Genomic DNA, 72,089 nt, shown 5'->3' with positions numbered 1-72,089 from the left:
TAATACCCCAGCATAGTGACGGGGACACTATACTGTAAAGACAGCACCATCTTATGGATGAGCCGTTAAACCGAGATAATGACTCTCTGTGGTCATCAAAAATTCGTCATTGGCCCTTATCTATCATGGCCCTCTAGTAAGCTACATCACTCTAATCTCCACTAATACCTGGTGTGTGGTGGGAGTTCTTGTGCACTATGGCTGCCGTTGCATCATCCAGGGGAATGCTACACACTGGTGGTGGGGTGCTCCTGTGCACAAAGCGAGCTCCATGAAGACATGGTGTGTGAAGAAGGTAGGAGAACTCGAGTGTCCTGCACAGAATCCTGACCTCAACCCCACTGAACAACTTTGGGATGAACTGGAACGGGAGTCTCCTCACAACAACATCAGGACCTGACCTCAACCTCACTAACGCTCTTGTAGCTGAACGAACACCACGCCCCTAAATCTAGTGGAAAGCCTTCCCAGAAGATTGGAGTGCATTATAACAGCAAAGAGGGAATACATCTGGAATGAGATGTTCAACAAGCACATGGGTGTGATGGTGTGCAGATGTGCACTAACTTTTACATTTACATTATCATGGCAGACGCCCTTATCCAGCCATTTATTTCATTTATACATCTGAGCAATTGAGGGTTAAGGGCCTTGCTCATGGGCCCAGCAGTGGAGGTTTGGCAGTGCTGGGGTCTGAACTCATGACCTTCCAATCAGTTGTCCAAAGTCTTAACTAACACTGCCCTTTAGCCATATAGTGTAGTTGTAAGTGTTTACTATATTGGTATTCAGGCATCAAGCTAATTGTCTCACTCTACTTGTTTTCTAGCGTACATAAATTCAATATACAAGATTCTTTTATTGCCACACAAAGTGCAGGTTCTTAAGGCGGCGATTTGATATTTGACTATACCACCCAATCTGCTGTGACACAGTACCATCTGATTCAATTTAGTACCTTCTGAATTTGAAATATTCATGAAGGATGACGATGTAGAGAACGATTATCTTTCTTACACACCAGTTGTGTGATGGCAGAAGGAAGTATCCTTTTCAGAAGCAGCTCGGTTTAGTCATCAGGAGTCTATATCTTTTGCCAGATGGCTGAAATGTGAGGTTTGCTGGGTAGGTGGGGTCAGCAGACATTTTAAGCTCTTTTCTGCTCGTATTTGGTGTACAGAGATTGCACCGATGGGAGCTCGTGTCGAATACATGTTTTGTTAGGCTCTGAGCACAATCCGTAGACGTTTCCTCATGGTGTGTGTGAGTCAGTATTGCCATAGCAGACAGTGATAGAGGATGTCGGGATGATTGTTTGGATGATTGTTGCGTAGAAGTGTATCGGCAGCTTTCACTTTACTCTGCACCCCTTCATTTGTCTAAGAGTCTCTTGGGATTTCTTGATCATGTCGGTGATGTCCAGGTCCCAAGTAAGTGAGCTACTGATACAATATGTGTGCCAAAGAATTTAAATGACCTCATGATGGTTAATTCTAATTGGTAAATAGGTTGAATACACTTGATTGTATAGATCTACTCTTGTGAAGGGATACCTGGCTTAAAAGATTACTGGAATTAAAGCATTATTGGTTGTTGGGGCCAAGTTTGAGAACCTCGAAACTAAATCTACTGGACTGGCAACCCATCCCATTAAATTTGTACTTCCGCCTTGCACACAATGTTCCCAGGATAGATTCCATGACCCTGACCAGGATAAAGCACTTACTGAAGATGAATAAATTAATAAATAATAAACATACCACCTACTAATTATTACTCGATACTTAGATTAATAACGCTCCAGGTTTTTGGTTTTTTTTTTTAGCTGGATTTTATGTCTAACACATCACCAATTCGACAAGCAACATGCAGTTCTTGCTCTGAGTGAGGCGAGCAAGTTGATTTCTTCTCGTAGAAAAAAATAACAGTGGTAGAAATAACACGATATTGTCACGGCATTGTGTTGTTCTAAACGCGGAGTGAAGGCGTGTAGACAGTAACTCATAGAAGGATAATATTCAACCTCAAGGCTTGAAGCCCAAGCATGTGTGTGTGTCTCTACTGAGCTATTGAAAGCGTATGCAGCTTTACATCAGATGAGCTCTGGGTGAACTTGCGTTCCCCTCCCTGAGAGCAGCAGTCATGTGGTCAGTGATGTCTCATTGATATTTGGAGCCCTTTGTAGATTTTTAAAGTGCTCTAAGGCTGTTTTAACGTGTAAGCCTTTATTATTATTATTATGACGATGATGATGCGATTTCTCTCGTGACCAAATGTAGGATCACAACCCGTTTTCACAGACAGCTTAATAAAATAAGAATCAACTTGCAGGAGGCTGAGATATCTGCATGTATTATGTATTGAATATCAGACAAAATATATATATATATATATATATATATATATATATATCCATCTTGCTTGTTCAAATTTTTACACATTTATCCATTTTTGATTTAAAACACCATGAACTGACAGAACACACAGGACATCAACACTTACGTATCATTTTTTGAAATACGATGAGCTAAACAGTCCGAAAATGACACCTTTAACAACGTTCCTTTGAAAATGATCACAGGTTTGTTTTTTTGTTTTTTTCCTTTTTACCAAACAACACTTCCCTTTTAAAATCACCACATCGTCTCATGTGGTCCGGCTCACTCGTTTCACGTCGTCTGTTACACACTTACACAGAAATGCCGGACCCTGGAGGGGGCTTTGAAGAAGTGTGAGCAGAAATGAGGTTCATTCGGTGCTGGCTGGCTGATGTAGAGGTGAGACTCAGTCGGTCAGGAGGGACACGCAGAGAAAATACGCTCATGTTTCAAAGTGCTGCTGTAACAGAGTGAAAATCCAATAGTTCCCTCATTAGACCTGCTGGCATTGATGTTCTACCACACATCCGGGAAGGTGTCGTGAGGCCGTTCGTAAGAATCGATAAGTCAGACTCGGACTGTGTATGATTTTGGAGTTCAGAATGTAGTCGGATGATTTCGCGGCCATTTCTTTTCTGTAACACTAGCGTCCTCGTTTTTTCCACCGTTTGGCATTGAGGTTAAAATACCAGCGGAGAAATTTTACAGATTAACTCTCAATGATGAAAAAAATGATAGCTGTGAAAGAAAGAACCAGCATTTTGGTCTCTTTTCTGATCTTTCAAGGAAAAAAGAGGGTATTTTTCCAAGGAATTACAAAGTGGTTTCGGTTGTAGTCTATGGTTCTGAACTGTATTACTGGAGCAGCAGACTAATAGAGAGGGCTTTTCCCAGTGTGGCTTGAACGACTCTTGGGTCATGCTAGCACACAGCTCATTCTGTCTAAGTGAATGAACGGATGGGAGAGAAGAGCTGATCCTCTTTCTCAGCCCATCAATCTTCCTAAAAGCTTTGGGTTGGGATAATGCTTCTTGAGCTGCTAACTTCACCGCCAAGACCCCAGGGGACACGGACCAACCGCTGCGCCCCATGATGTCCGTTTGCCACCGTGGTGAGCGCTGAGCGCCCATTGATGGTGTTTTGATGCATTTTCCCATTGATTCTATCAATAGTCCTATGCTGTTAAACTGGCTTTCGGATTCAATTTGCCTTAGCCGCGATAATAGACGGTTCATCTCAGATTTGTCATTAGACACAGAAAGGATGGGGGCTAAGAAGCATCGGCTAATCACAAGTCATCCCCCAGAAAGTGAGAGTACCCTTATTCGCCTCCAGCTGAGCTCGGCTGGTTTCCCACTTTGAGTCCCAAATGTAATAATTCCTCTATCTCTCTCACGTCGTCTTCTCTCTCTGGGTGAAGCTGAGAAACGTCCAGAATTTCAAGGCAGGTAGAACAACAAAGGGAATTTTTCATACGTGAAGCAACTGATACCAAATTTGAAGAGATTTCTCCAGAATGCCTCAGCTGTGCATCAAAACCAACAAAAATGATAGTTTCTCTGGTGGAAAAAATTCTGATCCGAGTCTCAGGCGGAGGCAGCACAGACCACGTTTATTGCAGATTCCTCAGAGACCTTGTTAGCTTGTCTGATTAGTGCATTTCTCACATGGAAATTCTTCTGTTGGTTCTGAATGCAAAGCTTAGCCTCTGTGTCCTTCACACTGAGGGGGAAAAGAAAAAAAAAAACTGAAGCAAAACAGTAGCAAAGGGAACATGACAGAAAGGAAGTATCTGTGAGAAACCCAGAGACTTAGAGGAATCTGGGGTCAAAGCGCAACACAGTGCTGTCTAAACACCAATACTTTATTCACTATATGCATGCAGGAGTCTACAGTGTGAACTTTAGGGCAGAAAGAAAAATGAGAGAAACACAATGAGAGAAGGAAAGAGGTCGTGCTCAGTGCTCGTGGTAGAAAAGAGGTATGATAAGAAGGAATATTACGTATGTGTTCACATCACATCTTCTTAATTCCACATGAAAAAAAAAAAAAATCGCGCTGAAACGGACGTTTTCTATTCCTATACGCTCCTGAAAAATGATATAGGTCTAAAATATCGACGTGTTATCGGTCTCAAGGACTGGAATTCATACAACCCTTTACGTCAATCCATTACTGCAGGAATTACTCTTAGAGCGTTACTCCTGGACGTCAAATCTCACTGATGGAAAGTTAATGAAATCTTCTTTTATGCTGTTTTATGTTGTTGTGTATGTATCGTAGAATGAAACGACAAGGACCGCCAGGGCTTAGCACGGTTCATTTGCCTCTACAGATAAACACCGCCCTTTACAATATCATTTCATCATTGATATGCTGTGAAGAGATGTTTATTCAGTATTAATGGAAGGAGTCTCCAGTGTCAGGAAAGTAAATCGACAAGTTTTTTTTCGCCTTATTAACCTCACGAGCGAGGGGATAACAACGGCTGGTCAGAGAACGACTGTTTATAGATGCCGTGTATAACATAGGTGAGAAAACGAACTTGTTTCTTGGCTGTTCCACAGCATTAAATGTAACTATAAACTGATAAAAAAAAAAAAAGTACAAAGTGCCATGATTAAATTAAATTGAATAAATTATGCTCATAGGCGAATTGTTGTGGAATAAGAGCAAGAAAACGCTTTGCGTTGTACCAATATTGGAAAAATTAATCAACTTCAGCGTCATCAATCTGTCATTGATTATTTTCCTATAACCACTCATCTACTCATGTTTTATTCTTTACTTATTATTAATAACCTTTTTTCCCGCCCTTGGCAGAACCTTTGGCAGTGCCCGCTTCTTGTTCTGGAGCACTGAGCAGCCACTTAGCCACTTTGCTCATGCCTAGGGTCGCCCCTGTGGTGGTTGAAAAATTGTGCACAGCAACAAATGGGCTACAGTGACTAATTGTGCAATCAATCATAGGTCGCTATGGTAGGAAGACCTAAATAATGGCACCTCAGTATATTACTAAAAATAAGCTTGGTCTCCAAATAGATTAGCCCAAAGAGAGAAGTAGAGTTTGAATGTAAATGTGACACTTTCACACACTTCTACGTCCAGCCTGAGGCTAGCTACGATGAGGCTAGCTACGATGATGATGCAGTACATCACCAGGGTGGTAGTGTGATGGTGCGAGTCCTCAAAGCGCCTCAAAGAGTCGTAATCTGGCATCTTTCAATTGACTTTTATACGATTGCTTTAGTAATAATTAGAGATGCACAGATGCATCTGCCAGTAATCGGTATTGTCCGATAAAGGCAATTCTCACTATCTATTGATAGTTTAAAAACATCCGACGATCAGGGCCGATTATATCCTGTCAATCAGAAGAGGGCGGGAAAACACATGGATTCCGTGCTGTGTGTAAAGATAATGTCTCTCGTGTGGAATGACGACAAAACTGCAGTCTGTGATGCCTGTAATCTCTGCACCGATAACATTTTACACCAGACGCTGCAGCAGTGAAGCGGGAGTTTCGGCATAGAGTTATTTGTTGTTGTTTTTTTTTGCCGCGCTGCTCGAGCTGAATTAAAGGGCCAGTACACATTTGAAAGATTTAAATGAAGATGAGTTTACAAAAAAGTATATATTGCACAGAAAAAAATATATTTGTAGAGTAGTGTATTTCATATCCAGTTAATGTTAATATACAAAAAAGTTGATATTATATATACCAGTTTGATGTTCAGTGATGGAGTAGACATGCTTGTGTTTGTGGAGAGTGAATGTGAGACTAATGGGATGTTTTTTTTTAGACTTCAGTCAATGTCAATATGAATTAATAACATTCAATAAGTTAATAATCTTACTTTAATCTTCAGAATTGAGTTCATGTGAATGTGAGTAATGTGTGTTCTGTTTATGAGACCAGTTACTGTGAAACAACTTGATGAAATGGAGAGAATAAAGTTTTTATTTGCATTTCTTTCTGAATTGTGGAATTAATCATTATTCATTTAAAAGAAGGCGCGAAAGGCAGATCTATCGGTATCGGTTATCGGTATCGGCTGAGAAATTTAATATCGGAGCATCTCTAATAATAATCCATGTCATCATATAATGTTCAGTTCACTTCATATCATATCCTTAGCATCTTTACAACTGCATTGTTTGAAAAGCTGCGTCTGTTTAAAAGCAGAACTAAAGACACAAATTGTGTTAACGATATCACACTGTACTGTTTCCGTCAGCCAAGTGGTAAAAATTCATTAACATAAATTCGTGCCATTATCGCCACAACATGATTTCTTTGGTCCTGAGAATCCTGTGTCCTGAGAATATTGTGTAAATACTGTCTAAAGCTAAAATGTTCCACAGAAAGCTGTAAATCTCTTGCCTGAGCATGCAGCATTAGCCCTGATAATCTCACACACCCCAGTGCAGAATGATGGCAGAACCCATCTAATGCACTCAGTCTCAGATTGACCCTGGGGTCTAAACGCTGCTGTTCATTTCTGCTGTTTGACGCAGTGATGCATGTACTGCTGGATGTACCTGCCACAAGACTGTATTCATACTGATTCAAAAGCTAGAAGGCAAGGTGAGAGACCAATTTGTGGTACTCAAGATGAAAGACAAAGCTACATTTAGGTCAAGGCTAAAGTCAAGTTAAGTCAAGGCATTCTGTCTGAAACAAGTTTTCCTATCTTTCAGACTTCCACTGAAAAAAAAAAAGGACAGAACACGAGGTAATAGCGTATTCCAAATGGGTAATATGGCCAATAAAATTGTGAACTTGAGTCAAGTTAAAAAAGAATTAATAACAATGCCAGGGTGTATGCCCGGCATCCTAAATGAGAGGAGACTCTCCCAAAGGGGCGGATTTTTTTTTAAGCGTTTCAATCCAGTGACATTGAGATATTGTTCTGTAAGCTTTTTTCCCATCTGCAATGCTGAAGACACATTGATGAGATTTGATGAAGAGCACGCCTAGGGACATCTTCAGTCCAGCAGCTGATCAGACAAGAAAGAATAGCAATAGAGGAATAAGGATGTCTGGGAACTCCCAGGTGTGGGCTCTTTTAGATGATGAGAGAGAGTGAGAGAGTCCTGAATAAATAGACAGAAACTGACTCGGGAAAGCCGGGGATGTGTGAGCTCGTGGAGTTCTTTGAAGGTTTACAAAGGTTTTGAAGTTTCTTTGGGATGTGTGGAAGGTTTTTATTTATTTATTTATTTATGCATATAGTTTTTTGCCCCAATTCAGACTATAGTTATCTTTACCCCGGTCATACCCCTAATCTGACCCCAAGTTAGTTGTACGGAGAACAGGGTAAAGCTGGTCTGTGGTGTAAGTAGCATAGTTAGAAGAACAGAACAGTTTGGCATTGAATTATTTGAGTATGATTGGACAGGATTGTGGGAAAATTATTGGCAAGAGCACGAGTGGGTGGGGTTTTGGTAGAGGAAGGGGGCGATTATTAGGAATGCCATTGATTAATTGTAGGGGCAGAGCTGACATAGAGTACTTGTAGCAGGGTATCTGCAGGTATCGGCACTTTGAATTTAATACTTTTTAATACCATATTCACGACATTTCCAAAAAAATTTAGGACCTGCACGTCACTTTACTCATGCTACACGATACATCAGCTATAATGGATTGTTTTCATGTATATACATCCATTTCTGGGTTTAAGTAGGTTATAGCAGGGTAGACTTCTCTAGAGGTAGATGGGAGACCGAAGCAAATGTCCTTTTTTCATTACCATTTGCTCCAACTCCAAATTCAGGTTATAGACAACTCAAACTCACAGCACAGACAGAGATGAAGTTGGTATGGAACGGCGGTTACTGTGAACCGAGCCACTCTAAAACACAGATGAGCCGCACACACACTCTGAGTGCGACACGGTGACATTGGTTTACCGTCTCAAACAGCAACAAGTGCATCTCAAACAGCAACTTATTTATGGTGTCGGTTCGGTTGCATTTTTAAGACCTTTGAAACATGGATTTAAGACATTTTAATGGTAATTAAGTCCCAGTTTTTACATTAAGGAATTTAAGACATTTTAAGACTTTTTAAGCACCTGCGGAGACCCTGTCGTAGGTGCAAGTATGGGTGGGGTAGATTACTGATAGGGATAGAGTTGGGGTTGATTATTGGTTGGGACTGGGTTGGGGTTGATTACTGAGGGTTGGGGGTAGGTTAATAGAAGAGGCAGGATAGGAGCAATGGTGGAGTGAATTATTGGTAGGAGTGGGTATTGATAGCAGGAGGTCTGGCATAGATTATTAGAAGGGAAAGGGTGAAGAAGGGTGGCGTGAACTATGGGTAGGGAAGAGATTGGGGTACATTACTGCAATGCAGAGGGTAGCAACAAGGCTGGGATGGACTATTGGTAGGGGCAAGGGTGGGAGATTTTTGGTAACAGCAGAGCTGGTGTAGATTGTTGGTGGGGGAGGGTTTTTGTGAGACAGGGTATGAACAAGGGTGAAGTAGACTATTAGTAGGGGTAGGATAGAGTAAATTATTTGTAGGAAATGGATTCGGATTATTATATTATATCTCAGCGGGGGTTGATTTAAGGTAGAAACAAGAGTGGGGTGTATTATCCGTGCAGGTAAGTGTGGGTAGATTATTGATAAGGTAGGAGTTGGTATTTGGTAGGGGCAAGATAGGTACGAGGACAGAATAAATGGGTACGGATTCAGAGTAGGTTTTTTTGTAAAAGCAGAGCAGATTATTAGGGACAGGCTAGGAACAAGTGTGGAATAGATTATTGTTAGGAACAGGGTAGGGAGAAAAGTTGGGGTACATTATTGTTAAGGGCAAGAGTGGGCAGATTATTGGTAAGAGCAAACCTTGGGTGTTGAAATTTGGTGAGATAGAGTAACAACAAGACTACTGGTAGGGGCAAGATAGAGTGGATTATTTATAGGAAGTGGATTGGGGTAGAATATTGGCAATAGCAGAGCTGGGGTAGAAATTAGGTAGGAATATAGGTTGGGTACATGATTGTTGGGGGCAGGACAGTATTGGTAGTACTAATGCTAGGGTAGATTGTTTGGTAGGGGCAGAGTACATACAATGGCAGTGTCAATTACTGGTAGGGAATGGACTGGGGTAGATTATTGGTAATAGCAGAGCTAGGGTAAATTTTTGGTAGGGACAGGCAAGGGGGAAACATAGGTTATTGGTAGGGACTGTTTTAGAGTTGATATTTGGTAAGGACAAGCGGGAACAAGAGTAGGGTAAATTATGTGTTGGAAATTGGTTTGTGTAGATTACTGGTAACAGCAGAGCTAGAGTAGATTTCAGGATAGGAATTAGGATTGATAGGTTATTGGTGGGGCAGGACTGGGGTATATTATAGGTTGGGGCAGGGGCAGCAGAACTGGGGAACTTGCAAGGGCATGGTAATGGTAGAGGAGAGGAGAAATAGGAGTAGATTATCACTAGGGGTCCAACAAGGGTGGATTATTAATAGTTGAAGGTTGGGTTAGATTTCTTGTGGGACAGTTCTGAGAAAAGATTATTTGTAGGAGCTCCGGTATAATGTTAATCAGTACAGTGCTATTGATATAGGCAGGACTGAGACGGATTTGTGATATTCACAACTCAGGCTAGATCTTTTTGGGAGGTGTGTAGCTTTAGTGCTGGGGTTGTGTTTTTGAATTAGGGTAGAATGTTGTCACATTTATCCACCCATCCATCCATCTTCAACCGCTTACTCCTTTTCAGGGTCACGGGGAACCTGGAGTCTATCCCAGGGAGCATCGGGCACAAGGCGGGGTACACCCTCGACAGGGTGCCAATCCATCGCAGGGCACAATCACACACACACTCACACACCCATTCATACACTACGGACACTTTAGACACGCCAATCAGCCTACCATGCATGTCTTTGGACTGGGGGAGGAAACCGGAGTACCCGGAGGAAACCCCCGCAGCACGGGGAGAACATGCAAACTCCGCACACACAGGGCCACGGTGGGAATCGAACCCCCGACCCTGGAGGTGTGAGGCGAACGTGCTAACCACTAAGTCACGTTTATGATTAGCTAAATACATTCTGCCTCACATGAGACTACAGCTCAGGCCTGCAATCCCATCATACGTGAAGAATGTGATATTAAGGATATAGAAGTGTAAGGACACACAGTGAGTGTATGAAAAGCTTCCCCCAGCAGAACAGACTTGCCCTAGGATAATGAGGTTTTTGACACTGGCCAGCTGTTCTCGAGAAGGTGAGGTAGAGTCACTGGAAAAGTCAAATCATCCATCTCATCATACGCCTGCTGCAGTTTCATTAACAGCACACACATAATCACTTCCTCATGCTGGCAAACAGAACAATTGACCAATTAAAATGTAATCTGTTGTTTGGAATCCTACTCTGAATGTACTGACTGCATTTCTATTTATATCTGTTTTAATTCTCATTGCTGCCTAGGCTCCACATTTCGCCCCAGATGTAATTTATTTGGTTCATTTTTTTATATAACTGTGTATATTACTGTACGAGTCAAGTGAGACAATTGTAGCCAAAGTTTTCTATAACAAGAAATCTAAAAGTTACCTCTGTGTGTGTGTGTGTGTGTGTGTGTGTGTGTGTGTGTGTATGTGTGTTGAGTTCAACAGTTTTTTTTTTCCCCCGAAGCTTTAACAAGGCAGTTCTCAGTGAGGTCGAGGCTTACAGCAAACCTATTAGAAGCATTTTATGGATTATGGAGGTTGAATGTGACCCTAGATTGAAGGTGAAGGAACTGGACCTTTAGCAACACAACATGCTACACACACACACACACACACACACACACACACACACACATAATGTTACCTTGAACAAGCCTTATAATATCAGCCTACATCTTGCCTCATCTGTTTAAAATGACATTCTTTAAGATACCATGCAAACACATACATACATACACACACACACACACACACACACACACACACACACACACACATTGTGGTGCTCAGTATACAGCTTACACACACAGTAAAGATCTCTCTGCTGTCTGTAATGACAAATTGAGTTCACAAGAACAATGCGACCATTTTAGACCACATAGGCAATTCTTTGTGCCCATATATGGAAATGCAGGTGTGTCACTGAGTCTATATATATATATATATATATATATATATATATATATATATATATATATATATATATATATATATGTATGCATTTAAGAGTGTAACTGGAAATGTGGCTGTGTGTGCTATTGAACACATATATAAAGGAAAAAGTGAGCATCTCTGAGTAGGCATGTCTCTTGTGGGTGTGTCGTTGAGACCATATATGGGGATGTAGCCATGTCATTGAGCTCATATATAAAGAAATGAGAGCATCTATGAGTAGTCATACATTTAAGACCATATATGGAAATCCGGGCTTGTCTTTGAGTCCATATATGGAAATATATGCGTTACGAAATGTAGGCATGTCACTTAGACCATATATGGAAGGCAACAAATTTTTAGGCCATATATGGAAATATGGGTGTGTCATTGAGCCCATATATGGCAGTTTTGAAATAGAAGGAAAAACTACATTAGCATTCATGTATATATTTTTCACAGATTTCAGCTACGTAACATGAGCTAATCTGAAATGATTTTAAAAGCATATTTATAAAAATGTTTATAATTTATATTACTTTCGCTGCTAATACTAGCCAGATAGCTCACTAAAGCTAACCTATCAGCATTTCTTCAGGCACACTCGTAAGTGTTCGCTGATAATGCTATATGGCAAAAATAAGCTCACTTCACAGACCTTTTAGAACACTTCTTGTATGATTTTAAAAGCACAAAGCAGCTCTGTTTGTAGATGATGATGATGATGATGATGATGATGATGATGATGCCAAACAGCTTAACACCTTTCTAGAAAATCATCACTTATTTATTTATCTATTTAATATACACTGGGCTAAATTTCAACCACGATTACAACCTCACACTTCAACGGGATCTCACTACCAGGCTGTCCTCTCTCCTTCTGTTTAGGTGTGATGCTGCTACAGATAATCTTTCCCAAAATTATTTATCATCTCTCTCTCTCTCTCTCTCTCTCTCTCTCTTTTTCTCTGTCTCTGTCTCTCTTTGTATGTATAGAACATGAATATGACTTCAATCAGAGATCTGATGGATGATATCTATTTTATTGAAATGTATCAAGAGTTTGCTCGGCACCGGGCAATGAGGGCAATGCATAGATCTTGAACAAAGTATTAGCCTAGATCGCTGCCATTGTGAGAGAACAGGGGGGCCATTTTAATACTGCAAAGTGTTAAACAGTTCAAGTGTCCTTAAATGCAAGTTCAAAACCAAAGTCTGTAGCAGAGTGCACTCTGGGTGACAATACACTCCACAACAGAGCACAATTACATGCACTTTCTCCTTCTCTCTCTCTGTCTCTCTCTCTCTCTCAGGCCTCATTCGGACCTGGTATTAACATCCGTCTATGTTGTTGCGTGGTATTTGAATGCGTCTTGAATGGATAATATAGCTGATTAAGTGGGCAGTAACACGCATCTCCTATGGTACATTCGTATGGCAGTCTGAAAAACTTTATTTGAATGGGAGATTTTATTATCCATTTCGATAACGCCCGCTAGCACGCTTTATAAGGATTTTAATTCCATCTTGGATAGTTTTGACCTTAATCAGTTTGTTGGGTTAAATACACACAGTAAGTCACATATTAGATTTAGTTTGTCGTTCTGGAATCTTACCATGTCATTTTACTACGATTGAATTCCCCAGGTCTGACCACAAGTCTGTCTCATTTGATGCCACAGTTTCCCTGTCAAAATCTAAACTAAATCACCATAGATCTTTTCAGAATATTAAAAACGTTAACCAGGGTGACCTGAACGGATTAATTAGTCATTCTGTTAACTCCATTAGCCACTCCTAAATCACTATAATGACAGTCTGTACCTTATACTGGATACCTTGGACTCCTGAAACCCGTACAGTCTCATTTGTTCACTCTTCTCCGTGGTATACCGCCGAGCTTCAATGGCAAAAAGCTCTGGGCCGTCGTTTGGAGCGGTTGTCTAAAAAAAAACTGGACTTACTCTACGTAAACAGATGTACTCTGATCACCTGATATCTTATCAGAATGCACTCAATGCTGCCAAATCCTTCTTCTCATTTCAATACCATCGGTGAATGTTCTGCCTTTCTCAAATTCTGTAGCTCTAAAATCACGAACGTTCGTCAACAACTGGCCTCTTGTAGTTCTGTGACGAGCTTTTCCCCCTTGTGGAATACACTGGAACTGCCGGCTCTACCTCTCTCTCGGCCTTCAAAGCTTTATCAGTCGAGGATATCATGGAACTCATTACCAAGTCCAAGTCATCTTCTTGCTTACTGGATTCCCTTCCTACCACCCTGGTTAAAGCATGCGTTCCCTCAATATCCCCTATTATCGCGTCTATAATTAACTCTTTGCTGTCGACTGCCACTATTCCCTCCTCGTTAAAGACTGCTTCCATTGCACCAATTCTGAAAAAATAAAACTGGTGCAGATGCTCATGATTTGAATAATTACCGGCCCATTTCTAACCTTCCTTTTACTGTGAAAATTCTTATACGGACCGTGGCATCTCAGCTCCAGGCTCACCTGGAGAACAATAATCTTTACGAGCCTGGTTTCCATCCCAAACACAGCACTGAAATAGCCCTTGTTAAAAATCACTAATGACCTCATTTGTGCTTGTGGGGTTAACAGCACTGCACTTCTCTGGTTTTCTTATTACCTCAGCGATAGAATCGGCCTTGGTTAGTCAGGGTGTCCCACAGGGATCGGTGCTGGGACCACTCCTCTTTATCATGTACCTTTTACCCCTCGGACATATTCTCCACCATCATGGAGTGCATTTTCACTGTTACGCCGATGACACTCGGCTTTATATCGCCACTAAACCAAACACCTCCCATACCCCCCCCCCCCCCTTCCCATTCTCATTACTTGTCTTCAGGACCTCAAAACTCGATTGGCTAATGATTTATTAAAACTTAATGGCAATAAAAGTGAGGTTCTGCTTTCCGAATCTCCCCCTTTCACTACTATCATTGATGACAGCACGGTTAATATTTCCTCTCAAACAAAGGTGTCATATTTGTCGGTTTACTCTCTTTTGGTCCTCACATCAATAATATCTCACGCACTGCCTTCTCCCACCTTCGCAATATTGCTAGACTCCGCCCTTCCCTCTCATATCACAGCACTCAAGTACTTCTTCATGCTCTGGTAGCATCCCGTATTGACTACTGTAATGCCATCCTTTTTGGCGTATCTGATAAACTCCTCCACCAGCTCCAAATGATTCAAAACTCAGCTGCAGGAATTATTACTCACACAAAGTCCACTGACCTTATCACACCCTCACTTATTCAGCTCCACTGGCTTCCTGTCCGACAACCAGTTCACTACAAAATTCTACTGCTCACATTCGAAGCCATTCATAATCCGGCTCCCTCCTACCTCTCAGATCTGCTTCATCCTTATACCCCCCGCCCGTTCTCCACGATCCTCCTCAGCTTCTCTACTCACTGTTCCAGCTTTTAAACTCGACACTATGGGTGCGAGAGCTTTCAGTTGCTCTGGACCCAAGCTCTGGAACTCACTCCCACTGCATATTCGTCAACTGGACTCTATTTCACAGTTCAAATCTCAGATTAAAGCACCTCTGTTCAAATGAGTTTATTCATTATAATAAAACCCCTGTCCTTGAGTGTCGTGAAAGGCGCCAACAAATAAAATGAATTATTACTAGTAGTAGTAGTATTAGTAGTAGTATTTAAAAAAAAACTTCGGATGTCGCTATACCAGAGACACATATTTCAGTTCTGGAATAATAATAATCTTCAGTGGGGTTCCAGTTCAGGGTTGAGGTCAGGGTTCTGTGCAGGACACTTGAGTTCTTCTACCTTCTTCCAACCTTAACACACCACGTCTTCATGGATCTCACTTGTGCAGGTTTGGGCCTCTTATTGTAACGCTACAGCGTACAGAGACATTCTGTACAATTCTGTGCTTCTAACTTTGTGGTAACTGGTTGGGGAAGAACCACATATGGGTCTGATGGTCGGGGTGCACATACTTTTAGCTGTATAGTGTATTTACATACTACAAAGTCTATTTAAAAAGCATGAGTAGGGCAATAAATGGAGCCGAATATGGGCAGGTGTCAAAACCTGAATCACGACATAAGAAAGTACACTAACGCAAGGCGCAAAGCACGATGAACGATCGAAGCTTCATACAAAGGCTTCAGAAATTCTGCAACTGAAATATCAACCGTGCGTGAACTGGATGGTGGAAACTGCGGCACGCAAACGATATAACCGCAGCTAGAACGCAGCACGGAGACACCATGGCATGGATACCAGAATTTAATGACCCTGGAGCAACTAGCACTAGCACATGGATCATAAGAGAGGTAAGGGCTCTAATCAAGGCCAAAACCTTGCTTTCTGTACAAAAGCGCTATAAAGGGCCTTTCACACCGAGCGCGATTAAATGACACTAGTGTACGACACGATGACGCCCTTGGATCGAAACAAGAGATCTCTCCGGAGCTATTCACACTGTGTGTGATCAATCGTGGCGCGACAAAGACCGTGGAGCGTGTCGATTTTTTCCCCATAGTGATGAAACGGGACGTCCAAATAGATCTGAGCATCCGGTTGGATTTGAGATCACATTCCCGGAGCCGTTGCTGTTGCACAAAAGGGAGAGATAGATGGCGCTGTAGTGCAGAAACCTGTTTTGAAAATGTAAGAAAATGTTAATGTCAATGTTAATGTTAAAATAAAAGAAAATGTCCTTCGGTGTAAACACCGAAGAAAAGTATTCCGGAAGAGAGAAGAGAAGGGATGTTGAGTTCTCGTTATCGTCGGAGTCTGAGAACTTTTTGATAAAAGTCAAAGCGAGGACAAAAACGTCGACAGAAGAGGTTGTTATTTTTTAGCTATAGTGTATAATTGTATTCCGCTTTCTTTTTATAATTCTTATTGTTCTTTCATCTATATGAACATAGATCTTATATTTTATACTTTTAGATTTTAAAAATGTTTTATTCCTCTTGCACAAATACACGGGTTTTGTCCCACTACTGCGTTACTGCGTTATTATATTTCACATTATTTCATTCGTACTAGAAAGGCATGATGGAGCTGTTCCAAAAACACTAAACACTTTCTGCCTCCCTTTCTGGGTAGAATACAGATAAAATCGTTTGTGTTGTGGTGCTACGTGCCAACATTTAAGTGATTCTTCTTCTCGGTGGTCAGAGACGATAGGCCGATCAGCTGAATAGTGAGTTGCGCCACCTAGTGTGCAGTCGTGAATAAGCTAAAGGCGGTCGATCGTTTGGCGTTCGGTGTGAAAGCACCTGTGAGTCGCGTCTGTTTATCGCATCGCGCTCAGTGTGAAAGAGTTTTAATACTGATCCGACAAGGTCCAGCCCAAACCATAGAAAACAACCAAATCATTATTCCTCCTCCACCAAACCTTACTGTTGGGATTATGCATTAATTCAACCAGCGTTCTCCTGGCATCTGCCAAACCCCGAATCCTCCGTCAGACTGCCAGATGGTGAAGTGTGATTCATCGCTCCAGAGGACGTGTTTGCACTGATCGAGAGTCCAGTGGCGATGCGTTTTACACCACTCCAGCTGACGATCAGAAATGCACATCTCTCTAAAGAACGCTGCACACGAGGATAGACGTTTTCTGTTTGTTTTGGGGGTTTTTCTCTGTCACGCGCTACATGCTTCAGAACTCGGTGGTCCTGTTCGATGAACCGAGCAATCCTTCCTCTTAGTTCGACATTTTCCTTTCACAATAACAGCTCCTACAGCCGAGCGGGGCGGAAACGGATGTGAGAAATGTTATGACATCCTGCCATATACAGTATGTGTGGATGAAACGCCCACTGATTAAAAAGGCCGTTAAGCCGGTTTCAAACCCGGGAGACGGTCCAGATGAGAACCTCTACCACAGAGCGTGTTCGCAATGTCGGCTTACGTGATGAAGATCCTCTAACGTCAGATATCCTCACGCTCTCTATTAGACCTTCTGTTTAAAAGGCGTAGGATGTTTAATCAGGTTATTTGTATTGCAGGAAGACGCTATAGTTCCTTCTCATGATATATTTTAACAGTGCACAGTTGGATCATTACTCGTGACATCATTACATCCAGATCCAGTCATTTCGTGTATCGGATTTATTTTCAGGACGGTTTATCATCGGTATTAGTGCATCCTTGCTCAACTATTTATTTATTTATTTTTTTAAATAAATGCAACTGAGAGCAAATCCTTCCACTTCTTTACCCACGTCCTGTTTTCAGGGCACATTAGCATTCACGCTACAACCCTTATTTGACCGTATGTGTCCCTGACTGATCGAATCACGGCATGTCTCCGTGATGAATTTGACCCTGTTCACGCTTCTAGTTAACGCTGTCCACTTGCTATCGTATCACCCGATACAGATGTTAATACCCGGTCCTAACGAGGCTTCAGCGCATTATTATGGGCACTAATCACAACACTGGAGTCTCATTTATCCCCACAAAGAGTAAACATGCTCACCAGTTCTCTACAAAATGCAGTTTTAAAGCTTCTCTGTCTCTCACAGACATGCAGTTTTACACCACTCTGTGTTTGTCTCAAACCCCCGTGGCCTCTCTCACCTACTCTGTGATCCTGTCCAAACACATTTTACAGCCGTTGTGGTAAAAAAAAAAACAAAAAAAAAAAACAAGGCTCTCTAACCCCAGATTTCAGATTACAGTTTGCAGGCAGTATAAAGTCTCAGCCCTCGCTCATTAAAGCTGATTTGGGATTATTTACGCGGCATCGGGAAGCCGAGTAAACACGATTAGGTTGGGCTATATAGCGGGGTCAATATTTTCATAGGCAACACTAATTAATAAAACATAACACACGATGTAACAGCTGCATCAAAGACCCCAGAATGTTAAATACTGGTTTTAGATGTGGAATATGAAGAAACAGTGACCCCTGTTGGTGTATTGTGGGTATTAAGTGAATATCAGGTGCCACTGCAACTGAAATAAGTTTGAAGATGTGTTATTACAAGTATATGTTTCAGTACTGTCATGAATATCTACTAGTTTTTTTTATTACATTTTTATGTCATGAAATTAGCTCCACCCCTAGCCAGAGCACAGGGACTAGACCCCGCCCCTTTTTTTCTGAAATGCCTATTTTTAGGTTTTCATTGAAATTGCAGTTCACTTCGCAGGCAGCAGAGGGCTCTAGACATTTCTCGGGCAGCATTTCCCTGTCAAAGGTAACTGTATAAATGAAATGAAGCAATATTAATTTTTAACTTTATTCAAGTTCATAATCAGAGTGTACACCTAAATGTATGTTACATTTACGAATCTCTGGTGTACGATGCCAAAGCACGGATTTTGTAACGTTCTGACATTCTGCAGATAGTTTTTTATTTATTTATTTATTATTATTATTAAGTATCTTAGAATGCAAAATACTAAAATACGTTATACCACAGCGCACGACAGGTTTCTATTAATGGATTCGTTCTAATACGTTATCGTTTCTATAGTAACCGCTCATCCACAGTGACGTACAGCAGACGCTCCACGTAATATACGTAAGCCTAAAAAAAAAAAAACATCAAGAAAGCGTGTTATCTGAAAAAGAAAAACGTGTCGTTATTGATCTGGAGAAGTTTTCTGTAAGGAAACACGTTTGTTTAACGTTTATGGAAGGAGTCTCCAGCGTCAGCGCGAACTAAGTGTTTCCTGGACGTTCCATGGCATTAACTGTAACTATAAATGGTTAAAAAGCATGATGTGTCATTCGTTAATGTAGTAAAGTTGTCATCTTTGGCAATCTTTATTCTAAAGAGGAATAGAACACTGTTTTTGGGCGCGCTAACAGGGGTGTTAGCAGTACCACACGCTTCATCAACACCCTGTCATTGATCTTTTTTTTTTCTTTCTTTTAGCAACACATTCTTTATGCAATCGCCACCCTAATCAGACACCACTGTCATTTATGGACCATAGAGATGATTTGCGCTTTATTTTATTTTAATAAGGGTTTATTGAAAGTTCCAGTGTAGCTTGCGGCTAAAACTAAGCTGCGTTATCAAATTCCAGAACTGCCAGTTCACCTGCTTGGAACGTAACAACTTCCTGACACAATGCCAAGATAATTAAGTTGCTACCGAACAGTAGTGCGGCTCTGTCTGATGACAGCGGGGTAAAATAAGGTTAGCGGAGATAAGCCAAGGTACGCGCTGAGGTAAATTAGCGAACAAAAAGGCTGCAGGCACGACTGAAACGAACAAACTCCAAATAAGCACTTCGGTCTGTAATTGGCGGAGTGGTGTATAGATTCGTGTATAGATTCGGATCGAGTTCATGAAGGAGAACTCAATCCTGAGAATGAAGGTGATTTACAGGATTCGTCCATGCTAACGTCTACGCCGGACTCTACGCTGGCTCCTGCGACGAGAGCGCAGAGCATGAAGATGAAACGCAGGGAAGCGACGGCACGAAGCAGCCAAAGAGCGCTGAAGTGATACAGAAAGTAAAGGACCATGAAAGAGGGAGGATAAAAAGAGATGAAGAGGACTCTGGGTCGATTATGACCGTGCATACGGGAATTAAGGGTCATAAACATCTGACTAGCTCTGACTGCGGCAGTGTGGGAGGCTCTTTATACACTCAAGTGACTCCCAGCTTCGCACACACACACAAACACACACACACACACACCCCACAACCTTCAGCTCACCCTGATTCATAGTGTTAGCATACAACACACACACACACACACATAAACATACAAACACCCTTGAACTTCATAGAAAAAGGTACTATCTGAAGTGGAGCTACTCGAACCATTGCTGCTGAAAATACTCGTTTCTGATTGGCTGGATGTTAGCCGTTATTCATGCCTCTATTTGTTTTACCTCAGAACTGCGATCTTCGACCGGTTATTTATTTATTTATTTATTTATTTAAGAACCATTATGTAGATTTATTCGATTCTTTTCCGAACGGATGTTTGTGATCGACGGCTCGCCTCCGATCTGTTGAACTGTACCGTGGAGTAAAACACTCGGGGACGTGCTGTAATGGGAAAATAATCAGTGCTGAAGCAGAGTTACTGTTCCCACAGCCAAGGGGATTACTTTGCGGTAAACAGCACATCCTGAAGAGTTTTATTCCTCTTATACCACATCAGCTTCAGCATTTCTCAGCTATTTATATATTTTGGAGAACGTTCACTGCAGCTCCGTAAATTGTAGGCTTTTATACAAATCAAGTCCAGAAATATTGGCACCCATCCTGGAGGGAAAATAAGAAGAATTGTTGGTGGATACTAACTCCAGAAATTAAAAAGTATATTAAAGATTATATCAGTCTTTGTAATTAAGATGATATAATCTATTTATTTATTTATTTATTTATTTTTAGACAAATGTTGAAAAATTAAATGCTTTGATATAGATCAACTCCGGAAATATTGGCACCCAAACAATTTCAAAAATATTAACACCAGCTTTAATTATGTAAGTATCAGTCAGCTTCAGAAATATTGACACCCTGGATGAAAAAAGAGCATATTAACTCTTTATATTAAGGAAAATATGAACTCCATAAATTAAATGCATTTATATCAGTGAACTTTATATCAGTGAGGAAATTCGGGATATTTTAGTGTCTATTCAATTCAAAATGAATGGTTCACATTAAAAATAAACTCCAGAAATATTTGCACCTCGCATGGAGGAAACAATTATGATTCTTTGAGGACATTGACTCCGTAAATGATCTAAGTTTGGAGAAATCATGTGTCCTACCACACCGCTAGAACAAAACTTTAAGCTCTGAATTGTTTACCCATTGGAGTAATGCACGTTTTAAAAGGTTACTGCCAAACAGCATCCGGAAAGCATTTCCTCATTGTATTACTTTATCTCAGCACACACAGGAGACCGTGTCCTCTGACAGAGATGCTCGTGCTCCAGTAATCGATAGCGACATCGCTTCATCATTAAAACTTCATAGCGTAGTCCAGTGGTGACCGCCACGGAAACACAGAGCGGCCATTAAAAATGAACGAAGCCCCGTTCGGACCAAAACAAAAATGAGTGCTGAAAGTTTGATGCGACGTGTAAAAGGCTGACTGAGGCAGAGAACAGAGAGCAGAAGAGAGGCGCTATTATCCAGAATGACCTACAGAAAAGCAGTGGGTGTCTGAAGAGTGTGTTTCATCCTCTGCAGTGCAGAAAGCACACACTCCAACCAGAACAAGTGAGAGAAGGCTAGAACAGGAGGGTTAAAGAAACGGCCATCTGTGCTCACACTCATGCATAAACAACCAAAACAAGGGCTTCCTGCTTGAGGTTTTTTTTTTTCCAACCCTGCAAAATGAACAGCACAATCATTTACATCGTGTGAGTGAGTCAGTTGATGTTATCTGTGTGAGGGATGTCCAGTGGTCCAACTCGGGCCAACTGTGGTCATGATGGTGCTCAAATCATTTTAGCTTAGCAAGATTTTATCCAAATGTCAATAAAATGCCCTTAAACCATTTTCTTAACTTATAGGGCATGATGAGGAAACAATCAGAACTGATCAAATTTAGCCCAAGTACAGACTGCTAAGATTTAGTTGACGAGCATGTGACTATGTTCAAAACCCCTTTATTTTAAGGTAACACGATTCAGTCTAATGTTACATACAAAAGAAATTTAACAACTGGCTCAAAGGAAAAAGTATATACACTTAATAAATACTTCCAAGTCAAAGGCAGTCAAAAAGGCCACGCCTCCTTCAATAGGACTGACAGGTTCAGAGGACACACTTCCTAAGTACATAGGCCACACCTTCTTCACTGGTACTTACAGGTACATAGGCCACACCTCTTTCACTGGGACTGATAAGTACATAGGCCACACCTCCTTCACTGGTACTTACAGGTACATAGGCCACACCTCTTTCACTGGGAATGACAGGTTCAGAGGACAAGCCTCCTTCACTTGGACTGATAAGTACATAGGCTGCACCTACTTTACTGGTACTCACAGGTACATAGGCCACACCTTCTTCACTGGTACTCACAGGTACATAGGCCACACCTTCTTCACTGGTACTCACAGGTACATAGGCCACACCTCTTTCACTGGGACTGATAAGTACATAGGCCACACCTCCTTCACTGGTACTTACAGGTACATAGGCCACACCTCTTTCACTGGGAATGACAGGTTCAGAGGACAAGCCTCCTTCACTTGGACTGATAAGTACATAGGCTGCACCTACTTTACTGGTACTCACAGGTACATAGGCCACACCTTCTTCACTGGTACTCACAGGTACATAGGCCACACCTTCTTCACTGGTACTCACAGGTACATAGGCCACACCTCTTTCACTGGGACTGATAAGTACATAGGCCACACCTCCTTCACTGGTACTTACAGGTACATAGGCCACACCTCTTTCACTGGGACTGACACGTTCAGAGGACAAGCTTCCTTCACTTGGACTGATAAGTACATAGGCTGCACCTACTTTACTGGTACTCACAGGTACATAGGCCACACCTTCTTCACTGGTACTCACAGGTACATAGGCCACACCTCTTTCACTGGGACTGATAAGTACATAGGCCACACCTCTTTCACTGGTACTTACAGGTACACAGGCCACAGCTCCTTCACTGGTACTTACAGGTACATAGGCCACACCTTCTTCACTGAAACTGACAGGTTCGGAGGACATGCCTCCTTCACTGATAAGTGCATAGGCCACAACTCCTTCACTTGGACTGATAGGTACATAGGATACACCTCCTTCACTGAGACTGAGGGACACAGAGGCCACAACTCCATGACTGGGACTGATAAGTACATAGGCCACACCTCCTTCACTGAGACTGAGGGACACAGAGACCACACCTCCTTCACTGAGACTGAGGGACACAGAGGCCACACCTCCTTCACTGGTACTTACAGGTATACAGGCCACACCAACTTCACTGAGACTGACAGGTTCAGAGGACATGCCTGCTTCACTGAGACTGATAAGTACATAGGCCACACCTCCTTCATTGAGACTGAGGGACACTTAATGGTCATATATATATATATATATATATATATATATATATATAAGCTTTTAGCTCAATACATATGTGCATGCATGTGGTTCTCTTTAAAGCCTTGCGACATGGGCAGATGGAGTCACACTCCGACTCGGTGTTCCAGACACTGCAGTGATTTTGACTAAATTGCATCTTTGCCATCAAAGGAAGGCAAACAGGGATCCGTCTCTTCCTCGCCCTTTTATTTCCCTCCTCATTTACTGAAACATTTCAGACACAGACGATACGCAATGTGACTCTAACTAACCATCAGAAGTCCTGCCGATGTGAATTCCCTCAAACTGTCAGGCAGTGCATTCAATACACACACACACACACACACACACATACACACATACACACACACACACACACACACACACACACACACCAATCTGCAAGCCTTGTCGCCTGCTGTGTGTGAATAGAAATGCAGTTATGTGGTGTTGCATTTAGTTTATAGATCATTTTGACTGGTGCGCGGCTGGAAAGATCAATGTTCAGAATAATGACAGAGGAGCGGGATGTCTCGACTCAGAATTCAACCCACTGCTCACGACTGCACCCTTCCTTTTATTCCTACAGGCCAAGAAAGAGCCACAAAACATGCAACACGCCAAAAAATTACACATCAAACAAGAGCTGAAGCGTCAGAGTCATGTTACGCACATGCTTCAGTAAATAATATAGTGCACTAGATATAATATCAAAAGTTTAAGCTCCATATATAGTGCACTAGATCTAATATTTAAGCTTTAAGCTCCCTATATAGTGCACTAGATCTAATATTTAAGCTTTAAGCTCTCTATATCGTGCACTAGATCTAATATTTAAGCTTTAAGCTCCCTATATAGTGCACTAGATCTAATATTTAAGCTTTAAGCTCCCTATATAGTGCACTAGATCTAATATTTAAGCTTTAAGCTCCATATATAGTGCACTAGATCTAATATTTAAGCTTTAAGCTCCATATATCGTGCACTAGATCTAATATTTAAGATTTAAGCTCCCTATATAGTGCACTAGATCTAATATTTAAGCTTTAAGCTCTCTATATAGTGCACTAGATCTAATATTTAAGCTTTAAGCTCCCCATATAGTGCACTAGATCTAATATTTAAGCTTTAAGCTCCCTATATAGTGCTCTAGATCTAATATTTAAGGTTTAAGCTCCATATTTAGTGCTCTAGATCTAATATTTAAGCTTTAAGCTCCCTATATAGTGCACTAGATCTACTATTTAAGCTTTAAGCTCCCCATATAGTGCACTAGATCTAATATTTAAGCTTTAAGCTCCCTATATAGTGCTCTAGATCTAATATTTAAGGTTTAAGCTCCATATTTAGTGCTCTAGATCTAATATTTAAGCTTTAAGCTCCATATATCGTGCACTAGATCTAATATTTAAGATTTAAGCTCCCTATATAGTGCACTAGATCTAATATTTAAGCTTTAAGCTCTCTATATAGTGCACTAGATCTAATATTTAAGCTTTAAGCTCCCCATATAGTGCACTAGATCTAATATTTAAGCTTTAAGCTCCCTATATAGTGCTCTAGATCTAATATTTAAGGTTTAAGCTCCATATTTAGTGCTCTAGATCTAATATTTAAGCTTTAAGCTCCCTATATAGTGCACTAGATCTACTATTTAAGATTTAAGCTCCCCATATAGTGCACTAGATCTAATATTTAAGCTTTAAGCTCCCTATATAGTGCTCTAGATCTAATATTCAAGGTTTAAGCTCCATATTTAGTGCTCTAGATCTAATATTTAAGCTTTAAGCTCTCTATATCGTGCACTAGATCTAATATTTAAGCTTTAAGTTCTCTATATAGTGCACTAGATCTACTATTTAAGCTTTAAGCTCTCTATATCGTGCACTAGATCTAATATTTAAGCTTTAAGCTCCATATATAGTGCACTAGATCTAATATTTAAGCTTTAAGCTCTCTATATCGTGCACTAGATCTAATATTTAAGCTTTAAGCTCTCTATATCGTGCACTAGATCTAATATTTAAGCTTTAAGCTCCCTATATAGTGCACTAGATCTAATATTTAAGGTTTAAGCTCCCTATATAGTGCACTAGATCTAATATTTAAGCTTTAAGCTCCATATATCGTGCACTAGATCTAATATTTAAGCTTTAAGCTCTCTATATAGTGCACTAGATCTAATATTTAAGCTTTAAGCTCTCTATATCGTGCACTAGATCTAATATTTAAGCTTTAAGCTCCCTATATAGTGCACTAGATCTAATATTTAAGGTTTAAGCTCTCTATATAGTGCACTAGATCTAATATTTAAGCTTTAAGCTCTCTATATAGTGCACTAGATCTAATATTTAAGCTTTAACCTCTCTATATAGTACAGTACATATACTATGAAGACTTTTAGTTCACTATGTAGTGCATTACAAACATCCTCATTTCTCATGCAGGCAGAAAACAAGCAAATAAACAGGACTTTTCTGGCTAATGAGCTCCTTAGCGTGTGTGTGTGTGTGTGTGTGTGTGTGTGTGTGTTTTGAGGGGTGATTGTAATTACGTGACAGAGGAAATGTACTTACACCAGCGGGGGAATTTTTAAGGCTATACAAATTTGTAACACAGTGGAAGTACAGAATAGAGAGCGTTAGAGCCCAATCGATAATTCATTTACTTTCAGCAGTCAGCAGCAATTAACGGGCCTCCCCCCCCATTAGCATTCTCAGAGGCCATGCTGCCTCTTTTAGCCCTAATCTGACTGACTGTTGTGACAATCATGGATTAGTGAACACAGAAATCGATGTGGTGCGATGTAGGAGCGGCTCCGCAATCACACGGCTCTGACTGGAACGCTGGTAAATAATCGGGACTCATTACCTGGAGAAGTAAAGCATGAGGATGATACACACTGACCCAATGCTTTACATCATACACACCAATTATCGTCATTTTCAGTGCTTCATATGGGACACTGATCGTGAATCTCCAACGTGCCTTTTTCAAAGCTCCGTTTGTAATTTTCCACGTTTAATAGTCTTATGATTTTAAATTTTTCACATCCTAGTAAAATTAGGAGTCACAGTATCACCGTGTTTCCACACAATGGAACTCCTTAACTCAGCTCCTCAGCTCCGCCTGGCAGTACATACTGTAGATATAGTGAAGACTCTGATATGACCCAGTCCTATGTAACCTGAATAACTAAGCTACAATGAACTAGAATTAACTGCGCTCAAATTTATCCCGAATAAGTCGTTTAGAATCTAACCTAATTAACTAAATGTATGACACACTGGTTTAAAATGTTTAACTGCCAATTATAGCCTAGGTAAACTGTATTAAATCATACCTAAATAAATAAATAAATAACCTATTGCCATGTAGTAAACAAGGTTTCCAGAGAAACAGGATGAGCAAAGCACTTCATATGGCCTATATATATATATATATATATATATATATATCCATCTTCAACCGCTTTCTCCTTTTCAGGGTCACAGGGAAACCTGGAGACTGTTCCAGGGAGCATGGGGCACAAGGCGGGGTACACCCTGGCCACAGGGCACAATCACACTCACACACCCATTCATACACTACAGACACTTTAGACACACCAATCAGCCTACCATGCATGTCTTTGGACTGGGGGAGGAAACCAGAGTACCCGGAGGAAACCCCCACAGCACAGGGAGAACATGCAAACTCCACACACACAGGGCCACGGTGGGAATCGAACCCCCAACCCTGGAGGTATGAGGCGAACGTGCTAACCACTAAGCCACCGTGCGCCCATATATATATAAAAATTTTTAATGAGCATCAATATAATTCTTTTTACACATATTGATCCTCCATAGAAAATGCTGTGCCAGAACAGAGCACTTCACGTGTGTATCTAATCTATTTTAATCCAATTTTACTGGCTTTACTTTTACTTTTACTTTTTTTTATTTTTTTTGGAAGGCTGGAGCTGTCTCAGAGTAATCAGTAAACAGCAGGCCACCCACAGCCTACAACTTTCCTCCAAAGGGAGCGATATTTTGAGTCCGACTTCCACAGCTAGGATTTAGTGAACTCTATTTAGCCTTAGTCATGGAGTGTGAATTTATCCTCTAAAAGGCTGAAGGGGAACAATAAAGGCATATGAAGGTATCAGTGGTGCAGGATATACAATATGGGGTAATAACCTGGAGCAGGCACTGCTACTACACTGTGAGTTCAAGTCTCTCGACCTGTCTCTCTCTCTCTCTCTCTCTCTCTTTCTCTCTCTCTCTCTGTACTTTTGTGTGTATGTGCTCTACACACTCCTGCTCTCATGTTCCCACGCACTATTCTGACAGTTGCCAGAGGCGTTAAGGGAAAGCTGGAGAAAAAAAAATAGAGAAGCAGTAGTAGAAGAAGAGGAAGATCAGAGGAAGAGGAAGAAACTCGGCTGCTATTTACAGATACGGCCTCCCCCACGTGCAGACCCCGCAGATCCGAGCGTCCCCTGATCAGAATCCAAATGCAGCTCGAGCAGCTGCTTCCACCCTGAGAATAAGAAAATTAAACATTCACGGTAAGCTTTGCGGTGGCATGGATATTTACTGCCCCCTCCTGGTTCTTCTAACAGTCAGGCCTGATGCATGATCAGCGTAGGAATGTCCTCCATCTTTAACTTGCAAACTTCATCTCATTGAGCATTGTGAAGTTGAATGGATGAGGGAACTCATTGTAGTTTTCTCCATACATCTCAAGTTATTTTTATTGCATTCCTTTTTTTTTTCTACTAAAGAATGATATACTAGATATTACGATGTAGAACTGGAATCCTCATTTCTCTGTATGTCACAGGTTCTCAACCCTGAGCCTAGAGAACCGTCTTTTCTTCACATGGATGTTTTCTTCCTGTAACACACCCACTTTAGCTCAGGAAGTGCTGGTAATTATTACCTGACTAGTTGAAGTGAGTGTGTTAGAGCAGGGGAAACACTAAAATGTGCAGGATGTACAGAATAATAATATACCATATACACTATATGGACAAAAGTATGCAGATGCTTAAGTATTGAACATCCCAATGTAAAACAACAGGCATTAACATTTAACTTATTCCACTCTTATGGGAAGACTTTGCACTAGATTTTGGGGTGTTGCTGTGGGGATTTGTGTTCATTCAGCTACAGCATCAGTGAGATGAGGTCAGGAACTATTTATTCATTTTTATTTAGTAGTTTATTAGACAGGGACAATGGACAGTCCATGACTGCCCCAGAATTAGCTACAAAGCTAAATTTCAACTGATGTTAGTCAAGGAGGTTTGGGGTGCAGTTAGTGTTCCAGTTCATCCCAAAAGAACATAAACTATATTCCAAAACCATTGGCATTAATATGAAATTGGCACCCCCGTTGCTGTTATATTAAGCTCCACTCTTCTTGGAAGGCTTTCCACTAGAACTGTGCGAGGCTCCAGTTCCAGTTCATCCCAAAGCTGTTCAGTCAGGGCTCTGTGCAGGACACTCGAGTTCTCCTACCTTCTTCCATCCTTGACATGCCATGTCTTCATGGAGCTCGCTTTGTGCACAGGAGCATTGTCATGCTGGAACAAGTTTGGGCCTCTTAGTTCCAGTGAAGAGAAATTGTAAACAAAGATATCCGAGACAATTTTGTGCTTCCAACTTTGTGGTACCCGTTTATGGAAGGCTGACAATCTTCAGGTGTCCACAAACTTTTTACTCTATAGTGTATTAATATACAACCCACGACCAGGTTTGGGAACCCATTATATAATTATAATGGTATATTATATACCATATATAAATATAATACCATATATAATTATAATGGTATAATTAATATACAACCCACGACCAGGTTTGGGAACCTGTGCTTTAGAGCAACATTTTCCCCAATACATATTTTAATCATCCTCCATCCTCAGCAAAAAGAAATAGATGGTATAATCGTCGCAAACACACAGTGTACCTTGATTTCCGTAATATTCCCTTATATATATCCCTAGGTAATTTGTATGTTATTGTTGTCTTCTTGTTATTGTTTGTGGTTTGTTACATACTCATTTTGTTAAACACTTTCATGCAATATGCTTATGTTTACTACTCATGTGACTGTTATAACACCCTGGATAACCATAACTTGTTGCAAAGAAAGAAAGGAAAGAAAAGAAAAGACGTTTGCTTTACGACACCAACCAAGCTGACTTGCTGCAGCTGCTTCGTTTTACGACAGCATCTCATTTCCGGCACCGGTGGCCGCGTGGGTTCTCCAGCAGCGTGTAAACTGAACGCCGTGTACGGAATTCCAAAAGAACAAGAAAACGTTTATTTATTAGGTTTGCATGAAAAGATTTTCAGTGTTTTCGAATTTATCTCGTTTATTTCGGCTCTCGATCGAGTGCGTTAACGTTTTAGGAATATGTCCACATAAGTGAAGTTGTTGTAAAATGCTAGCAGGCAATGCTAACTGACCAGCATGAGGTTGCCTGGTGATGTTGTTATGCATCCTTTCTTTTCTTTCTGATATATTTGTGTGTATATGTGTATATTCGGCTCGTTTGATTATTATCTGAATATTTTTGCCTGTATTTTATGTGTTGTTACTGATTAACTACATGTTAGTATCTCCAATGGACCTGCTCAGGTGTGTCAGGACAACATCTGGGCACAAAACCCCTTCATTTTCTCTTTCTTCTTATCTCTGTTGGTCAGATCTTTTGCTTGAAGATGTCTTTTCGAGGAGGAGGAGGGAGAGGAGGCCGAGGAGGAGGAGGAGGATTCGGTAGAGGAGGAAGAGGAGGATTTGGAGGAAGAGGAGGGTTTGGAGGAAGAGGAGGTGGTAGAGGAGGATTTAACAGACAGCAGGATTATGGTCCTCCGGAGTATGTTGTTGGTACGGACGTTGTGGTTTCATATCCCAGATTTCCTGTCCAGGCAATTAGATCTTGTGTGCTTGGTTGATGCAGCAATAACACACAGTACTCACTCTGTAGAACAAAGATCACTCGGTGGATAACTTGCATAGTTTGTGATCTAGGTGTATAAATGTGTGTGTGTCTGTAGCACTGGGGGAGTTCATGCACCCGTGTGAAGACGACATTGTGTGTAAGTGTGTGACGGAGGAAAACAAAGTGCCCTACTTCAACGCCCCCGTGTACCTGGAGAACAAGGAGCAGATCGGCAAAGTCGACGAGATCTTCGGCCAGCTCAGAGACTTCGTATCCTTTATTTTTCGATTTCTCACTCACAATTTCTCATTAGTCTGCACCTGAGCTTGTAAAGCTCGTGGAAAAAGGTTCCTGTAGCGTCTGCGATGTTTCTCTTAACGCTTCACACGGCGTGGTCCTTAATTATCACTGCAGTATTTTTCAGTCAAGCTGTCCGAAAACATGAAGGCGTCGTCGTTCAAGAAATTACAGAAGGTGCGTGTTCGGGTTTTCTGAGAGCCTGACTTGTGGATTTCTTACACTTTATTTATCGTCACCATGTATTATAGAAGTGTTTCTCTGGACGTTGCAGCCGATTCTAGACTGCCGAACCAAGAATACGCTGTTTCTACAATTATTCTTGTTCTCCTACTCAGTTTTTATTTATTTTCATACAATAAAACCATTATCAATGACCTAAATACAAATATATAGGCTTATATAAAGGTATATAGTGTATATAGTATAAAGGCTTATAGTGACATCTATATTGGGGAATAAATTAGGATTATGTACATTCAGCTTCAGAATTATTGGCACTCTTCATATAAAAATGGGTAGCCGATGTTTCGATTTTCTGCTTTAATTTCTCGGAACGTTTGAATTTCAGTTCTACGTCGACCCGGCGAAGCTTTTGCCCCTCCAGAGGTTCCTCCCGAGACCACCGGGTGAGAAAGGACCCCCTCGAGGAGGCAGAGGAGGAGGAGGACGAGGAGGTATGAACACACACACACACACACGCAAAGATCCAATGGGAATATGTAAATATTGAGAACTGTGAAATGATGCAGGAGTGTGTGAATGGATGATGACCGTGTGTGTGTTTGTGTAGGTGGGTTCCGAGGGGGCCGAGGAGGTGGTGGTGGTCGCGGCGGTGGATTCGGTGGAGGTAGAGGAGGAGGGTTCAGGGGAGGAAGAGGAGGAGGGTTCAGAGGAGGAAGAGGAGGAGGAGGAGGAGGAGGAGGTCGTGGATTCAGAGGTGAGTGATGCTCATTGGATAAAGCTGGACAGTGTGAAAGTATAATATAAATATCCTGATGAACTGTCATAATATGCTTTTCTGATGTGTTGTAGATGTTGTGATTTAATTGTTTTATTTTTATTATTATTATGAATTTTTATATTTACAGTATCTCACAAAAGTGAGTACACCCCTAACATTTTTGTAAATATTTGATTATATCTTTCGATGTGACAACACTGAAGAAATGACACTTTGCTACAATGTAAAGTAGTGAGTGTACAGCTTGTGTAACAGTGTAAATGTGCTGTCCCCTCAAAATAACTCAACACACAGCCGTTAATGTCTAAACCGCTGGCAACAAAAGTGAGTACACCCCTAAGTGAAAATGTACAAATTGGGCCCAATTAGCCATTTTCCCTCCCCGGTGTCATGTGACTTGTTAGTGTTACAAGGTCTCAGGTGTGAATGGGGAGCAGGTGTGTTAAATTTGGTGTCATCGCTCTCACACTCCCTCATACTGGTCACTGGAAGTTCAACATGGCACCTCATGGCAAAAAACTCTCTGAGGATCTGAAAAAAAGAATTGTTGCTCTACATAAAGATGGCCTAGGCTGTAAGAAGATTGCCAAGACCCTGACACTGAGCTGCAGCACGGTGGCCAAGACCATACAGCGGTTTAACAGGACAGGTTCCACTCAGAACAGGCCTCGCCATGGTCGACCAAAGAAGTTGAGTGCACGTGCTCAGCGTCATATCCAGAGGTTGTGTTTGGGAAATAGACGTATGAGTACTGCCAGCATTGCTGCAGAGATTGAAGGGGTGGGGGGGTCAACCTGTCAGTGCTCAGACCATATGCCGCACACTGCATCAAATTGGTCTGCCTGGCTGTCGTCCCAGAAGGAAGCCTCTTCTAAAGATGATGCACAAGAAAGCCCACAAACAGTTTGCTGAAGACAAGCAGACTAAGGACATGGATTACTGGAACCATGTCCTGTTGTCTGATGAGACCAAGATAAACTTATTTGATTCAGATGGTGTAAAGCGTGTGTGGCGGCAACCAGGTGAGGAGTACAAAGACAAGTGTGTCTTGCCTACAGTCGAGCATGGTGGTGGGAGTGTCATGGTCTGGGGCTGCATGGGTGCTGCCGGCACTGGGGAGCTACAGTTCATTGAGGGAACCATGAATGCCAACATGTACTGTGACATACTGAAGCAGAGCATGATCAGTACGCAGTATTCCAGCATGATAACGACCCCAAACACACCTCCAAGACGACCACTGCCTTGCTAAAGAAGCTGAGGGTGAAGGTGATGGACTGGCCAAGCATGTCTCCAGACCTAAACCCTATTGAGCATCTGTGGGGCATCCTCAAACGGAAGGTGGAGGAGCACAAGGTCTCTAACATCCACCAGCTCCGTGATGTCGTCATGGAGGAGTGGAAGAGGACTCCAGTGGCAACCTGTGAAGCTCTGGTGAACTCCATGCCCAAGAGGGTTAAGGCAGTGCTGGAAAATAATGGTGGCCACACAAAATATTGACACTTTGGACCCAATTTGGACATTTTCACTTAGGGGTGTACTCACTTTTGTTGCCAGCGGTTTAGACATTAACGGCTGTGTGTTGAGTTATTTTGAGGGGACAGTAAATTTACACTGTTACACAAGCTGTACACTCACTACTTTACATTGTAGCAAAGTGTCATTTCTTCAGTGTTGTCACATGAAAAGATATCATCAAATATTTACACAAATGTGAGGGGTGTACTCACTTTGGTGAGATACTGTGTGTGTCTATATATACACTTATATGCGTTTTCACAATTTTCAAGATGAAGTACAGCCTTTTTTAGTATTGTATTTTTTTATTTCTGAGTGAGATATCTATTTCTTATTTGTTTATGTTTTTTTAAATACATATTTATTTATAAACAATTTAAATAGGTTTATTAAATAACCTATCAACCAGTTGTTTTGGATATTTTCTTCTTTTTTTTAAAAAAAAAAAAAAAAACACCATCCTGCTGTATTCCTGTCAGTTGGTGAGAAAACCTAAACATCGTGCTCCGTATCCTGCCGTGTATTGTAGAAATGTCAAGTACCGAGCCGTAATACACCCGAAATCACAGATTATACGAATGGAAGTTAAAGCAAAATCAGTTGTATGATCATAAAATGATAAATATAATTTTTTTTTTTTTTAATGTTATTGTTTACTAAAGTTCTACATATTATGTAACCATGGTGACAGTCTTATTAGTCGTAGCTAGTATCAGCTTAGCTTAACCTAGCCTGGTCTGTACTGTAGTTTAGACGTATTATTATCAGCAGTGCAGATTGTGTTTGTTGTCACATCGCTGTGACCCAAAAAGCGCTTTTTTAAAAACATTTATTTAAAAACCACACCTTCACTCAGAGTTACATAAATTATCACGGATTTGTTTTTACTTTTTCCTTTTGTCTAGGTGGAAGATGATGTAGATCGGTGCACTGACTTTACTCCTGCCTCAGAGGAAACGTTCACACCGGACAATCGGCTTCCTCGCTCTTCCAACCGCTCTTCTTTCTGGCGCAGCCTCAAGTTTTTTTATTATTATTATTATTTCCGTTTTAACGTGTGTATTTTCAGCGTGGTTGAATATCGTGTTGACCTCGGTATGTTTCTTTTGTGCCGGTTGAATCAGGAATCAGTGACACGATTATTATCACACCTTTTTTTTATCTCTAACGTGAAAACATTCATAGTTTTGTTACTGCAGAGATATGAATGGATCCGACTTGTACAATAGCAGAGCTAGCATGCTAGTGCTAAATAAATCCTATCGTGTTTGTACATATTTTCTCTTCCCCTTTAAAAGTTTTTGTTGCTTCTGGTAATCAATACGGTATAAAGAAGATGTGGAATTCCTGTCTAATTATAGATTTTCACAGGTTGTGTTAGCAAGCTAGCAAACGAGATAACCTGACAGAATTTCTCACAGGATTTTTAAGTGATAGGAATCAATGATCATCATTTTTAGCGATTAATGTTAGGCAGCTAGCTTGCTTTAGCTGAAGTGACAGGATTTTTGAGAGGATTATTCATTTATATTCACGGTTGATTTGTCCATGCTAAAGCTAGCCATCTAGCTAACACAATCCTGACAGGATTTCTGAGTCATATTAGTAAATGCTTATAATCTTTACTGATTGTTAGTGAACTAGCTGATTTTTTTTTTTTTTAAATTTATATTTATGATGATAAATGTTCATCATCTTTACTCATAATGTTAGCCAGCTAGCTTAAATTAGCTAACTGACAGAAGATTTTCTAAAAATATATGTATTTGTAAATTCATTGTCTGTGCTAAATCCTGCCATCTAGCTAACATGAGCTAACCTAACAGGAATTCTGAGAGGTATTTTGACTTATTAATAAGTGGTTATAATCTATTTAAAATCGTTAGCCAAATAGCTAATGTACTAACTTGACAGGATGCCTGAGAATTTTTCATTTCTGTTCATAATTATAAAGGTTCAAAGTGTATATCCTAATGTTAGCCAGGTAGCTTATGTCAGCAAACCTGACAGGATTTCTGAGAGGATTTTTAAATATATTCATAAATTATGCGTGTAAGTGCTAAAGCTTTCCATTTAGCTAATATGAGCTAGGCTAACAGGATTTCTGTGAGGATCTTGACTCATTAATTAATGTTTACTGATTGTGTTTGCTAACTTGACAGCATGTCTGAGAGTTTTTCATTTATATTTATGAATGATCTTTTCTGCTAGCTAAAATGAGCTAACCTGACAGTGTTTCTAATTCATCTTCATAAATAATAAAGCTCTTCAATGCTAAAGCTAACCATCTAGCCTGCATGAGCTGACAGGATTTCTGAGAGGATTTAAACTCATATTAATCATTCATGTTTAATCTTTTCTGCTAATTTATTTAAGGACGGGTCTTAACGTTTCCATATGGACTCAAAGATGTGTGTTTGTCATCGAACGATAGAAACTTCGAGTATGTGCTAAAGTTACTTTTGTTTATTTTTGTGTAAGCCTAATCGTGACATGTCCACTTGTTAGCATTTTTACCATAGGTATGATACTCCCGCAGTTATCCAGCTGTTCATGTGGAAATCCAAAAGGTATGCTAGTGGAAATTAGCATTATTTATTATACAAGACGTGTTCAAGCAAAATGAAGTCCATTGGAATGTTTAGCTTTGACCAGGGGACCATTACAGTATCCATTAAAATCAATACAATTCCCTTTAAAACAATTACAAATTCTCTGAGGATTTTTGTTTTGTTTAGTTTTTTTTTTTCAGCAGGGAAATCATATCAAGTATCGCAATACGATATTTTTGTCACATCGCCCCACCCCTAGTCTCATGGTACGTAACTCTGTCCGTCTTCCTGTGGTTGCTGAAACGTGATAAACGGCCAGGAATCGTTTCACGAGCTCGCGGGTCAGCGCATACGCATACGAGCTCTGCGAAAATCTAATCAAATGATCCGGCTTCTAGAGGAACGGCTAATATCCAACAGAGCGTTAGCCAGCGAGACTTCTGAACTCAAAGAACCAATAATAATCCTCAAACAGTTCCTTCTCTATGACGTGCTCAGTGTTGGGAAATAATGAACTTTGATCTGAGCAGATCGGATCATTCATTTACAAAGAAAGAAATTCAGAGGGTCGTTCAGAGCTTCTACAGGGTGAAGGCAACGAGTTGAGAGAATTTATAAATCTCAAATCACCTTCCACCCAGATCTGTAAGACCAACTGAGCTCGTGGACTTTGGGAAAAGCTCTCTGCCTCTGAACATACATTGCTCTGAGAGGTTCGACATGCTTTGTGTGCATTTTAAAGAGAAGCTGTTTGTAGTTATTTTCGTTTTCTTCTGTTTCTGTAACTTTGTAGAGCAACTGTTGCTAAGAAGTTTCCCACCAGGATGAAAAAGTCTTATATTATGAATATTGCCATGTGTCATTATATCTAGGATAAATACGGTAGGTTGTTAATTTACTCTTAACAGCCGCTCGACAGTAGTTCAGCTGCAAATCCCAGGTTTATATTAATGCGCTCGTTCTAATACGCTCATCGTTTCTATAGTAACAGCTTAAACAGGAACTTGTACGATAGACGTTCCTCATAAACAGCTATAAAAATATAATCAATCATGGTGAGGTTTTCTGTAAAGAAATGTTTATTCAGCACACATGGAAGGAGTCTCCAGTATCAGCGCTCCGTAACAGTCGGAGGTAAAGTTCTGACATTTTCAGGACAGAAGAGTTTACGTTTCGTGAACAAACTGCTACATTGTAAGTGATACGAGGAAATAACGTGTTTAATGGATGTTCCGCAAACTTAAATGTAACTATAATTAGACAAAAAGTACTTCGTTCTTTTTTCTTCGTGTGTCGTTCTTTAATAACTAAAAAAGTCGTACTCTTTGGGAAGTTGTTGTGGTATAAGAGGAATAAAACACTTTCACAAGGTGCTGTTATAGGAAAAGAATCATCTTCAGGGAGATAAGTGTATCTGTTTCATGACACCATCCCATTGTTGATTAACTTCCTACAACAGCACAACACTGAGTGCTATATTCCTTACATAATCGATCTGTGGATGCTGTTGGTACCCACTAACATTTTCCCCCTACATAATAATACTTCAAAAAAGTACACACACGCACACAAACCTCCACGATATCCTTTTTATTTGGCTTTGGCAGCTAAATGTTCTATGTAGAACCCTACAATAGAGTGTTTCCCAATCAGAAAAGTACCAAGGAAAACCTTTAAGACGGCCATGAACAGTTAACAATCCATTGAATCCATAAAGAGTGCACATTGTTTCCCTAACAGTGTGTTTACTAAGAAACACTGTGACTCATCTGATCTTTTCAATGTTTAGACACACTCAGGACTGTTTATTTCAACTGAGAGTTGAGAAATCTCTCTCTCGCTCTCTCTCTCTCTCTCTCGCTCTCTCTCTTTTCATACCGTGAGAAATGGTCTTGTCTCCTCTAAACCAGTTCTGTTGGCTCATTGTACATCCATTTGAATGAAAACTTTGAATAAATATTAGGCATAAGATGTAAATGTGTTAAAACTTTTCAACGGCAGATGAACTGCTTCATCAGACAGGGTCATCAGACAGGGTCATCGCCCCGGGTGTGGCCGAATATATTCAGACGAGCAGGTTTGATTGACAACCTGACGTGTTGTTGAGTTTGCACTTTAATATAAAATTAATTAAAGAAAAAGAATGATTTAGCAATTTAGTTTTCGCAGTTTAAAGTTTAACAAACAAACAAAATGCAAATTATTTAAACAAATCATTATCGTGTGGTTTTATTACTTACAAATAAAATACCACCTTGTCCCTTTTTTCCTTTGCTGACTAAAAACCGTTTCCCTACATGACTGCTTGTCTCGAGCCCAGTCATAAAGCAATGCGCTGCTGTAGCGATGAGAAAAGACACTCTTCTGTGATTGGCGGAGAGCAGAGTCAGCCGTGTTTGTGATTGGCTGCAGTTTGAACGGTTCAGGTTTCTAAATACGCCCCTTCTTCTTCGGCCAAATCTGGAACATGGAGTCGGTTGGGAAAGTAAGTCATTTTTAAAACACGAATGTACAATTAAAAATGCCGTTTAATTCCGAGTTTTAAGCTGCAGCGTGATGCTAAAGCTCTTTTACGACATGGATATTCCTGAACTCACTGGAATGTTAGAGTTGAATGGGATTTTTGTCAGGCTTTCACGCGCAGCTGCAAGTTTTAATCCTCGCGCTGGTTTTAGCAGGTGTTTATATGCCACATTAATCATTAAATTAGAGATTTCGGTTCACATACACTCAATTTAGCACGTGCGTAACTCAGATAAATGGGCCAGGGCTGTTTTGCACGAATGCATAGGTGCGTGTTTTTTTCTTCTTAAATTATCTAAATGTATTATTTCTTTGTTTCAGGTGATTAAGTGCAAGGCTGCAGTAGCATGGGAAGCTGGAAAGCCTTTATCGGTGGAGGAGGTGGAGGTGGCTCCACCCAAAGCCCATGAAGTGAGAGTTAAGGTGACTAACTTGCATTACTACATTTAGTCAGAGCTTCAGTGCATTAAAAAGATTTTATTGGGTTGCAAACATTTACCACACAGATTGAGTTATACTCACATACACGTGTAATAGTTGCATGTGCATGCACTGAAACTGAATAATAATAATAATAATAATAATAAAAATCTTTATAGTGCACTTTTTATAAATTTTTTAAAAAAAGTACAAAAAAGTGTAAGGAGTATAGATGGATAGAATAAAATACTAAGTAATAACAATTTCAGGCATTAAAGTAGGACAAAGCAATTTTCCAACTCATATGTCTTTGGAGAGAGTTTTGTTTTTGGTGTGGTGATTTTTGTTTGTTTGTTTGTTTACTTATTTATTTATTATTTTGTCTACTAAACCTCCCCTGTAGGTTGACCGTGCACTCGTTTGAATAAATATCATTTAGATATGTAAAGAAGGTGAGAGAATGTTAAAACGGCCACCAGATACAGTGATGAGAAATGACGATATAATGAGAGAGGACGATCATTTTTGTGTACGAGGGGGGAAAAATATTAATTAGCCGAGATAACGAAGGCAAGTGTAATTTCATCGTTGGTACGTGTTTCAGATCCACGCGACGGGCGTGTGTCACACTGACGCCTACACTCTGAGCGGCAGCGACCCCGAGGGCCTGTTTCCCGTCATCCTGGGTCACGAGGGCGGGGGAACGGTCGAGAGCGTCGGAGAGGGAGTGACCAAGTTCAAACCAGGTACGCTGAGCGACCTTTTTACTGTTGTCATGTGAACAGAATTATGGGGTGGGCACATTTCCAGGTCAAGGACACATGCTGTTCTCCTTCACGCTTCTTTTTAATTACACTGTAACCATAGTAACGCTTTCATCAGTACTAGCTAGTATAAGCTAACCAACCAGCCTAGCTAGATGTCCTAGATTAGATGTACTATTATCAGTATTAAAGATGAACTAAAGTCCTGTTGCTGCTATTGGTCACGCTGCAGCATTGCAGTGAAATATTTTTTGCTCAGTTCTCCGTATTGGCCGCCAGCGTGCGACCTGATTGGTCAGGAGGTGACGGCGTCATCACGGTAAAAGGTGCGTTTCGGGTCGGATAAACGTGTGAAAGCGCCCTAAGGAAGGTTAGAAGACGGACGTCGTTATGCAAATGACGCAGACGCGTCTAGTAAACGCGCACGCTAGCCAGAAATGCCGCTGGAATTGTTGTGGCTGTAAAAATGTTTACTGCTGTTTAAATGTTTAATAGTGTTATCGCAATAGCGATGTCTTGTGCTCGTTGTCGTCGTTCAGGAGACACGGTGATTCCCGTGTACATCCCACAATGTGGAGAATGCAAGTTCTGCAAAAACCCCAAGACCAACCTGTGCCAGAAAATCAGGTTTGTGATGGTTTTTAGTTTGTAAATATGAATATCCTGTTTAAAAAAAAAAAAAAAAAAGACACTTCAATACATTCTCGCATTACTTACTTGTTTCAAACTAGCACACATGTTTACTTATCGAGTGTTTGCACATTTTACTTCCCACGCGTTCCTCATTTATTTATTTATTTATTTATTTATTTATTTCCCTTGCTTGCATGTATGCATACTTGTGTACTTGCGTACCTCCTAGCACGCACATACTTACTTTCCGTGCATACTTGTACACGTATGCGTACGTTCCTGAGTTGCATGCGTGCAGCATGGGTACGTTCTCGCTTGCTTACTACGTGCGTGCATGTATGTATACGTATTCGCATTCTTTCTTACTAGTACGCATACATACTTCCATAGATTAGCAGCATGCATGTATACATGTGCATACTAGTTTACTAGCATGTATACTCATTTTCTATACCGTACATGACCGCACGGGTTTTATTTGTTCATGTGTACTCGAAGCCACGGATTATAATCACGCGTGCATATTCGTGTACTTGTTTGCTTGCATGCTACATTTACTAGCATGCATACTTGTATACATGCATTCCTGACTTCAGGGCGCACTCGCTTACTGTGCATGCATGCATATTTATGTACTTGAAGTATGCATACATGCAACTACTGCATCTAGCGTAATTTCCTTGTTTATTAGCCTTCCTGCACACACAGTTGGTCACTCATGCATGGTTACATACCCTCTTTGACACTTTCTGTCTCAGGGTGACTCAGGGTCAGGGTCTGATGCCCGATAAGACGACCAGGTTCACCTGTAAAGGTAAACCCGTCTTCCACTTCATGGGCACCAGCACCTTCAGCGAGTACACGGTGGTCGCCGATATCTCGCTGACCAAAGTGGACGAGCGCGCGCCGCTGGATAAAGTGTGTCTGCTCGGCTGTGGGATCTCGACAGGATACGGAGCCGCACTGAACACGGCCAAGGTGTGCTGCTCATCTCGTGCCTGTTTACTGAGCACGCAGTACACTAACTGGAGGAACCGTTTTTAAGATGTCCTGGTTATATTTCACATGCCCGTGTGTGTTTGTGTGTCCCTCTCTCTGCAGGTCGAGCCCGGGTCCGTATGCGCAGTATTCGGTTTAGGAGCCGTCGGTCTTGCCGCCACCATGGGGTGCAAAGCCGCCGGAGCCTCCAGGATCATCGGCGTGGACATCAACCCGGAGAAATTCGACATCTCCAAGAAATTCGGCACCACCGAGTGCGTGAACCCGAAGGACCATAGCAAACCGATTCAGGAAGTGCTGATGGAGATGACGGACGGAGGAGTGGACTACAGCTTCGAGTGCATCGGCAACGTCACCGTTATGGTAAAGCACCAATATGATGAAGTGTATTAAAGGGAAAATATTAATTGTTGCTTTTAGATAAAAAAACAAACAAACTTATGCATACAGTCTAGTTTACATATTTTAATATTATGCAAATGAATTAAAATGAAAGTAGTTGTTACAGATATGAGTCATGTTGCAGTGAGGCTCACTTTCCATAAACCCTGATCTCTTTAGAAGTGATTTCTGATTTGAATATTTCTGTGTATTTGTTGTAACCGTGTGTGTGTGTGTGTGTGTGTGTGTGTGTGTGTGTGTGTGTGTGTGTGTGTGAGACAGCGTGCCGCTCTGGAGGCGTGTCATAAGGGCTGGGGGACGAGCGTGATCATCGGCGTGGCCGGAGCGGGTCAGGAGATCTCCACTCGTCCGTTCCAGCTCATCGTAGGACGCACGTGGAAGGGCACCGCGTTCGGAGGTGGGGCATATTTGAAAACTATTCAATAAAAGTAGAGAACTTTTTTATTGAATAAAAGTGGTTAGCGGTGCAAGATGAAAGCTTTAACACTACTGTGGAGAGAGAACGAGTTTTCAGACCCACCAGCCTTCACGCATTTTGCGTAGGAACTCTGCATTTTTAGATCAAACTGCTATGAATTATCGCTCAGAATTACGCCAAAAGACCAGTCTTTTTTTTTTTTATTTATTTATTTATTTTTTTATTATGGGAAAAAAAATTTATGATCAAATCGACATGTGAATCTGGAATGTCTGACCGTTGCGTAGGTGTTTTGAATTCACAGATACTAGCGAACACCATAGAAGCCCTGCCCCCTTCATTACATTACATTACATTACAGCATTTGGCAGATGCCCTTATCCAGAGCATACAATTGTTTCATTTAGACAACTGAACAGGTGAGGGTTAAGGGCCTTGCTCAAGGGCCCAACAGTGGTAGCTTGTCAGTGCTGGGATTTGAACTCACAAACTTCCGATCAGAAGTCCAACGTCTTAACCACTTTAACTTGGCTGTATATTTGTCTAATATTAGCTAACATCAGTTACATATTGACTAACGATGCTAGCGAAAAATCTGGGTCATAAATAGTCAAAAACTAATGTGTCATCTAACACATAATTTCAGTGGTAACTAAAAGTGATTTAAAATTGCTGTTTGCTCTCCTGTACCACTCAGCGCATAATATATGATATACACACACACACTCCAGTTTCAACTCTACAGGGTTGGGACTGCGCATGGGTCTGCTTCAAGTTTGGCACGACGGGAATGACCGGAAATACAAAACCGGCTTCTACTATGACTCACGGCAGGGAGAGGGTTCTGGGTGGGAATTAGTAATGATCAAATTGGGAGAAAATGATGTGAAAATAAAAATAAGTGGAGAACTTGACATTATTATTCCTCTGCCACAAGGTGGTGGAATTGGCATCATTGTCATTGGTGTCATTAGTGTGATCGGCATCATAAGTGTCCTTGCCATCATTAGTGTGATCGCAGTCATTGGTGTCATTGGCGTCCATGGTGTGATTGGCGTCCTTGGTGTGCTTGGTGTCATTGGTGTGCTTGGCATCCTTGGTGTCATTGGTGTGATTGGTGTCATTGGTGTGATTGGTGTCATTGGCATCATTGGTCTCAGGTTCTACTAGTGTATGTAGAGACGTTTCTTTGGATTAAATTGTGTGTTTGAATCTGTGCAGGTTGGAAGAGTGTCGAGAGCGTCCCTAAACTGGTGGAAGACTACATGAACAAGAAGCTGATGGTGGACGAGTTTGTGACTCACACGTTGCCTTTCGAGCAGATCAACGAAGCCTTCGACCTCATGCATGCCGGAAAGAGGTTCGAGCTCTACTTAGTAACTACAGATTTCGCTCACTTATGTTAAAAATTTATCATCAACCTTTTCTCCTCCGTGTCCCCGACAGCATCCGAGCCGTCCTGACGTTCTGAAGACCAGCTCGAGTTCCTGCATCAAACTTCAGTCCTTTAATTCATTAATTCATGTTTGCTACTAATTCCTGAGCACTTAAAGTTCTGACCCTGATGTAGAGTTTGTGATTTTTACACGTTTAAATGGATTCAGCGAGATCAATAAATGGATGGTAAAACAGTGTGCACTATGCGTGCATGCTCGGTTGATGATCGAACAAAATCCACACAGTAAAAGACACCTGGAACACACACCTGTTGATTTTAAGTTTGTTCACCATTAAAGAAATTAAATGTTATTATCAGGCAATATCATAAGTATTGTAATATTAATTTACAACACCAATAAATATTAAAATATAGTTACGCTGCTTCGTAGCAAGTCTTCCGTTCTTTGAGTTTATAAGCAACACCTTCACTCAGATATTGTTGCCCTTTTTAATGAATGCCTGGCTAAGTTAATGACATGTACAATTGATTAAATATCCTGTATAATTTAACAATAAATGAATAATTTAACTTTATTTTCCATCATTCATTCATTCATTGAATTTAAATGTAATTTTATAGAGTCGAGCTTAGTTTTATCCATCCCATTTCCCTTTGTTTCATTTAAATCCATATAATGTTTTTTTTGTTTTTTTTTAAATATTTATTTATATGCGTTTTGTTTGTAGTTTGTAATAATTACATGGCATTTTATTTTCCCTTACGCCTCATTTTTATTTTAATCGGCTCTTTTTTTTTTCCTTTTGTTATTTATTTACTTGAAATCCCGGTTTCCATGACTGCAGCGTTCCATTACACAGTCAACACCCTACAAAATGGCGGCTGCGGCCCTTTAGTGCCCTTCGCGTTGTTCCGGTGTTGATTTGAGACACAGCCCGGACTCGAGTTACTCCATCACAGTGTCAGAAGATGGCGACTGCTGAACCGGTGAGAGAGAGAAACGTGTGGATTTAAAACGGCTGTTTTTGGCATTAGAAGGAGTAACAGCTAATATAAACACCGTGTGATTTAACAGAAGGGTTAATCTTTCTGTGTTTGAGTGTTTTGGGTGAATTAATCAGCTTGGTGTTGATTAACACTGAGTTAAACCAGATAGCTGGATTACATTAAATGGCTAGCTTTAGCTTTAGCTTTAGCAAGTGGGCGGATAACTGACTTCAGCTGTGATGGGTAAATTTGGGATTTCTTTGTGTAAAAATAAATAAATAAATATATATGTAGTTAATTTAGTCTTTACTGAAATAAAAGCCGACGTTGAAGTGTTTGTTTACTGTAACTCACGCCCTGTTTGCAGCTATGTTTTTATTTTAATTTGCTACACTCTTAGCTAGCTTGTCAGGCTAATATAGATTATTAGATATACATTATGTTTAGAGAAAATTCTGAGCTGAAGTTGAATTTATTCTGGATTTTAACCCGTATGTTAGTTTATTATTATTATTATTATTATTTTGTTAAGTAAAGTCGGCTTGGTGTTAGCCGGGTAATAAGATCAAAACAAGGGTTTGAGACGGAGCTGAATTCTCGATTCTGATTGGTTGATGAAGTGACTGAACCCGGAAACATAGTTTTATTAATTAAACGTCACACTATGCTAATGATCAGTTTATACATGAACCCGGTGTTGATTATTTTTCTACACCAGCACGACACGGAGTGTTTTATTCTTTACAAATCATACACATGGTTTTCAGCACATACCTGTTTACATGGTTGTTGTTGGTGTGTGTGTGTGTGTGTGTGTGTGTGTGTGTGTGCGTGTGTGTGTGTGTGGTGGTTTTTAACTGTAGGAAGTGACCCCGAATACACCAAATTCAGAAGAAGAGCAGAGCGATGCTAGTGGCCGAGAAATTGTGAGTCCTGAAGATTACATCAAACATCCGCTACAGAACAGGTACGTAACCAGCACACACACACACACACACACACTGTTCACACTTGTTACAGAAGGACGGTTGTGATTGGGACATTTGTTTGTCTGTCTTCTCCATTTTCTCCCTCTCGTTGTTCTCCTCGTACTCTTCTCCTTCTTCTTCATTTTGTTCTTGTCCTACTTTCTCATTCTTTTCCCATCTTTCTTCCCCTTTTCTTCTCCCTCTCATTGTTGTTCTTCTCCTCCTCCTTTTCCTTCTACTCCTCCTCTTCCTCTCCTTTCCTTGTCTTCTCCTTCATCACATCTTCTCCTCCTCCTCTTCCTCTCCTTTCTTTGTTCTCCTTCATCACATCTTCTCCTCCTCCTCTTCCTCTCCTTTCTTTGTTCTCCTTCGTCATCTTCTCCTCCTTATTTGCTTCTCCTTCTGTTCCTCTCCTTTCTTTGTTCTCCTTCGTCGTCGTCATCTTCTCCTCCTTATTTTCTTCTCCTTCTCTTCCTCTCCTTTCTTTCTTCTCCTTCGTCGTCGTCGTCGTCTTCTCCTCCTTATTTTCTTCTCCTTCTCTTCCTCTCCTTTCTTTCTTCTCCTTCGTCGTCGTCGTCATCTTCTCCTCCTTATTTTCTTCCCCTCCTCTTTCTCTTGTACTTTTCCTTCTTCTCCTTGTCCTCCTGCTGCTCCACCTCCTCCCTCTTTTCCTCCTCCTTCTTCTTCTTCCATTTCCTATCCTCGTCCATCCTCTCCTCCTCTGTCTTGTACTTGTCCTAGTTCTTCTTTTCCTCCTTCGTATTCCTCTCCATTTACTTCTTCTTTTCCTTTGCCTCCTTCCTCTTCCTTATTCTTCTTGTTCTCGCATAAATAGACAGAACCACATTTATACGTTTCTTTTCCTGCACTTTTACTGGAAATGAACATTTCTCCTGTTGCTTTGTCACAGCGTAGTGTGAACGCAGGGTTAGTGTTTGACCTCCACGACCTCCACGGACTCGGCGTTAACTTTCCACATGGTCTCTGGTTCCTCTTTCAGGTTCTTCTGTTCCTCATGGTGTATTCCTTTATTTGCATACTAATGAGGTTTGAGACCCAGCGACATGGCTGGTTGATCTTTTACTACCTAATCGAGTTGGTTTGTAACACACACATACTAGTGTGTGTGTGAATTTATTTATATACAGAATGGCCAGATAATAATAATAATAATAATAATAATAATAATAATAATGGAGCAATGCAGCTGAAAGTGACAAAAAACCAAACTCATGTTGTACTTGTCTGACTTTTCTTCTTCTTCTCCCTCTCATTGTCCTCCTGTTCCTCGTCTTTCTTTCTTTTCCTTCGTCATCTGTCTTCTCCTCCTTCTTTTCTTCTCCTCCTACTCCTTCATCTTGTAATTGTCCTACTTCTTCTTTTCCTCCTTATCATTCCTCTCCATTTACTCCTTCTTTTTCTTCTTCTTCTTGTCCTCATCTGATTCCTGCTTATTCTTTTCTCCTCCTCCTCCTCCATTTTGTACACGTGCTTCTTCTCCTTCCGCTTCTTATCCTCGTCCTTCTTCTTTTCTTCTCCTTCTTCATCTCGTAATTGTCTTGCTTCTTCTTTCCCTCTTTCTCATTCCTCTCCATTTACTACTTCTTTTCCTTTTCCTCCTCCTTCTCCTTCCCGTATGACGGGATTAGACGGAACCTCGTGGAAACTGAAAGCGTTGTGATTAATCACGCTGTGTGTTGTTCCCCCCCCTCCCCCCTTCCCCCCAGATGGGCTCTGTGGTTCTTTAAGAACGACAAAAGTAAAACCTGGCAAGCCAACCTGCGACTCATCTCGAAGTTTGACACAGTCGAAGACTTTTGGGCGTAAGTTACTACACCTCCTCTGAGATTGAGGCCTTACATCATCACACGATGAATCCTCCATTCTTGTGGTTTAATTTCAAAAATAACCTTCATTGCTGAATTCCATTTCCTAAAGAAACAATTTTTTTAAAAAAAGAGCCAAAGATAACTGTGAATTTTCCAAAAGGAAACTCAGCTCGGAATTCCTACTCAGGAACCCGGGATGATGATCTCAACCCGGAGTTCGCCACGTGACGTCATCAGCGCCGACAGTAACCAGACTAGCACCTTACCTTTACTGTATATACACTAGTGTTTACTTTAGATCAGTCTCAACATACACACGCAGCGTTTACTGTTAGAGCATCACTAACAAAAGACAAACAAGGAGGCGGCCATGTTTCTTTCTCTCTCTCTCTCTTTTTCTCATGCGTGGTGGAGGAGTGAGCGTGGTGTGTGGAGCGCATGAGAGCAGTTTGGCATCTTGCCAAAGTTTTCCGCGAGTTTGTCCTTTTGCGTTTCTTTCATTTAATTTATTGAATGTTAAGTTATTGAGTTATCGGTGGTTGGTGAAAGTGGAGAGCGGGAGAGAGCGAGCGGGACGCCATGGCCTCCGAGGCCGGAGGGGAGACGCTGTCTCTCCGCCATGGCGTCAGGTGTGTACCGGAGAATGGAGAACAGGTGGAGCGGGTTCTGCTGGCGGTGGGAGAGCAGGTCGGGTGTGAGAACATCTACTCCGTCTCTCGAATGAACAAAGCTGTGGTTGTTTTCCTAAAGAAAGAAAGACTCGCCAATACGCTGTCTGAAAGTGGAATATGGCTGAAAGGTGTCATGCTACACGTCACCCCTCTTTCTGCCCCTGCGACGTGGGTCGTTTTCTCTAACGTGCCCGCCTTCGTTACAAACGAACTGATGATGAAGGAGCTGGCCCGCTTCGGAAGGTTCTCCAGCCCCATGACTGATATCCCGCTCGGCTGTAAGAACTCTGCGGTGAAACACATCCGGTCTTTCCGGAGACAGGTTTATATGTTTATTAACAACCGCGAACAAACACTGGATGTTAACTTTAAGTGTAAAGTCGGCGTCAGCAGCTACACCGTTTTTGCCACCACCGAACGCCTGAGGTGTTCTGGGTGTCGGGAGATCGGGCATACACGGCTGAGCCGCCCACGCAGAGCGGTGCAGCCGGGGAGCTCCGGCGGAGACACGGCCGGGGTACAGCAGCAGCAGCGCGGAGACCGCCAGCGGGGGAACACCGGAGAACAGGAGCCTGGGGCAGACGGGGGTAACCACACACCAGAGCCACAGCTAGAAGAGGTCAGTGACGAACACAACACCACTGAAATAAACACAACACCCAGTGATAGCACCGACACCCGTGTCCATGATAGCAACAACAACAACACCGCAGACAGCACTCGTAGCAAACCCTACACCGCTATCACTGTCTGAGACAGTGACTCCACACGACAGCAACAGGAGAACCCACAGGACAAGAACATCGAGAACAATAAAACTGAACCGGAAACGACTAGGGAGGAGATAGACAAGGTGGAGGAATCGTCCAAACAACCACAGCACAGTGTTGAGATGTTGGAGGACTCGGGCCCAGAGTGCAGCGCAGCAGCTGCAGGAGAGGAACCCCTCACAGACATGGAGGAGGAAGACGTCACCCCAGATCAACCAGACACTTTTAACTGTCCAGAACAACATGAACAGTTCTACACCACAGAACAGATCAACCGGTTTCTAGGACTGACTAAAGGAAAACGAAATATCATACCGACTAATTTCTTCCCGGACAGGAGAAACTTCATCACATCTGTACAACACACCATGGGCGTAATGAGACGCTGCGGATTGAGGAAATGGACAGCAGCCGCAAGAGGGGAATGCACGGAACTGGGGGGGGGGGGGGGGGTTGGTTGGTTTTCCTGGGTGGAGGTGGGGGGGGGGTCTAAGGGATTTCTTTAAGAAAAAAAAATGTGAACAGGTGAATATACTCAAACTGATGCATTAAAGGCGTTAAAGGATAAAAAGTCAAAAGTCTCTTGCTCTTTCTCTCTCATGCTTTCCCTCTCTCTCTCGCTCTCTCTCTTTCTCTCTTTTTCTGTCTCTTTCTCTCGCTCTCTCTCTTTCTCTCTCTTGCTCTCTCTTTCTCTTGCTCTCACTCTTTCTCTCACTCTCTTTCTCTCTTTTTCTGTCTCTCTCTCGCTCTCTCTCTCTCTTCCTCTCTCTTTCTCTCTTGCTTTCTCTTTCTCTCTCGCCCTCTCTTTCCGTCTCTCTTGCGCGCTCTCTCTTTCTCTCTCTCGCTCTCTTTCTCTCTCGCTCTTGCTCTCTCTCGCTCTCTCTCATTCTCTCGCTCTCTCCTTCTTTCTCGCTCTCTCTTTCTCGCTCTCATTTTGTATTTCGTGTTAAAAATGACGTAAATCCAAGTCCGAGTTTTATTCGAACGCAGCGTTAGGGGAAACTCGATCCCGATTACAGAGTTAAACCACTAGAGGGCAGTATATTAAAACCATTCAGACACACTGAAAGAGCTCGAGCTTCGATTATATTCCTAAAATCCGCTGGTTTTTATACATTTAATAAATATCAATGGGAAAAAATGATATAAATTTGAAATTGTGTCCAACTTTTTTTTTTTTTTTCTCATCTCATGTCCTCAGACTTTACAATCACATCCAGCTCTCGAGTAACTTAATGTCCGGATGCGATTATTCACTTTTTAAGGTAAGCGCTATTGTGTTAATATGATCACTGTATGACTTTGGTTTCTTTTCCTCGTTATTACACGCTTAAGACGTGTCAAAAAGGCGGTTCTTTTCAAATAATAAGTGTATGAACGTCCACGTGAAGCGTCTGTCGCGTGTTAGCTCCGTTAACCTCATAGCTCCAGCGCACAAAGGACGGTTAAGCTGTGTGTTTGTGTGTGTGTGTGTGTGTGTGTGTGTGTGTGTGTGTGTGTGTGTGTGTGTGTATATGTATGTGTGTGTTTGTGTGTGTGTGAACTGAAGAGAGTGTGTTTTGCGAGCAGGACGGTATCGAGCCCATGTGGGAGGACGAGAGGAATAAACGCGGCGGACGCTGGCTCATCACTCTGTCCAAACAGCAGCGCAGAGCCGATTTAGATCGCTTCTGGCTCGAGACGGTCGGTGTCCTCGCCCTCACGCACTCACAGGAATTTTACTTTGGCGCAAAAGCCAAAAAAAATGGAGAGATGCTTATGCAAGCGGTGTACGTTTCAGCTGCTGTGTCTGGTGGGCGAAGCGTTTGACGATCACAGCGACGACGTGTGCGGCGCGGTCGTCAACGTCCGAACGAAAGGAGACAAAATCGCGATCTGGACGACGGACTTCGAGAACAAAGACGCGATCGTACACATAGGGTACGGACAAAATGGCGGCACACGAGCGGCAATCATCAATCGGAGAGTTCCAGTTATGGTTCAGGAACCATTTCATACATTTAAGCAAGATTTATATGGTTACTGTTGTGTGCTGTTTATGTTTATATATATATATACATATAATATAGTGTGCGTGTGTGTGTGTGTGTGTGTGTGTGTGTGTGTCCGTGTGTGTCCCAGGCGTGTGTATAAGGACAGGTTAGGCGTTCCGTCTAAAGTCATCATCGGTTACCAGTCCCACGCAGACACGGCCACGAAGAGCGGCTCCACCACCAAGAACAAGTTTGTTGTCTGAGTACGTCTCTCTCTGTCTCTCACTGTGTCTCTCTCTATGTCTCTCTCTCTGTCTGTGTCTCTCTCTATGTCTCTCTCTGTCTCTCTCTCTGTCTGTGTCTCTCTCTCTCTCTGTCTCTCTCTCTCTCTATGTCTCTCTGTCTGTGTCTCTGTCTGTCTCTCTCTCTGTCTGTCTCTCTCTCTATGTCTCTCTCTGTCTGTGTCTCTCTCTCTGTCTCTCTCACTGTGTCTCTCTCTGTCTGTCTCTCTCTCTGTCTGTCTCTGTCTGTCTGTCTCTCTCTCTGTCTGTCTCTCTCTCTGTCTGTCTCTCTCTGTCTGTCTGTCTCTCTCTGTCTGTGTCTCTGTCTCTCTCTCTCTCTCTCTCTCTCTCTCTCTCTCTCTCTCTGTCTCTCTCTCTCTCTCCCCCATCTCTCTCTCTCTGTCTCTGTTTCTGTGTCTCTCTCTGTCTCTGTTTCTGTGTCTCTCTCTGTCTCTCTCTCTGTCGATCAGCCAAAGCTTGCGTTGGATTCGCGTGAACCCGAGTACAGCTAAAATGCTCTCGTTTACCAGCAGACGTCACCGTGAAAGAGCGTGCAGGACAGTTCCGTGCGATGGCGAATTCGCTGAGATCCTGTTAACTCTCCGCGACGTTAAACGTAACTAGAAATGGATAATAACGACGAGGTTATCGGTGATGGTTTTGATGTCACGGGAAATGTTTCATAAAAGATTGAACAGATTAAAACCCGTGCAATCTGTTTATGGGCTTATGATCTGTTTATGGGCTTATGATGCACGGCCTCGTCACGTCACGCCCTGTGTAGGGAGCAGACGTAGTGAATAGAGCGCTAAAATTCCACTGACAAGAATTACACACCGATGGGAAAAGAAATACATTTGAAATCTGATGATTTAAAAAATATATATTATTAAAGATGATCATTTAAAGGAAGGATTTATTTTGCATTATGGTCACTCCTATAATGTGTTTAATTTATTCACATTTTTTAAAATGTGTTTTGTGGTGTCTTTTTTTTTTTTTTTTTTTTTTTTTTTTTTTTTTTCCCCAGAACCTGCGGAACAGCGGTCCTGTATAAATACGTGGAAAACCCCGACAAACTAACAACGACGAACCTGACGAATCGGAACGTTCTTTTCGTCACAGATCTTTTACAGGATGTTGTTGAGAAATTTCTGACATTTATTCATTTTATATATATATATATATATATAAAAACTGGTGTCTTATACAACTGTACAGTGTATAAATATGAGACCATGTGACTATTTTTGTTTTCTTGATATTTTCCCACCTTTTAAAAAAAAGAAGTCATTATTACGTAATTATTAATTGAGAATTGAGGCGTAATCTCATTGTTACGTTTTGTGTTCATTTAAAAAAAAAAAAAAAAAAAAAAAAAAACCTTTGTTATTTTTTTTTTTTAAAAACTTTACACTTACCAGTACTACACTTTTTTATTATTATTATTTTCAAGCTAATTTATTTCTGTTCATTTTTTTTTTTTCTTCTCATTTCCGTTTCAGTTCGTTTTAGCTGATTCATCCGGGCGTTATTATATCACATGTTGTTATACCGCATTGCGTTTTTGTTTTCTTTCTTTGCCGTGTTGTACATCTGTGTGATTTTTTAATTTTTTTCTGTTCTGCGTTTCACTGTTTAAATGATAACGCATTCTAAAAAGCGAGTTCGGACGACTCCTGACTCGAATTTAAAGATTTGAGTGATTTACAGAAACAAACAAACAAACAAACAAACAAAAAAAAAGATGATGATTGTATGAGCATTGTATAAGAGACGAGTGTAAATAAATTTGTACAGTGCATTGTCTTAACCCAGTCTTTATAGCTATCTTTATTTTCCTGAGTGTGTGCGAGTGTGTACTTTGTCTGAAATGCAGCGATTAGAGCATACAGTAGGTTCCAGTAAACATTTACATATTTGTACATTATATTTACTAGACCAGTATGAAAATATTACCGGAACCAGATTAAACCGGTGAACCCAATCATTCGCTAGCGCTTATTTATGGAAGACGGTGCATCGGATGAGAATAACGATTAAATTAGACGTAACAGACGAGACGAGACGTCTGCTGCTGCGAGACGCACGATCCCAGTCCTCTCTATACAGACACGGTGAGTGCCGAGTGCCTGCGGTTCTACACTCTGCACTCACCGTATCTGTACAGAGAGGACTGGGACGATCATTTCGATTCGTTCCCACTAGGAGTTCTTATTAGGGCTGGGAGAATTTTTTATCCAGTAATAAAGAGTGATAGAAATGTGAAATTATAAAAATCACAATTTTAAATGCTGAAATGAAATATTTACATTTAGGGCGTTTTTGGCAGACGCCCTTATCCAGAGCGACTTACGTTTATCTCATTTATTTCTACATCTGAGCAGGTGAGAGTTAAGTAGCGTAGTAGTGCTGGGATGTGAACTCCGGACCTTCCGATCAGTAATCCAACCCACAAAAGCTTTTACGATCTCGTTTTTCCCCGATCAGTCCGTTTCACGATCGCAGAAATGAACGCGAACTCCGCGACATTCGGAGGAGCGTGCGTTTTATTTTTTAAAATTGCTGCAGAGTTTCTTCAGATTCTTTTTTTTTTTCTGCAGATTTGTATCACAATTTTTGTAAAAAAAAAAAAAAAAGACGCAGCAAATCAAACATTTTTGGCTGCGACGATCGCGAACGCACTCTGTGAACTCCTGTACGGACCGGCCGAGGGTTTGTTGAATCGTTTAGCTGTAATACGTCACCCGTTACATCATTTCCCCCGAGTGATCTCGTCATTTTCATTTCATTTCGGGCCAAACGTCAGCATCCGAGCTGTACCAAAATGTCTGAATGTCAGGTTTTAGTGAACGTGCGTGGGTTTTGGCTGAGAAGCGAGTGTATGAGAAAAGCTCTCGGCTAAAATCGATCTTGTTTTGGAGTACTAAATTATTATATTTTTTAAATCCCCTTTTAAAACTGTAGCCAAGACACACGTTCATTAAAATTCATCAAATTCAGGACGATGATATGTGATTCAAAAATTACGTCAATCAATGAATATTCTAAAAAAAAAATAAAAAAAAAAAAATCAATAAGATGCTTGCATTTTTTTTCCCGTAATTGTCCATCTAAAACGTTTATCTTTTACTTACCTGCTTTTATTCATTCTATGCTTATACAGATTGTTTGTTTTATTTCTTGTTTAATTTTTTCATCTTTCATGTAAACCACGTTGAGATTTTGACTCGAAATGAAAAGTGGTATATAAATATAAGTTATTATTCTTCTAATTATTTATTATCGTTATTTTTATGAATTAAATGAGTGCCAGACAAACACACGAGCATCACTACATCATTTATTCCAAGCAATCTGCCAGATTTCCCCACCTTTCTTCACAATTGTAGAACTGTGTGTGTGTGTGTGTGTGTGTGTGTGTGTGATTTTAGACCTTCAGGGTTTCTCATACAGCTGTGTCAGGATAAAGATCCTCAGCTTCACACGTGTTTTCTCCTTCTGTCGGAATAAATGCGACGATCATGGCTCAGTCGGGTGTTTTACAGTGTTCTTCCTCGTTGATTGTGGGAACTGAGGCTTGGGGTTTGAAAGCGGTTCTGAGAATCGGCGCAGGATCAAAGCAAGCAAGCAAACGACGTCGAGACGTCGAAACGTCACGGGTCTCGTTCGATCAAAAAACGAATACGGACAAATTTATTCGCGGATGGTTCTCGGGAGCGTTTAAAGAAGAAATACGACGTTAATGAAAATGTGCGTTGGTGTAAATTTCCCTAAAGAGGCTCACAAACACGAACCGCGATCGAATCGTATCGCTGGAAACGAGTCGGGGACGATCACGTTTAAAATCGCGTCGTTATTTCAACGACACACCGATTTAATGAACGTTTTGTAAAAACACGAATTTTCCTTTCATATTAATGCCACGAAAGACCAAAAACATGTTGATTAAAAAAAAAAAAACAAACAAACATAAATTCAGAGCGCAATTCATCCAGGACGCGCTCTTTCACTGTTTAGTCACCATTTTTGTCGGTTTCTGCTCTCTTTGCCTTTTATGGTGTTTTGTGGGCGTGGCACAACAAAGTAAGCGCCAGGAACATGCTGATCGGCGCTGGTCAACGTATGTACGTGTGTATGAAGGGAATCGGATATTTTTGTAAATCTGGCAGGAAATTTTCCATCAGTTTGGCCACAAAAACATTTCTATGCAACATTCTAACAGGTTAATAATAAACGAGGCCCACTGAGTGTGTATAATCGGAGAGAATCAGCAAGGAAAAGATCACGTTAGTAGTGTTACTAATGAAGCAGAGAATGTATTAAAGGAACACAGTTAAACTGGTGGCTATAAAAGCCTCCGCTAGCTATATTAACCTCGTGTGTTAAAAGTAAAGAAGCAAACCTCAGACAGCAGACATATCTTGGATAATGACAACATTCGGGGGAAATGGGAAATTGTGTGCGTCTCATTTATTTATGTCCGATCTTCGTTTCTTTAGTAATACGTAAACACTGAGATGGCAGTTTATTAGTCGCTAGGTTTGAGAACAACGTCCTTCGCCACTTGACTCGTCTGACCGTCAGAGAACGTCTCGGCGTTTATCGGATTTATTTGTCCGTTGTCCTGCAGCGTATCCTCCCTGACAGGCTCCAGAGGCCGATCTGTAACACTCTCGACCAAAACCGAGTTGTTCCTGCTCCGAGGGTGAGGGTGAGCGTGTCCGTGCTCCGAGAACGGAAACTGACCCTTGCTGTGGAAACCAGGACTGGGACACGGGCTGGAGAAGGACAGTGTCCTCTGGCTGCCGTACACGTAGCTGCCGAAGTTCTCCATGGAGTCCCGGGAGTCTTTCCTGGCCTGGCAGGACGAGGTGCCGTGAGGAGGAAACGTCCTCCACACCGACCGACGCGTCCGGCAGCGCAGGATCCGAGCGAACGCCCGGCGGAACTCGCGGCTGTAACACGGGTAGATGACGGGGTTCACGCAGCTGTTGAAGTAACCGAGCCAGAAGACGAATTTGAAGACGGTTTCTGGAGGACGCAGATCAGTGTTGAAGGAGACTGGAAGAGAAGAACACAATCGGATTTTAAAAAGAGGGTTTCTCAAAGGTTCCTCGGACGGTTAAGGATGGGTTCTACGTCGTATCCTTGAGACAAAGGATAGCACTGTAAGGCTGTATGAGGAAGAACCAGATCAAAGGAACACTAACCAATCAGGACTAACTATAGTCTTGGTAAAACACATGGTTCTTGTTTTCTATACTAACGCCTAGAATGGTGTACCTTCTCCATTCTACAAGCTCCTTTCTACAAGCTAGGTGCCGATGACTAATCTTCAACCGTTCCAGCAATTCCACTCCGGTGACAAAATGCTGGAAAACCAAATAACAACAACAAAAAAAACCCCAAAACAAATAATTGTCTAATCTGACGTGATTGATCTAATACCAATAGTTTATTTAGTGACGTCCCAGACTTCTTACGTAACGGTTTATTCAGAAGTCCTGGGAAATATTTTGGAATATAAATGGGACAAATTTGAGATTATTTACGGGACATATAAAGCTGGTGACTGTGTGTAGCTCCCGGGTTACTCTTTAAAATTTGTTTATGAGAGAAAATCCTTTACATTCCCACCATGATCAAGGTCGTGTTAATTACTTAAACATGTAATGCACACATTGGCACCTAATTAAACTGTGATCACTGACGACGTTTACACGGACAGCGGTGATCTAATTATGGACCTTATTCTGAATAAGACGTGTAATATTCTGATTAAGGTGTTTACATGAGTCGCTTTTAGAATACTCCTTTCATGTTCCTGTTTTGCGTGTTATAGAACATAGATGGATTAACGGCACACGTCATTACGTCCCCGCGCCACGCCGTCCGACGTCCCTCCAGAATTTCACGTATCGACATACAGTTGGTCTTCGTTATGGAACCGTATACAGTTTTGGGTGTTTTTATTTTTTATTTTACGAAAGCTTCGAGTGCGGTTAATTATTAGTCGTGTCATACGTGCAAATAGGCGACTGATTGAACCCGTGGGCTGCGTCCCAAACCGCATACTTACCGTCTATATAGTAGCCGAGATACATGTATTTCACCTACTAGATGCATGTATTATAGGCCTATAGCAGGTAAGTACGCGGTTTGGGACGCAGCCACGCTCTCTCGTTTGGCGGCAAACGGTCGAGCGCTGCCGTGTGTGTACGTGTCCTGTCTCACAATGCGGTGAAAACTCTCACACGACGTTAATAGTGTGATTAAGGTGTGTACATGTCTGTAACGTGACTAAAACAGGAATACTCCACACGTCTTAATTCCATCTGTGTTTACTCCGAGTGTGACTTTAATCGGATTAAGGTCATCAATAATCTCTGTTCACATGCTAGTTTCTTAATCAGAGTATCGTCTTAATCGGGTTCATATCGGATTATCGTTGTCCATGTGAAAGTACTGATTGAGAATTAACCCCTTCATGCACAGTGTCCACACTTATGGACAGTCAATTTAAGGATTTATTATTATTTTTTTTAAAGAAACTATAAGATGTAAATCACCTCCAAATCACTTGAGATGATTATTGTAAACGAGCCTAAACTTCAGAAGGTCCCTAGACTATTCGTCATTCTCAACTTCCTTTAGTTTCTATTTAGAGAGAAATAAAACTGAAAAATGAAAGGAAAACTGTTTTAGTGCCCGACTCGAACGATCGCCTTAGATTTTTAAAATCTAGTTTTCCCCCCCGTATTTGTTTTTGTTTGTTTATTTGTTTATAAATGAGTGTTTTGGGTCCTAAACTGTGTATTTAGATGCATTAAAAAAATAATACTACAAATGTCTTTAACAATAGATATAAAAAAATAATAATAATAATTTTTTTTTTTAAATTGGACAATGGATTTTTAAAATTATTATGATGATTTCAGGCATACTGTTTTATCCTTTCTTTTTTTTATTACTCAGACAATTTATTTACTTTTTAATATAAGTGATATTTAGACAGAACCAAAATTTCTACATCATATAATTTTAAATAAATCAAAGAGAATAATAATAATAATAATAATAATAATAATAATAATAATAATAAATGTACAGTATGCATGAAAGGGTTAAAACTTGATCTCTTTAGGTTAAAAACGATCCATGATTTTTCCTTTTTCCACAGGGGTTAATATACCTGCTGTATTATTTATACCTGCCCTGTATATACAGTACAATAGGTGTACAGTACACATTGTTTAAGTGCCATGTCTTTCTTGATGCATTTCACGTCGTATCCAGGAGATGGCGTCACTGCTCAAATGTAGAAATTGAGTATAAACTAGGACAGGCTGCAGTCACAATCATCAGATTTAGCTGAAATTGTGTTTTCGTTCCTCGTCGTTGATAAAATCGTAAATAATAACCGTAACTTTTAAATCCAAGTAGCTAGAAAATAAGCGAAGCAATCCGTGATAATGCTATTTCTGTTCAACACACACACACACACACACACACTATAAACTAACGTGTGTGTATCTGCAAAATATAAAACCACAACTGCATTTAAAGCCTCAAGAGAAGCGAGGTTCTCATAAAATTCTTTTTTAAAATTTTTTTTTATAAGAAGTTTGTGATAAAAATACTATGTTAAGTATATATTATTTGAGAATTATCGAGTGGTATTTTATATAAAATTAAATTATACTGTTAATTCGTTTAGAATTAAAGCACTGTGAGAGTGTGTGTGTGTGTGTGTGTGTGTGTGTGAGAGAGTGAGAGAGAGAGAGAGATTGAAATGTAAGGTCTGTGTGTCAGGAAACTCCTCCTTTCTGTGTTCTTTTTTTTAATTACCCAAATTTCCTCTGCATGCGAGTCCACGCTTCAGTCCTTCATTTCATAATAAACGATATAAAAAAAGATGAAAAAGGTTCATGTGTCTTTTCCAAATATACGATATAAAGCCTAAAGCACATGTCACATGCAAGGGCGTGTAAACTTTTGCGCTCGACTGCGTGTAAACACAATAACTCTAAGTTCCGCTAAGTGCATGTTTTGAGTCGGCTGTAACTCATTTACAACACAGCATCGACACACACACACACACACACACACACACACACACACACACACACACATAATCACCGTTCATAATCACACATTCAGTTTATAAAGTGGCTCTGTTGAAAAGTCTGAGCGATCTGTATACAGTGAGGGAAAGAAGTATTTGATCCCCTGCTGATTTTGTACGTTTGCCCACTGACAAAGAAATGATCAGTCTATAATTTTAATGGTAGATTTATTTGAACAGTGAGAGACAGAATAACAACAAGAAAATCCAGAAAAACGCATGTCAAAAATGTTATAAATTGATTTGCATTTTAATGAGGGAAATAAGTATTTGACCCCCTCTCAATCAGAAAGATTTCTGGCTCCCAGGTGTCTTGTATACAGGTAACGAGCTGAGATTAGGAGCACACTCTTAAAGGGAAGTGCTCCTAATCTCAGCTTGTTACCTGTATAAAAGACACCTGTCCACAGAAGCAATCAATCAATCAGATTCCAAACTCTCCACCATGGCCAAGACCAAAGAGCTCTCCAAGGATGTCAGGGACAAGATTGTAGACCTCCACAAGTCTGGAATGGGCTACAAGACCATTGCCAAGCAGCTTGGTGAGAAGGTGACAACAGTTGGTGCGATTATTCGCAAATGGAAGAAACACAAAAGAACTGTCAATCTCCCTCGGCCTGGGGCTCCATGCAACATCTCACCTCGTGGAGTTGCAATGATCATGAGAACAGTGAGGAATCAGCCCAGAACTACACGGGAGGATCTTGTCGATGATCTCAAGGCAGCTGGGAACATAGTCACCAAGAAAACAATCGGTAACACACTACGCCGTGAAGGACTGAAATCCTGCAGCGCCCGCAAGGTCCCCCTGCTCAAGAAAGCACATATACATGCCCGTCTGAAGTTTGCCAGTGAACATCTGAATGATTCAGAGGACAACTGAGTGAAAGTGTTGTGGTCAGATGAGACCAAAATGGAGCTCTTTGGCATCAACTCAACTCGCCGTGTTTGGAGGAGGAGGAATGCTGCCTATGACCCCAAGAACACCATCCCCACCGTCAAACATGGAGGTGGAAACATTATGCTCTGGGGGTGTTTTTCTGCTAAGGGGACAGGACAACTTCACCGCATCAAAGGGACGATGGACGGGGCCATGTACCGTCAAATCTTGGGTGAGAACCTCCGTCCCTCAGCCAGGGCATTGAAAATGGGTCGTGGATGGGTATTCCAGCATGACAATGATCCAAAACACACGGCCAAGGCAACAAAGGAGTGGCTCAAGAAGAAGCACATTAAGGTCCTGGAGTGGCCTAGCCAGTCTCCAGACCTTAATCCCATAGAAAATCTGTGGAGGGAGCTGAAGGTTCGAGTTGCCAAACGTCAGCCTCCAAACCTTAATGACTTGGAGAAGATCTGCAAAGAGGAGTGGGACAAAATCCCTCCTGAGATGTGTGCAAACCTGGTGGCCAACTACAAGAAACGTCTGACCTCTGTGATTGCCAACAAGGGTTTTGCCACCAAGTACTAAGTCATGTTTTGCAGAGGGGTCAAATACTTATTTCCCTCATTAAAATGCAAATCAATTTATAACATTTCTGACATGTGTTTTTCTGGATTTTCTTGTTGTTATTCTGTCTCTCACTGTTCAAATAAATCTACCATTAAAATTATACACTGATCATTTCTTTGTCAGTGGGCAAACGTACAAAATCAGCAGGGGATCAAATACTTTTTTCCCTCACTGTATTTCCGTTTAATCATTACGGTCTGTTATCGCGAAACCCGTCAACTCCTCCGCCCCGAAGACGTCGGAAAACGAGCGACAGCTTTACCTCCGAACGTTCCACATGCGCCGACGCTGGAGCTTCCACGAAACGTTCCAGAAAACGTCACAATAAAATACGCCATTCCAGATACGCGCTGCTTTAAGGAAATAAATCAACAACTGGGTGGCGTGACGAGGCGGAGTTAGCGTCTGTTAGCGTCCTGAAGTTGATGATTTGACTATGACGGCGCGTCCTGGAGCGCGTTACTCCTCTCACACCGCATCGAAAATGGATTAACGTATGCGTCATGATTTTTATCCATTTCTAGTTACATTTAACGTTGTGGAACGTCTGCGGAAGTTACTTCCTGTTCTCGCTCGCGTCATAGCGGCTATAAACTCTCTTTTTCTTCTTCTCCGTCTCTCGAAGTCAATAAGACAAAAAAAAAAAAAACCCCACACACAGCTTGGTCCGCAAACAAGCGTAAACTCTGAAACTGGAGACTCCTTCAATCAACACTAGCGAAGCACCTCCTTAGAGAAAACTCGAGCGTATAAACGACATTTGTCGAGTCCCTGTTGCTATAGAAACGCTAACGTATTAGAACGAGCGCGGCGATAAACGCGGAACCTTTCGTTTGACACGGAGCTGTTGTGATAGGAATTTGATCGGAGAACCGAGAGCTCTGGAAAGAGAGTCATGCTGGGGTTTGTTTTTTCTTTTTTCTTTTCATTCTCTCTCTGTCTTTTATTCCTTCATTGGATCTCCTTGGTAAATATTTGGATGGATGTAAGACGTGAAGCCCGGTTTCTAAGAAAAGGGGCTTTTAAAATGCGCGAGGCCCCACGACATTCACAGGCTGGAGAGAAAGCGTGGGATTTGGCTCAGAGGTCAAATAAACTTCAGTGTGACTCAGTGTGCTAAGTCGCTAGACTTTGTTGCATATTTATGTTGTTTTGGGTTATTTTTTTTTTTAAGCTCTGTTATCTCAGAAACACTGACACGGAGCATCGCTCTTCTCACACAGCTGTAATTTAGAAGAAGGAAACTGGCTTCGTGACATAACTAAACCCAGTTCCCACTAAACCAAAATACAAAGCCGTATTCAGACCTCAGATGGAACTATAAACGTAAGCGATATTCGGAATTTACACGCAAAGGGGCGGAGTTTCACCGAAAACAGAAGTGTGTTTTGTAGTAATCATGTGTAGCGCAGTTTCGTATGAGTCTGAGTCGAACTTAAGCGAACTTTCCTTGCTTGATACCGACTCGAGCGAGTAGCATTATTAAGTCCAGCGCCACCGTCTGACAGTTTGACGTAACCACCAGCTGAAACTGATGCTTTGTCTGTAAATATACTCCAAACAACTACGCCATTTCATTCGAGGCCAATATTAAATGCACAAAAATGACATCATTAAAGTGATCCTATTATGGTTTCTTTAAAAATATAACCTTTCATGTAGTGTGTTGTATATAGAGCTGTTTGTGAATGTAAAAAAGTCTGCAACGTTTCAGAAATCAAAGCGCAGGATAAACGGAGTCATCGATCCAAAAGAAGGAATCGATTCTGAACAGCTGAATCATTACGTCATTAGTGATTCCAGACTTTACTTCCTGTACTAACCTACATGGCCCCGCCTCTGGTCTTCATCGGCTGCTCGCTGACAACGGTAGACCAATCACAACAGACTGGGACATCTGACCAATCAGAGCAGAGTACACTCGCTGAAAGGAGGAGTTTAGAACAAATCCTTTCGAACGAATCATTTAACGAGTCGTTTGTGACACTGGGGGGAAAAGGTAATGCTGCAGTTTGAATTACGAGCACGTTAAAGTGTTTTTTTGACCTCGGATGCGTGTAAATCTATTATATGAGAGCTTTAAAACCATAATAGGTGCGCATTTATTAATAATTACAATTTTTGTAGCTTTAAAGTCCAGAAAAAGTTTTTTTTTTTCTCCACACAGGACGACACAACTTATTTGGACTCACTTGTATCTTGAAGACCGAAGTGCTTTTAGCAAAAAAAAAAAGAATTATATTATTAAAATGAAGAATTACCATAAAGTTGCGCTGTAAATGGAGGAAACGAACGCTATGTTATTAATTCGACAAATCGTTTCGAAGCGCAATAAAATCCTGCACACGTTACGATTTCATGACCTCGGTTTAGTGTCTCGTGGCTCCGTTAATTAGTTAAAGTAACTGTTGGAACGAGATATAAAAAAAATAAATCAATAAAATGTAACATAATACAGTGTGCTGGATCAAGTGCTATTCTAGGCGCTGCTGAATAATCAGTGTAAAAGCCGTACTGTTCCATTAAAGCAGCGTTTAATGTGATCATTATAACTAGGACTACACATGCAGCAATATTCTGGCAACATACTCGACTCCTATACTCACTTTTATGTTCAGTAATAATAATAATTAAAAAAAACAAAACACTTTGCTTTTTGAGTCAGCATTTTCCCATATTTTATTTATTTTACGTTGTTGTTGTCGTCAGGTTTAAAGTGTTTGTGTTTAAACGCAGTCGTCTAGACGCTATTAAAAAAGCCTGTCCTGGATAAAAATGTCCAGATTTTAATGAACTGAATCGGAATATGTGAATCGCATAAAGGAATTAAATGTACATTTTTGGCACAAAGATCGACCGGCGTTAACGTCCAATCAGGAACAATTATGCTAAAGTGTAGCATGATGCTACTTTACTACACTACTGAGATCATACAGTCTTACCTCCCAGGTTTATCGATCGTTTACGATATCGTGCGAATGCTCATGCGCGAGCTGTCTCGTTTACTCTTCCGGTGCTACTTAAAAGGTTAAAAGGTTGAAAGTTGAGAGTTGCTCTTGCTGAGTAATGAATGACCCGTCACCCTGAACAGCTCCAGAGGTGTTATATAACGGCTGGCCCTGCACTCAACCCTCAACTTCCTTCCAGAATCGACTTCTGGGTCAAAGCAGAACCGGACATGCTAGTTCAGTGGTTAAAGAGCTGTTAGCTCGATGGATTTTTACAATACAGCAAAAAATTTTTTTCGCTAGCAGTATTTTTTTTAAGCAAACATACGTATGTCATGAGATATTGCGTATCGTAGTAATTATATTACTATTGAGTATCGTGATTTGATATTTTTGCAATATTGCCCCACCCCTAGTGCCAAATTAAGATTCATTCCTTAAGGGTCCTTTGTTTAAGGATGATATCACAAGTGTCTACTTTTTTTCCAGCTAGTAATTCAGAAGTTAATCATGCTTAGCGCTGTGTTGTGTAAGAATAATGAACTTCAGATGCTTCTGAGCCCTGATGTTGTGCAACACAAGCAGCATTGCGTGTTGCGATTATTATTATTATATATTTTTTTTTGTGTGTGTGTGAATGTAGTTGTGTGTGCATGAAACCATTTTGAGAAAAGCACGACCGTAAGATGGAGCAGAAGGAAGATTAGCATGCTGTACTGTAAGGGAACGTACACACAGGGCTGATTTCTGCAAGTTTTTACGTTCTTACTATCTCAGGCGTATGAAATACGACCCACTAACTCTACACGCTGTCCAAAAAGACAATAGGTCCGAGCCACGTTGGCCGCGACCCAATATGGAAAACAGGATGTTATGGTACAGACTGTATATCTTTCTCTTGTTTGCTTCCTTTAAGGGTCACTCTGAAAAATTCAGCCATAAAACCTTTGTGTTTTTTTTTTTGTTTGTTTTGTTGTTTTTTTCCTTTCAAAATCTAGGAGTTAAAGAAAGCAGACAGAGCTTTAAGGGGGGGCGTTTATTTATGCAGGATTCAGTCTGGTTGAATCAAAACCTGGATTGTTTGGACAGGTGTGAACCCGGAGATCGGGCTTGACCGTTTAACGATAATAAACGCTCAGGACTATAACACATCCGTGTTATACCGCAGCTCGAATCTGATTGGCCAGTAGCTGTTTATTGAATTTCTACAACGACGGTTAAAACAGGTTATCGTTTCTATAGCGACGACGCACACGTACACATGGACTTGTACGGTGCACGCTCCACGTAATCTCTGACATTAAGGAGTTTGATCGTGTTTGTTTAACGTTTAAGGAAGGAGTCTCCAGCGTCAGCGCTTTGTAACAGTCAGAGGGAAAGCTGTAACTTTAGCAGTTGCGGTTTCTCGGGAACTTGACAAGCAGCTAAGACAAAAAAACAGCTATAATGTAAGCAAAACTTAATTAGTAAGATGCTCCACAACATCAAAAGTATCTATAAATGGAGAAAAAGTATCGTGTCGTACTTTCAGACGTGCTATTATGGGAAAATATTCAATAACAGTGACGCCGATTCATTACACCACTGCTTCGCTGATTAGTTTCCTAGAAGAGCGTGACACAGAGGGTTTTATTCCTTATGTAATCGATCTTATTAAGATATTCTGTTGCTACTAACAACCACGATAATAATAGATTTAAAATACATGGAGCTCATACATGTATGTACGTAGCCATGAACCTGACTTTAGCATTAGCCGTCCAAGAGGAGTTATCAGCTTAGGCGTTTCACATTTGAGGAAATCTTTTTTTTTTAACGACGTTCTCATTTCCATAACTGGAAAACCGAAGCGCTGCCGTGCTTCTGCTGCTGCTGAGCTGTCCGTGTGCTGGAAAACAGGAACTTTTGAGCGAGCGGATTTGTTGCACGACTATCGCGCCACGAATTTATCTTATCGTCCCGCCCCTAATCTACAGAAAGATAAAGCAGCATGCTACGACTCAGGAAATCCCAGGACCCGGTGCAGAGGTCTGCTCGTTACTCTGAGAAAGCTTGTCTAATTAAGAGCCAATCCAGCTGCACCGTGCCCTCGGGGCCGTGACCTCGGCCTGCAGAGGAATGACTGTGATGTTAATGCGTTTATAATAACCACGCGATCCTAAACATCTCCATTCTCACACACTGGCTCTCCTCGGAGCACAGCTGGATCAGCAGAGCACGCAGAGAAGTGACCCTGCAGGGAGAAAAGGAAGCAGAGGGGAAAATAAAAGCCTTAAGTCTTCCTCCATGGCCTTCCTCACGACCACAACAGAAGGTCGATGCCATGAATTGTCTATTACGCTCTGCGTGACCTGGAACCGGATTTCCAGCGTAGATCGAGCACAGACCAGGACCAAAAAAAAAAGAAAGAAAGAAAGAAAAAAAACAATTTTCAAAAGAGAAACCCCACGAACGGAGTAATGCAGTCTGTGATTGTGCTCAGTGTGTGTCCAGACACTTAAAAGAGTCAAAACACATGCTGGTTATCCACAAAATTTAGAAAGGATCGTTTTAACATGAAGCTTCTACACTGGAACCAGCTGCAGATGATTGAACAGACACGGAATCGCAGTTTAATAGCGACCTAAACCTCGAGTTCCAGAAAAAGCATCGTAAAAGTTAAGAGACACACAGAGAGAGAGAGAGAGAGAGAGAGAGAGAGAGAGAGAGAGAGTGTTCGGTGTGATGCCCGCTCCACCATTTAACTCCAATCTACCCACTTTTGGAAAAACCCACGCTTCAAAGTGTTCTTCAAAAGTTCTTTGGACAGTTAAAGAAAAAAAGTCCGTCCTGAAACACATTAGACACGTTTATATTGGGATATTTACAGTGTGTTTAGAGATTCTGGAGTCTGTTACAGAAGTTAGAAACTGTCCGTCACGCTAACATCACAGGAGGGCATTGTTATTGCTAGCGTAGTAAAAATTGAAACAAAAAAAAAAAAGAGAAAGAGCTTGTTTTCTGACTCGAATTTCATTTTCCGTCAACGTATCGAAAAATGAAAGAACTGTTTTGTTTGTTTGAGACCGTGTCGGTGCGAATGCTGGACTCAGTGTCCCAGAATGCAATGCAGCTATACGATAGCGAGTTAACGGCAGAGACTCGGCTCTGAGGCCAGTCAGTGATCTACGAGACGGCGATCTCCGAGCGTGTCGGTGTTGATGGTGGCGTTACTGTGAAAGTTCTGGAAGCTTTGGAAGCTGTTCTGTTTGAGCAGAGGGTAGAGACTAAAGCACTAAACAGTCCCTCCAGGATTTCCCAATGGTTTCGATCGCAGAAACGAACGCAAAATCAAACGAAAGCCGCAATATTCGGATTTTCCGCAGATTTGCGCCGTGAGACGCCGTCACAACACGCATTTCAACATGAGTACAGTTAAAGGGTCTCATTTACCAGCAAACATCAGTGCGAAAGAGCGTGCGAACAATTTCGTGCGATTGCGGCAATTCAAGGAGTTTTCCGCGGGGAAAAAAAAAGCACAAAAATCGCCCCAAATTTTATCGCAAAATTTTGTAAAATCAAGCGTTTTTAGCCGCAACGATCACAAAAAAAACTCCACAAAATCCTTACGGACTGCCGTAAAGTGCCGCTGCATTGCTCTCTTTAGATAGAGATGAAAAGAGGGATAAATTCCACTGCATCAACAAGAACTCGAAGGGCATTGTGGGTAATGTAGGAAAGTGTTAACCACCACTACCAAGTGGTAGTGAAAATATCAGTAATCTGAAAAAGTCAACTCCACTGGAAGCTGTTGAAGATCACATGCTAATCATTAATCATGCGAGTTTTTTCAGGGTCCTAACGTCCTACGCTGTCCCCACATGGGCAAACGGAAGAACCGGAAGAGATTTAATCTCTTTTTTCCCCCAAGAGTGTAATTAAACTCTTTATTTTTAATTGTCCCTTTGGGAAACTATTAAAAGTAGAACTCCACAACTGGGTGCTGCTTTTTCATACAGGTCCCCAACCCTGATCCTGAAGAACCCGTATCTTACACATTTTCCTGCTATAACACCGCTGATTCCATGAATCACCTCACTTCCTGGGTTGAACTGGGTGTGTTACTGCAGGAAAAGCACTCAAATGCGCAAAACAAGGTGTTTTCTCCAGGACCACGACCTGGGAACCTGTTCCTTATCAGAAAGTGTTTAACTTCTAAGGAAGATAAGAACCCTTAACAATACCTAGAACCCTTGATGAAGATTTTTGCGCACACACACACACACACACACACACACACACACACACACACTCCAGATATAGAAATATTTTACTAAAATACACTGAAGCTCTGCTCTAGGGATTTGTGTTTTATATATATATATATATATATATATATATATATATATATATATACACACACACTGTACACACACAACTGTATACACATTGTACACACTAAAAAGAGTTGATTTGTGGAGGATTTGTGGGTTTAACTCTGAGAGAACCCTTAAAGGCTCTTAAAGAACCCTTAGCAGTGTTTCCTTATCAAACGGAGTTCCACGTAAAATCATATTTGGAAGCTAAGAACCTGTATAAGAACCTGTGAAGAACTGGAAAATTGTATAATAATAATAATAATAATAATAATAATAATAATAATAATAATCAGTTAGAACCAAAATGCGTCTGGGTTCCGATAGCATGAGAACCAGGCATGGTGAGGCAACATTTAGATTTGATCTCAGATATATCCCCAAGTGTTTTTAGTTACAGTATGTAAAGCACTTTGTGTATTAATTATGCAATGTAAATAAACTTACCATGCCTATTATTATTATTATTATTATTATTATTATTATTATTATTATTATTATTGGCAATCACATACCGATGGGTAAGGTGATGAAGAAGGGCAGCCAGCACGCGGTGAACGCTCCGACCAGCACTCCAACCGTTTTGGCTGCTTTTTTTTCCCGAGAGAATTTCAACACCGTGACCGTGAGCGAGCTCCGCTGATGCTGCTGCTGATGGTGGTGGTGGTGGTGGTGGTTGTGGTGATGCTGCTCCTGCGCCGGTTCCTCGCGCGTCCTGGAGCCCTGATGGATCCTCAGCGTGACTTCCGTGGAGTTTATTCTCTCCTTCCGGACGCCCAGCTCCAAACTGCGACTCGTGCGTTTAGCCACAATGTAGACGCGGCAGTACATGGCGAGGATGACGGCCAGCGGGATGTAGAAGGACACGAGCGAGGAGAAGAGCGCGTAGTAGGGCTCCTCGGTGATGTCGCACGCGGTGTCGTCCGGCGAGCGCGCCTGCTTCCATCCCAGCAGCGGTCCGACGGAGATGAGCACGGAGACGAGCCACACCGAGAGCGCGGCGAGCACCGCGCGGCGGTGCGTCACGATGCTCGTGTAGGCCAGCGGGCGGCTCACGCCGACGTAGCGGTCCACCGATATGACGCACAGGCTCAGGATGGACGCCGTGCAGCACAGCACGTCCAGCGCGGCCCACACGTCGCAGAAGACGCTCCCGAAAGCCCAGCGGTCGAGGATCTCGTGCGCCGCCGACACCGGCAGCACGGCGGCGCTCAGCAGCAGGTCCGCCGCCGCCAGGTTCGCGATCAGCCAGTGTGTCGGCGCGCGCAGGCGTCTGTCGCGCAGCACTGAGGCCACGACCAGCGCGTTGCCGACCGCTGCGAAGACGATAAACGCTCCCAGGACCAGTCCCAAAGGCAGCGCGCGAGAGAGGCGCACGGGCGGGTGGTTCGCTCCGGTCCCGTTACACCCGGTGCCGTTAAAGAGCGCGCACGAGTCATTTTCGGGAGTCATGCTTGCAAGACATGATCCTCCCTCCTTCACGCTGTAAAAGAGTAAAACTGCAGCAGTGAAAATAATCTGTGTGTCTGAGTTCACTGCTCGGGGCCCGTGATTCCAGATCCCTGATGCGCACCGCGTCACTCCCCCATTTCCTTTTCCCTCTACACTGATTTTTTTTATACTATGGGGGAAGTGAAGCGCTTTCCGGTTCCATGAGCATCTTAGCAGTGAGGTGTGTGCTGGAGAGCGAACCGTAGATGAAGGAAATCTGAACACTTGGCGTTTCCACCTTATCCCAACTTCTGTGCGCTTTTCAGATCCGCGCTTCCGATTTACTTTAACTCAGAGTTATACCCTTCTCTCCTTCCTTCCTTCCTTCATCTATCTATCTATCTATCTATCTATCTATCTATGAAGTTGGATTATTTCTGTATACAAGCTAACAATATCCCCCTCAAAAATACTACTACTACTACTACTACTACTACTACTACTAATAATAATAATAATAATGCACATATACAGTATACTTTAATATGTTTTGTGTTTTATATATGAAAAAGCTAAAATAAAAATATAAACATATTTATGCCACTGCTTATTTATTTTCATGAACATTTCTTTAATGTTAATTATTGGGAATATATTTTTTAAAACAAGTAAAAGCAGAAATAATTTAATAATAGTATTTATTTATTTATTTAAAAATGAAATACTGTCTGTTATCAAACATTACATTTATATGAAGTTGAAAATGTTGCGTTATTTCCATGTTCACCCATGTTTCCTAAAAATGATTTAAAAGTATATTATTTAATTAACATTTGATCATTTTCTCATGTTTCACAGATTTAATATTAATTACACGTGTATTATGGGTCTGCGAAGAATGATTGGTTCGGAAGGTGTTGATACATTTTCTGTAACTGCAGCAGAAAATCACAGGTTTATATTCATTTGCTTGTTTTAGTACGTTGGAGCCGTTGATATGGTGAAGTTTCCTTTAAGGAGCTGTTTGTTTAACGTTTATGGAAGGAGTCTCCAGTTTCGGTGCTCTGTAACAGTCAGAGGTAAAACTGTAACCCCACTCCAATACTGGAACGGCTTCAAGACCAAAGACTTGGTAACGCGCCAAGCTGTGTTTTTTCTGTGTGTGTGTGTGTGTGTGTGTGTGTGTGTGTGTGTGTGTGTGTGTTTTATTAGATTCAAGAGAAAGAAAAATCTCAGGAGAGGTTAGTGAGGAATCTACTGTTTATACCGTCTTTAACAAGAACTAACTTCTTTCACAGGAATTCCACAACGTCGATTTTTACACGTCATGATTTTCATCTGCGCTTTGTTTTGGTCCAAATCTTCTGGCGCTACGAGATTAACGTTATGACCTCCAGTTTAGCACCGAACGATCACGCACATACGTCGTTTCGCCCCAAAAATGCAATTCCGCCTCCAGATTCTGGACCAGACCTAAGACCTTTTCCAGGTCAGATATCCTGATGTGTGGTTACGCTTCAAGATAGTCATGCAGCAGACTCTCTTATGAGAAGTCCACCTTGGTAAACTAGAAGCTGTATGATTTCAGCTGCTGTATATTCGACTCGTATCTCCAGAACAAAACTAAAAAACAGTAAACTTCAGACTCCAAACATGTCTTGCCTGATTTGGGGAAAACTGTGCACAATTCCTTTGTTGACTGATTGCTTTAATCGCTTAAACATGCAACAGAGCGGATTCGAAAAGCATTTTTGAGTCATTATGGCACAGCTGTGTTTGTGCAATGCAGTCGGTCTAATCGCTGACCGACTCGTGAATAAAAAAAGCAGGGATGCTCTGGGCAGTGGCATTTCAGTGGTTAAAGGAGGGGTCATTGATTATTAATAATGAGTCTTTATTGATCACGTATACATCACAGCACAGTGAAATTCTTTTCTTCGCATACCCCAGCGTGTCAGGAAGCTGCGGTCAGAGCGCAGGTTCAGCCATGATACAGCGCCCCCTGGAGCAGAGAGGGTTAAGGGGCTTGCTCAAGGACCCAACAGTGGCAGCTTGGCAGTGCTGGGGCTTGAACCCCCGACCTTCCGATCAGTACCCCAGAGTATCAGTAACGTAGACCACCAACATCCAGCCTGTCAGGATTAGGAGTCGTTTCTATTCACAAAGCTCCAGAAAGTTCTTATGTTACATTTTACATTTGGAGTTTGGATCCTACAGAATCAGTTTTGAGCCAATTTGGTTAACCTCAGCCCCCCTCCCAAAATAAAGTCAAGGTTCAGAGATGAGGTTAGTGTTGATACACATTTCTGGCAAGATTATCAGCTAATTGTCATTACCTCAGGTTTTGTTTTGCCTGTTTTTCCTTGGAAAAATAATTACACACGGGATCCGATAATATCTTCGTAATCGGGTTTCGTGTTCACACACTCGTGTTATCGCGGTATTGCTCATCTGTGTGTATGTGTATGTTTCTGTGGGGATGTGGATATCCTGTGAACATCCTGAAGCGCACAGTGCTATCCACTAACCAGTGTCCAAACAATACTCTCTAAACATTTAAGTATAGATTAATCTATGACTGTGACAGTCTCACAAAAGAGTCTCTTCAACAACGCGCTCGAGTGTCCACACACGTGTGTGATATATAAACATGCTACAATGGGACAGTGCTGACGTACGTGTTAGGAGAAGTTCATGCTGTACTAATCCTAAATAGCTTACAGTCTCACCCCGTGAGAAAAGAACTTTATGTTCAGGTCATCTCTGTAGTATATTATAACGAGATTCAACTCATTCTTGCTCACATTAACAGCAAATGATGCCTCGAATGCAACGATAGAAAGCAGTCATCTA

At 41.4% G+C, this 72,089-nt stretch overlaps 4 protein-coding genes across 5 annotated transcripts; 3 read left to right on the top strand and 1 right to left on the bottom strand.

The window, feature by feature from the left end:
- Positions 1-29,797: 29,797 nt before the first annotated feature.
- On the top strand, positions 29,798-34,552 carry gar1 (GAR1 homolog, ribonucleoprotein). Its single transcript, XM_053631970.1, has 7 exons — positions 29,798-29,884; positions 30,261-30,441; positions 30,612-30,766; positions 30,911-30,970; positions 31,365-31,470; positions 31,587-31,733; positions 34,181-34,552. Exons 2-7 carry the CDS (start codon positions 30,276-30,278, stop codon positions 34,189-34,191), a joined length of 645 nt encoding a protein of 214 aa, XP_053487945.1. The 5' UTR covers positions 29,798-29,884; positions 30,261-30,275; the 3' UTR covers positions 34,192-34,552.
- A 3,614-nt stretch (positions 34,553-38,166) lies between these two features.
- On the top strand, positions 38,167-43,807 carry adh5 (alcohol dehydrogenase 5). The gene is made up of 9 exons (XM_053631967.1): positions 38,167-38,312; positions 38,672-38,773; positions 39,375-39,516; positions 40,074-40,161; positions 40,926-41,145; positions 41,269-41,529; positions 41,830-41,965; positions 43,208-43,346; positions 43,433-43,807. Exons 1-9 carry the CDS (start codon positions 38,295-38,297, stop codon positions 43,455-43,457), a joined length of 1,131 nt encoding a protein of 376 aa, XP_053487942.1. The 5' UTR covers positions 38,167-38,294; the 3' UTR covers positions 43,458-43,807.
- A 142-nt stretch (positions 43,808-43,949) lies between these two features.
- eif4ea (eukaryotic translation initiation factor 4ea) lies at positions 43,950-52,677 on the top strand. Of its 2 annotated transcripts, XM_053631969.1 has the most exons (8): positions 43,950-44,372; positions 45,236-45,339; positions 47,068-47,163; positions 49,812-49,875; positions 50,180-50,293; positions 50,391-50,530; positions 50,732-50,846; positions 51,895-52,677. In XM_053631969.1, exons 1-7 carry the CDS (start codon positions 44,355-44,357, stop codon positions 50,844-50,846), a joined length of 651 nt encoding a protein of 216 aa, XP_053487944.1. In that variant the 5' UTR covers positions 43,950-44,354; the 3' UTR covers positions 51,895-52,677. The 2 variants fall into 2 exon arrangements, with proteins under 2 accessions (XP_053487944.1, XP_053487943.1); XM_053631968.1 differs by lacking the exons at positions 43,950-44,372; positions 49,812-49,875; positions 50,180-50,293; ... (1 more) ...; positions 50,732-50,846; positions 51,895-52,677 and adding exons at positions 47,330-47,442; positions 47,584-49,046 and having other exon boundaries at positions 45,316-45,339.
- Positions 52,218-69,348, bottom strand: adra1bb (adrenoceptor alpha 1Bb). The gene is made up of 2 exons (XM_053631966.1): positions 68,321-69,348; positions 52,218-55,928 (listed from the first exon to the last, which is right to left on the bottom strand). The coding sequence occupies exons 1-2, from the start codon at positions 69,255-69,257 to the stop codon at positions 55,396-55,398; spliced, it is 1,470 nt and encodes a 489-aa protein (XP_053487941.1). The 5' UTR covers positions 69,258-69,348; the 3' UTR covers positions 52,218-55,395.
- Between the last annotated feature and the right edge of the window lie 2,741 nt (positions 69,349-72,089).

This window comes from Ictalurus furcatus, chromosome 8 (assembly GCF_023375685.1).
Source record: "Ictalurus furcatus strain D&B chromosome 8, Billie_1.0, whole genome shotgun sequence".
NCBI lineage: Eukaryota > Metazoa > Chordata > Actinopteri > Siluriformes > Ictaluridae > Ictalurus > Ictalurus furcatus.
The sequence above is the reverse complement of the archived record's forward strand: the minus strand, read 5'-3'. Positions and strand labels throughout refer to the sequence as shown.

Excerpts from the sequence above, each read along its gene's own strand:
- gar1 (XM_053631970.1), top strand. The coding sequence starts at position 30,276 with ATGTCTTTTCGAGGAGGAGGAGGGAGAGGAGGCCGAGGAGGAGGAGGA. Across the intron at positions 30,442-30,611 it reads TCCTCCGGAGTATGTTGTTG|CACTGGGGGAGTTCATGCAC; the intron begins GTACGGACGTTG and ends GTGTGTCTGTAG. Across the intron at positions 30,767-30,910 it reads TCGGCCAGCTCAGAGACTTC|TATTTTTCAGTCAAGCTGTC; the intron begins GTATCCTTTATT and ends TTATCACTGCAG.
- adh5 (XM_053631967.1), top strand. Across the intron at positions 41,966-43,207 it reads GAAGGGCACCGCGTTCGGAG|GTTGGAAGAGTGTCGAGAGC; the intron begins GTGGGGCATATT and ends GAATCTGTGCAG. Across the intron at positions 43,347-43,432 it reads CTCATGCATGCCGGAAAGAG|CATCCGAGCCGTCCTGACGT; the intron begins GTTCGAGCTCTA and ends TGTCCCCGACAG.
- eif4ea (XM_053631968.1), top strand. The coding sequence starts at position 47,749 with ATGGCCTCCGAGGCCGGAGGGGAGACGCTGTCTCTCCGCCATGGCGTC.
- adra1bb (XM_053631966.1), bottom strand. The coding sequence starts at position 69,257 with ATGACTCCCGAAAATGACTCGTGCGCGCTCTTTAACGGCACCGGGTGT. Across the intron at positions 55,929-68,320 it reads CTTCATCACCTTACCCATCG|TCTCCTTCAACACTGATCTG; the intron begins GTATGTGATTGC and ends CTTCTCTTCCAG.